This window comes from Phocoena sinus, chromosome 11, assembly GCF_008692025.1.
Source record: "Phocoena sinus isolate mPhoSin1 chromosome 11, mPhoSin1.pri, whole genome shotgun sequence".
In the NCBI taxonomy this organism is placed as follows: domain Eukaryota; kingdom Metazoa; phylum Chordata; class Mammalia; order Artiodactyla; family Phocoenidae; genus Phocoena; species Phocoena sinus.
The window spans coordinates 63,210,009-63,280,345 of NC_045773.1; the positions used below are offsets into that span (position 1 = coordinate 63,210,009).

The 70,337-nt window shown below is 44.2% G+C and overlaps 4 protein-coding genes across 9 annotated transcripts; 1 reads left to right on the forward strand and 3 right to left on the reverse strand.

The window, feature by feature from the left end:
* Positions 1-238: 238 nt before the first annotated feature.
* TAP2 (transporter 2, ATP binding cassette subfamily B member) lies at positions 239-12,968 on the reverse strand. Of its 5 annotated transcripts, none has more exons than XM_032650003.1 (12): positions 12,682-12,968; positions 11,754-12,254; positions 11,559-11,673; positions 9,191-9,321; positions 8,755-8,960; positions 7,998-8,195; positions 7,714-7,842; positions 5,606-5,794; positions 5,295-5,468; positions 4,954-5,113; positions 1,303-1,439; positions 239-1,002 (listed from the first exon to the last, which is right to left on the reverse strand). In XM_032650003.1, the coding sequence occupies exons 2-12, from the start codon at positions 12,244-12,246 to the stop codon at positions 772-774; spliced, it is 2,163 nt and encodes a 720-aa protein (XP_032505894.1). In that variant the 5' UTR covers positions 12,247-12,254; positions 12,682-12,968; the 3' UTR covers positions 239-771. The 5 variants fall into 5 exon arrangements, with proteins under 5 accessions (XP_032505894.1, XP_032505896.1, XP_032505897.1 ...); XM_032650005.1 differs by lacking the exon at positions 12,682-12,968 and adding an exon at positions 12,362-12,494 and having other exon boundaries at positions 4,954-5,095; XM_032650004.1 differs by lacking the exon at positions 12,682-12,968 and adding an exon at positions 12,362-12,501 and having other exon boundaries at positions 246-1,002.
* A 1,435-nt stretch (positions 12,969-14,403) lies between these two features.
* On the reverse strand, positions 14,404-19,335 carry PSMB8 (proteasome 20S subunit beta 8). 2 transcript variants are annotated; one of them, XM_032650466.1, is made up of 6 exons: positions 19,063-19,335; positions 17,161-17,308; positions 16,890-17,001; positions 15,633-15,761; positions 15,097-15,301; positions 14,404-14,708 (listed from the first exon to the last, which is right to left on the reverse strand). In XM_032650466.1, exons 1-6 carry the CDS (start codon positions 19,207-19,209, stop codon positions 14,697-14,699), a joined length of 753 nt encoding a protein of 250 aa, XP_032506357.1. In that variant the 5' UTR covers positions 19,210-19,335; the 3' UTR covers positions 14,404-14,696. The 2 variants fall into 2 exon arrangements, with proteins under 2 accessions (XP_032506357.1, XP_032506356.1); XM_032650465.1 differs by having other exon boundaries at positions 15,676-15,805; positions 19,063-19,306.
* Positions 19,336-20,417: 1,082 nt separating this feature from the next.
* TAP1 (transporter 1, ATP binding cassette subfamily B member) lies at positions 20,418-28,852 on the reverse strand. Its single transcript, XM_032648863.1, has 11 exons — positions 27,818-28,852; positions 27,224-27,338; positions 26,955-27,085; positions 25,992-26,197; positions 25,130-25,327; positions 24,154-24,282; positions 23,803-23,991; positions 23,057-23,230; positions 22,662-22,824; positions 22,248-22,384; positions 20,418-21,038 (listed from the first exon to the last, which is right to left on the reverse strand). Exons 1-11 carry the CDS (start codon positions 28,413-28,415, stop codon positions 20,826-20,828), a joined length of 2,253 nt encoding a protein of 750 aa, XP_032504754.1. The 5' UTR covers positions 28,416-28,852; the 3' UTR covers positions 20,418-20,825.
* On the forward strand, positions 28,785-35,385 carry PSMB9 (proteasome 20S subunit beta 9). The gene is made up of 6 exons (XM_032648864.1): positions 28,785-29,085; positions 30,911-30,978; positions 33,214-33,345; positions 34,012-34,141; positions 34,386-34,527; positions 35,205-35,385. The coding sequence occupies exons 1-6, from the start codon at positions 28,894-28,896 to the stop codon at positions 35,330-35,332; spliced, it is 792 nt and encodes a 263-aa protein (XP_032504755.1). The 5' UTR covers positions 28,785-28,893; the 3' UTR covers positions 35,333-35,385.
* The last annotated feature ends 34,952 nt before the right edge of the window (positions 35,386-70,337 follow it).

Consider the following 70,337-nt stretch of genomic DNA (forward strand, 5'->3'; position numbering starts at 1 on the left):
CATAATGTATTAGTTGAGAGTGTGGACTCTGGGGTCAGGCCTGGATTCCGAGTCCAATTCCACCACTGTGCAACCTTTGGGAAAGTCCTTTAATCTCTTTGAGACTCAGTATTCTCATCTATAAAATGGGGATAATAACTAACAATCTCAAAGGGCTGAGGATAAGGATTAAAAATGATAATACATGAAAAAGGCTTAGCATAGTTCCTACTCTGTACACAGTACACAGTACACAGTACACAGTAACTCATCAATATTTTATTCATACTGTTAATTAGGGAACAGTCCTCTGTCCCACCATACCCTAGCTCCCCAACAAAATATCAGGTCCTTGTGGGAACGGGGAAGGATACAGAAAGGCAAACTCATGAATATTTATGTCATACTGGTTAATATGTATCTCAAAGAACAATTCAAAGGCTAAGACAGCCAGCAAAATAGTCCCTGTGATTATCTCTGGGATGTGAAACAGTGTGTAGTTTTACTTTTCTCCTTCCTGCCTGTCTCTATTGTCTACGTTTCCTATACGAATGTGTGCTGTTTATATGAGGAAAAAATACTTTGAAATGTACTTATGATGCCACAGTACAGTACTCGGCACCAGGCAAAGCTCTGTTCATCAAGGAAATAAGGTCCCTGGATACAGAAAGCAACCCCCTGCCCTCCCATGGCCCCAACAAAAGTACACATGGTCTAAATCTCCATCATCGTGCCTCCAGCTCCAAAAACAACCACCCAGGGGAACACCCCCAGGGAAAGCCAAAGCAGGAGTTACTCTGGGTCACTGAGATGGCCCTGAGAAGGCTCCAGCATCTCTGGGGTCTCAGTCCTCCTGTTCTGCTGCACCAGGCAGCAGTAGGGGTCCTGCCCCTCCATGAGCTGCACGTGGTCCTGCAGCTCTCCCTGCCTCAGCACCAGGATCTGGTCGGCGCTCAGAACCGTGTGCAGCCTGTGGGCGATCACCAGCACCGTTCGGTCCCCGCGAGCTTTCCAGTCCTGCAGCTGAAGGGGGAGGATCGTAACACCTCAGAAAGATAAGAATGAGATGGACTCCACGGCCCCACTGGGCACCATCTCTAGTGACTTAGGGTAGAGAAGGCATGAAACACGAGAAGATAAGACAGAGCAGGAGGGAAAGGTCTGTGCTGCCCTCCTCTCTCAGAGGGGCTGTGGCAGCTGGAGGATGGGACGGGAGACATGGCGGCATCAGGGATGTCCCCACACCACCCCCACGTAGCCTCCATTCCATCCCAGCCCTAAGAAAGGTCCCACCGCCCCTGCCCCTCCGAGCCCAGTACTCACAGCCTGCTCACACTCCACGTCCAGGGCACTGGTGGCTTCATCCAGGATGAGGACCCGGGGGTCCCTCACAAGGGCCCGGGCGATGGCCAGACGCTGCTTCTGTCCCACAGCCAGCTGGCTCCCTTTCTCCCCCACCTCTGAGGAAATCGAGAAATCCCTCTCCTCACACACAGGTGACCACGACAACATCCTCCTCACAAGCACAGCTGGTATTTCCACAGCCAACAATTAGGCGGATGAGGGCCCGGAGAAGGGGAGGGACCTCTAGGGCTGCCCGTGTAGATAGAGCATCATCACCCTGCCCTGCTCTCCAGGAACAAAGGCTCCTGAGCTGGACAGGCAGCTACAGAACTCCTGATGCTGGGGAGGGAGGTGAGTGGGTTTGGCTGAAGGTACCTGTATCCCTAAAGCAATTAGAGAAAGAAGAACAAAAACCCCAAAGCTAGCAGAAGGAAAGAAATCGTAAAGTTCAGATCAGAAATACATGAAAAAGAAATGAAGAAAGCGATAGCAAAGATCAATAAAACTAAAAGCTGGTTCTTTGAGAAGATAAACAAAATTGATAAACCATCAGCAAGAATCATCAAGAAAAAAAGGAAGAGGACGCATATCAATAGAATTAGAAATGGAAAAGGAGAAGTAACAACTGACACTGCAGAAATACAAAGGATCATGAGAGATTACTACAAGCAACTTTATGCCAATAAAATGGACAAACTGGAAGAAATGGACAAATTCTCAGAAAAGCACAACCTTCCGAGACTGAACGAGGAAGAAATAGAAAATATAAACAGACCAATCACAAGCACTGAAATTGAAACTGTGATTAAAAATCTTCCAACAAACAAAAGCCCAGGTCCAGATGGCTTCACAGGCAAATTCTATCAAATATTTAGAGAAGAGCTAACACCTATCTTTCTCAAACTCTTCCAAAATATAGCAGAGGGAGGAACACTCCCAAACTCATTCTATGAGGCCACCATCACCCTGATACCAAAACCAAAGATGTCACATCTTTGTTGATATGACAGAAAAGAAAGAAAACTACAGGTCAATATCACTGATGAAACATAGATGCAAAAATCCTCAACAAAATACTAGCAAACAGAATCCAACAGCACATTAAAAGGATCATACACCATGATCAAGTGGGGTTTATCCCAGGAATGCAAGGATTCTTCAATATATACAAATCAATCAACGTGATATACCATATTAACAAATTGAAGGAGAAAAAGCATATGATCATCTCAATAGATGCAGAAAAAGCTTTCGACAAAATTCAGCACCCATTTATGATAAAAACCCTCTAGAGAGTAGGCATAGAGGGAACTTACCTCAACATAATAAAGGCCATATATGACAAACCCATAGCCAACATCGTTCTCAATGGTGAAAAACTGAAACCATTTCCCCTAAGATCAGGAACAAGACAAGGTTGCCCACTCTCACCACTATTATTCAACATACTTTTGGAAGTTTTAGTGACAGCAATCAGAGAAGAAAAAGAAATAAAGGGAATATAAATCGGAAAAGAAGAAGTAAAACTGTCACTGTTTGCAGATGACATGATACTACGCATAGAGAATCCTAATGATGCTACCAGAAAACTACTAGAGCTAATCAATGAATCTGGTAATGTAGCAGGATACAAAATTAATGCACAGAAATCTCTTGCACTCCTATACACTAATGATGAAAAATCTGAAAGAGAAATTAAGGAAACATTCCCATTTACCATTGCAACAAAAAGAATAAAAAGCTAGGAATAAACCTACCTAAAGAGACAAAAGACCTGTATGCAGAAAACTATAAGACACTGATGAAAGAAATTAAAGATGATAAAGACAGATGGAGAGATATACCACGTTCTTGGATTGGAAGAATCAACATTATGAAAATGACTATATCACCCAAAGAAATCTACAGATTCAATGCAATCCCTATCAAACTACCAATGACATTTTTCACAGAACAAAAAAAAAAATTGCACAATTTGTATGGAAACACAAAAGACCCCGAATAGCCAAAGCAATCTTGAGAAAGAAAAACGGAGCTGAAGGAATCAGGCTCCTTGACTTCAGACTATACTACAAAGCTACAGTAATCAGGACAGTACGGTACTGGCACAAAAACAGAAATATAGATCAGTGGAACAGGATAGAAAGCCCAGAGATAAACCCACGCACCTATGGTCACCTTAACTTTGATAAAGGAGTCAAGAATATACAATGGAGAAAAGACAGCCTCTTCACTAAGTGGTGCTGGGAAAACTGGACAGCTACATGTAAAAGAATGAAATTAGAACACTCCCTAACACCATACACAAAAATAAACTCAAAATGGATTAAAGACCTAAATGTAAGGCCAGACACTATAAAACTCTTAGAGGAAAACATAGGCAGAACACTCTATGACATAAATCACAACAAGATCCTTTTTGACCCACCTCCCAGAGAAAGGGAAATAAAAACAAAAATAAACAAATGGGACCTAATGAAACTTAAAAACTTCTGCACACCAAAGGAAACCATAAACAAGACCAAAAGACAACCCTCAGAATGGGAGAAAATATATGCAAATGAAGCAACTGACAAAGGATTAATCTCCAAAATTTATAAGCAGCTCAGGCAGCTCATTATCAAAAAAACAAACAACCCAATCCAAAAATGGGCAGAAGACCTAAATAGACATTTCTTCGAAGATATACAGATTGCCAACAAACACATGAAAGGATGCTCAACATCACTAATCATTAGAGAAATGCAAGTCAAAACTACAATGAGGTATCACCTCACACCAGTCAGAATGGCCATCATCAAAAAATCTAGAAACAATAAATGCTGGAGAGGGTGTGGAGAAAAGGGAACCCTCTTGCACTGTTGGTGGGAATGTAAATTGATACAGCCACTATGGAGAACAGGATGGAGGTTCCTTAAAAAACTAAAAATAGAACTACCATATGACCCAGCAATCCCACTACTGGGCATATACCCTGAGAAAACCGTAATTCAAGAACAGTCATGTACCACAATGTTCACTGCAGCTCTATTTACAATAGCCAGGACATGGAAGCAACCTAGGTGTCCTTCGACAGACGAATGGGTAAAGATGGTGTGGCACATCTATACAATGGAATATCACTCAGCCATAAAAAGAAATGAAATTGATTTATTTGTAGTGAGGTGGATGGACCTCGAGTCTGTCATACAGAGTGAAGTAAGTCAGAAAGAGAAAAACAAATACCGTATGCTAACACATATATACGGAATCTAAAACAAAGGTTCTGAAGAACCTAGGGGCAGGACAGGAATAAAGACACAGATGTAGAGAACGGACTTGAGGACACGGGGAGGGGTAAGGGTAAACTGGGACAAAGTGAGAGAGTGGCATGGACATATATACACTACCAAATGTAAACAGATAGCTAGTGGGAAGCAGCAGCATAGCACAGGGAGATCAGCTCGGTGCTTTGTGTCCACGTAGTAGCGGGGTGGGATAGGGAGGGTGGGAGGGAGACGCAAGAGGGCGGGGATATGGGGATATATGTATACGTATAGCTGATTCACTTTGTTATAAAGCAGAAACCAACACACCATTGTAAAGCAATTATACTCCAATAAAGATGTTAAAAAAAAAAAAAAAAGGTACCTGTATCAAGTCCGTGCTTCATTTCCTTTATGAACTCCTCCACTCTGGCCGCCCGTGCAGCAGCCAGCACCTTCTCATCGCTGCAGCCCTTCAGCCCATAAGTGATGTTGTCCCTCACCGAACCCGAGAACAGCACAGGCTCCTGCCCAACCAAAACCACCTGGGCAGAGGCGACAGGAGCAGAGGACCATGTGGAAACCCCCATGGCAGGGACCCTCCTTTCCTCATCGCCTACCTACCTCACAATGGACCCCTTGTGTTTCTTCCCCCGTCTCCACCCCCTGCTCTCTGCACATAATTCTCCATCCAATCTGCAATCCCTCTCCTTCCTCCCCACCCACCTGTTGGTATAGGTAGCGGCGCTCATACTGGGAGATGGGCTCCCCATCCAGCAGCACCTGCCCCTCAGTGGGCTGGTACAGATTCTGTAGCAGGGCAGCTACTGTGCTCTTTCCAGATCCACTGGGCCCCACCAGTGCGGTCATCTTCCCAGGAGGCAGGGTGAATGTCAGACCCTAGAAAAGCCAGGAAAGAGTTAGGGGACTGCCTGTTTGCCCTCCCTCTCCTCTTCTTTCTATCAGAGAAGGATAAGCTTCTCATCACTCAGGGCGTGAAGGGCCCAGATTCCCTCCCTGGGGTCTCCGTTGGGCACCTTGAGCACAGGCTGGTCAGGGCGATTGGGATACACAAAGGAGACGTTCTGGAATTCCATCAGGCCCTGCAGAGTGGGCGGGGCCAGTGTCCCAGTTGGAGGCAGATTTGGCTTTCGGTCCAGGTAGCAGAACACCTTCTCTGCAGCCCCCACATTGCTCAGCATGTCCCCAAACATGTACACCAGGGTCTGCAAAACAGGAAGGCAGGGGTCAGCCAAGCAAAGGAAGCTCTACCAGGAACCAACTTCCCAACTCCTCACACCCTCCATGCCACACTCCACCCCAGCCATGCTTCTCCCCTCATCCAAAAAAGATTCCCTACCTTTTATATATAGATAGATAGATATAGATATAGATATATACACATATATATAGATATGTATATTTATTTATTTATTTTTGGCTGCATTGGGTCTTCGTTGCTGCGCACAGGCTTTCTCTAGTTGCAGCAAGTGAAGACTACTCTTGGTTGCGGTGCACAGGCTTCTCATTGCAGTGGCTGCTCTTGTTGCAGAGCACGGGCTCTAGGCACGCGGGCTTCAGTAGTTGTGGCACGTGGGCTCAGTAGTTGTGGCTCGTGGGCTCTAGAGCACAGGCTTAGTAGTTGTGGAGCACGGGCTTAGTTGCTCTGCGGCATGTGCAATCTTCCCGGACCAGAGATCAAACCCGTGTCCCCTGCATTGGCAGGAGGATTCTTAACCACTGCGCCACCAGGGAAGTCCCAATTCCCTACTGTTAATGTGCGATTTTTTTTTGGCCGTGCCACAGGGCATGTGGGATTCTGTTTCCCTGACCAGCGATCAAACCGTGCCCCCTGCAGTGGAAGCATGGAGTACTAACCACTGGACCGCCAGGGAAGTCCCCTTAATGGGCAATTTGCTTGAATTTCAAAGGGGCACCAATACCCCATTATTCCAATTTGCCAGGTAAAGGATGGAGACCAGAGTCCTTCCATCCCCAGACCTTTCCAGGTACTCGTACACAGTTCTGTCTGGCCGAGTTACACAGGGAACTCCTTAAAAGCGGGTGCTGTGCCCACCTCCTCTTTGCAGATGCCAGACTGCTTTGCACAGCTCTCCCCCCATAAAAGATGTTTAATCCATGTCTACGAAACTTATAAAGCCCAAGATCCAGTAACTAATTATTTTTGAAAACTGGTAAATATAGGAAGGAACTAAACACTTACTGTGCCTTTCCTAATCAAACTATACCACTTGGCAACCAAACAGTAGATGAGGAGACATCTCCCTTGAGACATGCACCTAATAAATGAAGGAATGGGGGAGTGTCACCATTTTGCCACCGCAAATGATTTAATGGATCTAAGCTTTACTGGTTGCTGTCACCACAGATGTACATGAGAGAGAGAAAGAGATCAGTGTAATATATACCTCTATGAAAAATGTGAAAATCTGATCATTGACTTGCATTTGGTGAAGTTGTTGTTAATTCTCTTGCTGTGGTCATGGCTTTGTGGTTACATGTATTTTAATGTTTACATTTAGTGATACATATTTACAGACGAAACCGTATCTTGGATTTGCTTCAAAATAATATGGGGGGAGGGAAGTGGGTGGGGTTACAGATTAAATAAGATTGGCCATGAATTGGTAATTGTTAAAACAGATGCTGGGGGATAAACAACAAGGTCCTACCGTATAGCAGAGAGGACTATATTCAATATCCTATGATATATACATACTACTATATATAAAATAGATAACTAATAAGGACCTACTGTGTAGCACAGGGAACTCTACTCAATACTCTGTAAAGACCTACATGGGAAAAGAATCTAAAAAAGAGTGGATATGTGTATAACTGATTCACTTTGCTGTACACCTGAAACTAACACAACACTGTAAATCAACTATACCCCAATATAAAACAAAAATTTTAAATAAAATAAAGGAAAAAAAAGTTAAAAAAAAAAAAACAGATGTTGGGTACATGGGGGTTCATATTATAGTTTTTTTCTCTTTTATTGCCTATGTTTGAAATTCTCCATCACAATGAGTTGGGGTTATTTCAGTTTGTTTGTTTTTTTTTAAGGGGAACAAATAGAAGACAAAGCGGGAAAAGAGAGCGTGCACAGCTCCTGACTCACTTCCACGTGGGAGCCCACTTCCTCCTGGTAGAGCAGAAAGGTGACCAGCCCGCCCCGGGTGAGGTCCCCAGCCAGGATCTGCTGCAGCCCACGTCTCAGCAATATAATCTTCATTGCCAAGTGCAGCATCTGGAGGGAGAAGGAAAGGGAGCCTGAGAATCTCCCATTCTTTGGCCTCCCTGCCCCTATGACACTGAGCGACCCCCAGACCAGCTGTAGGAAGAGGACCATCACTTTCCCTGCCCCCTCCCTGGGCCCTTCCTCCAGCCACTCAGTCTCCTCACCCTCCTTAAGAGGCAGTAGAGGGCCCTTTCCAGATCTCGTCGCCACCACAGCTGCCGGCATCGGTCAAGAGCCTCCTTATAGCGACGGACCTCTTGCTCCTCCGCCCCAAAACTGCGCACAGTCTGCAGCCCTCCAACTGCCTCACGTACCACCTGTCCTGCTTTCGCCATAGCATCCTGGATCTCCTGAAGGACTGCCTGGAAAAGTGGGGCAGGAGATAGGAGGGGCTGATTCGGCAGAAGACAGCCGACCCCCACGTCTCATTCCAGCCCTTGGAACGCTCTCTGCACGCTAAGTGAAGTAAGTCAGACAGAGAAAGACAAATATTATATGATATCATTTACATGTGGAATCTAAAAAAATAATACAAATGAATCTGCATACAAACAGGAACAGACTCACAGACGTAGAAAACAAACTTATGGTTACCAAAATTGGGGGAAGGGGGGAGTGGATAAATTAAGAGTTTGAGATGAACAGATACAAACTACTAACACAAAATAGATAAGCAACAAGGATTTACTGTATAGCACAGGGAACTACATTCAACATCTTTTAATAACCTATAATGGAAAATAACCTGAAAATCTCTCTCTCTCTCTCTTCCCCGCCACCTCTCTTCCCACCCCCCCTCTCTGTCACACACACACACAAAGTCCCAGAGGGTCATGGACCTTCTGAAGCCTCTAAGGGCCTGCAGAAGGCCTCTAGGAGAACTTTCTTCTTCCCTGGGGATTCCCTAGCATCCACACGTACCTGATGGCGAGCACTGTACATCTTTTCAGCCGCTGTCATTAGAGGCACATCAAGCAGAGAAAGGAGGGTGAGTCGAGGTGACAGGTTGAGCATGAAGCCGTAAAGTCCCAGCACTTTCACCAGGCTTCGAGACAGCACGTTGGCATTAAGAGGAAGCCAGTTACTCATCAGTTTGGTATCTGAGCTCAGCCGGGAATTCAGCTCCCCTGGGCAGGACAAAGCAGGTGAGGAAACCACGTGTTGTAATGCAGAACCCCCAGAAACTCCCTCCTGAGCTCCCAATCTCACACAGCCCTCCCTCCCTGGAGACTGCCTCTCTACATGGTCCCCAAAGAGAGAAAAACAGCTCCAGGCCTTGGCACCAGGGATGCAGGGGGAGGGCAGCGGAGGGGAAAGGAAGTCCTGGGGGACCCCAGACCTGGACTCCAGGCCCTACCTGTCTTAGTCTCCTGGAAGAAAGCAAGGTCCTGGCACAGGAGGGAGGAGAAAAGCAGCTCCCGGACCCGCAGGTTGATTCTGGACATGATGAAGGTGAAGGTGCTTCCTCGGCAGCCTGCAGACAGTGAACTGCGGGGAAGGAGGACGGCGGAGGATGAAGAGGAGAGATGCAGAGAAGGACGGAGGGAGAGAGAGAAGCAGAGGAGAAAGCATGCAAAGAAAAGAAATACAAAGTTGGGGGCAGTATATCATGAGAGCAGAAGAGAAATAAATAAGAGCGAGGGAGACACGAGGGGCAGGAATCAACAGACGAAGAGAAAAGAGGACACAGTGAGCCAGCTGTGGGAACCACATCATAACACTGACAGATTCACCAGCATCACTAGTTCATTCTGTTCTAGACAGGAGGGAACAGTACAATAGAAATGGAAAGACGCTGTGAAGGGAAAGAGCCTATGGCTTGCTTCTGACCTGGTCTCTCTCAGGGCCATCCCTCCAGCTTTCCCCTTGGTCTTGGTCTCCTTCCTCCACCCCCAACGTCCTTCCTCCTACTTCCAGATATTGATACTTTCTTGTGGGAACTGTAGCAATGCCCTCCCATCTCCAAAGCCCTGGGATCCTGCTGTTCTCCCTCTCCACTGTCCTTGGGATTGGAAAATTCCTCTTAGACCAAGTGAATTTTTACGGTCAAACTCAAAGGAAAACTGTAAAAGCGCAAAGGCAGGAACTGTACAAAATATGGGTTTCTAATACAAATCTAATGACCATGTTGAGAGGGCTGTTGGCATACTCAGACATCAAATGGTGAGGGTTTGGACTTTGGTGATCACAGTGAGAACGGAGAGAAAGGAGCCATAGGAGCACGTTTTGAGTGTGGCAAATGCAAGAACATGAGAAAGGCAGCGACGATGCTGGTGCTTGGAGCTGAGGATACTGATGGTTTCATGAATGGGAATAAGAAGAGGGAGGCATTTTCAAGGAGACCACGAGGGAGTGGGATGCACTTGGAGTTCTGGGTGCATGGAGTCTGAGGTGACAGGGCGTCATCCAATGGGAACGTCAAGGAGGCCTCTGGATTACAAGACTGGGGCTGGATGTGGGAATGTGGATGTGGGAATGTCCTGCAGACGTGAGCTGCATTAGCTCAACAGGAAAAATGTTCTTAAAGATCAGAGAACTGAGTCCTGAGAAAAGTCCATAATTAAGGATCCAGAGGACGGTTCTCCAGAAGAGGGAGAGTGGACTGGAAAGTAGAAAGGGAGTTCATAAAAGCTACCTGAAGAACAAGATCAATCATAAGAGACTGTTCTGGGACTTCCCTGGTGGTCCAGTGGTTAAGACTCCGAGCTCCCAATGCAGGGGGCCCAGGTTCGATCCCTGGTCAGGGAACTAGATCCCGCACGCTGCAGCTGAGAGACCCATATGCTGCAACTAAGACCCAGCACAGACAAATAAATAAGATACATAAGTAAATAATTTTTTTAAAAAAGAGAGATTGTTCTGATGCCAGATGCTACAGACACATAGAGAACTGAGGGCTGATTTTTTTTTTTTAAAGCAGCAGCTTGATCATTAAGAAGTTCACTTTTAAGTAGTTTCAGCAAAGAGTAGTAAGTATGAAATAATGAAGAACTGGTTTTTGAGGGATTCTAAATGAAGCATGACCATATCAAAGGAGCAGGATCAAGCAGCCGGCTGGTATTTGGGGAAGGCTAGTGAGGTATTCGCACGACCCTGAGAATAAGCACCTCCTTAAATTTTGCAGCCTAGGTGCCTGACTCCCCTCATCCTAGACCCAGCCCTATCAAGCAGTTAATTAGTTACTTAGTCGGTAGACAGCGGACTCCTGGCTACGTCTTAAAGCAGAAGGAAAAGTAAATGAAGTGGAAAAGAGTAAAGATGCTGGAAAGAAAGGTGACAAGCCTCAGAGTAAGATCTTCCAGGATAGACAAGATGACTTAAGGACGAAGAGTCAGGAGGAAGAAACATGCCCACCCTGACAACTGGATAACTGTGGAAACAAACACAGGGTGGGAGGCTGGAGACAGAAAAGAGAAATGGAACTTCATGGAGATAAAAATGTTGAGAGGTAACTGAGAGACATTCCATTCGACACATAAACACCTTTTGTACTACATTCACTCCTATCTGTAACTATATAATAAGTAATATAAACTTTGAAGACGTTGGAGCCACGTGGTGAACGGAGGAATAAATGAGTGGATGCATGACACAGAATGGTGAATGAACAAATACAGATTCTTTAGTTTAAGTATTTTGTGCTTTGGGCACAAGAGGGTCTGAAAACAGTTAGGAAAGTGAGGGCCCCTGTAAAAATTGGGGGCTAGCAAATCACCATCACCTACCTCGCAACAGAGAAGAGACACATGAAAAAGATGGCGCTGACAAAGGCATCAGGATCAAAATCACCTCCCAGGATGTCAATCACAAGACCAAAATAGTAAGCGATTAAGGTCTCACCTGCGTGAGGACAACAGTGAGTGTGCCGGTGCCCAGGGCCTTTTCCCACCTCCAAGTCACAGCGCCCTCTCCCGACTCACCCAACACGGTAACAGCGAGGAAGAAGAAGGCCACACCCAGGAAAGGCAGGTCTGGCCTGGAGAGCTTCAGCAACCTCCACATCAAGGCTCTGTTGTTCTCCTGGCCCCGCTCCCTCTCCCGGGCTCCTGGAGGGCTCAGCACAGCCCACACGCCCCAGCTCAGCCCTGCCGCTCCGTAACCCAGCAGCAGCCAGCTCCAAGGGGCTGAAGCCGCCCTGGCTGGGGGAGCACTCAAGGTCCCCGGGACCAGGGCCCTCAGGGAGAGAAACAGAGGGGTACCCAGGCAGAGGGGGGGCAGCAGTGCTCCCACAAACCTCAGCAGCCCTCCCAGCCTCAAAAGCCACCAAAGCCCTCCCAGTCGCAAGGTGCCCTCTAGCCACAGGCCTGGAAGCCCGCGGGGAAGCAGAGCCCCCAGGGTCCCCTGCAGCAGCCAGAGTAACGCCCAGTCGGCCAGCAGCAGGAAGGCCGAGGGTCTCAGGTCAGGGAGCCGCATGGCGAGATCTAGGGGTAGAAGGTGAGAAACGACAGAGGTGAGTCCCAATCCTTGTCCCCACTCCTCCCCACTCGCACTCCGCCGAACGCGTCCACGGGCTTCCCATTTTATTTACCCAGTGCTACCCTGAAAGATGCCTGAAAAGTGCTTGGTCCTCATCAGTATCTCCCTCCTAGGATCCCAGGCATTCGGCCTGACAGAGGGAGCTGGGAAGCCTGACCACCTGCAGCCTCATCCTCTAAAAAAAAGACCCGTGACCCCCTCCCCCCACCCCGCCCCCGCCAGCCGCCCCCGCCGAGTTCCAAGGGGCCAGGCGGTCCCGCCCCGCTCCCTTGCTCCCGGGGTCCAAAAGGGCTGGAAGCCTGGGATGCGGAGTGGCTGGTGGATGGGCTGCGTCCCAGTTAGAACTCCAGGTTCCCACGCGCACCAACTCACCGGAGGGGACTTCTGGGCTGCAGCTCGGAGGTCTTTCCTTTACGTGCCGGGGGCCGAGCTCTGAAGTGCCCTCGCGCCGCCTCCGCTTCGTTTCCCCTCTGTCGGCGGGCGAGGATCCCCGAGCCAAGGCGGCCGGGCTCCCTCGGCTTTCGCTTTCGCTTCCGCAGCCGGTGCCCGGTGCTGGGCCCGGCGGCCAGCAGGCGGCGCGCGACACCTGCAGCCCGCGGAACAGACCCCTGAGTCCTGTTCCACGTGCCAGGCCCCGGTTAGTCTCCACCCTCAGCAACAGTTACTCTGTCATAGGAAACGGCTGCAGTTTTTTAAATTGCCACTAAGTAAAATAGAGCTGTTTCGAGGATTGGGATGCTTTGTAATTGGAGAACCGCTGGATTTTCATACCTCAGCTCTGAACCTATTTTGAGAACTGCCCTCTTTCCCAATCCAAGTTCCAGATGTAGGATCTTGGGGTTTAAAACAACAACAAACAAACAAACAAAACACACACACACACACACACACACACACACACGAAACAGAGCCAGAGTCCAAGCGAGAAACACACAGGACTTCTATACAGAAGGCCCAGCTACTCTCACCAGGACCTAAGTGAGTTTCCACTTACAGATTCTGAGCCGAGAAGGCCCCCCACCACTGCACATCTTCTCTGTCTTTCTCAACACAGCTCCTGAGCAGAGAAAGTGTTCAGACGCCTCAGATCATGGTGGAACCACCTTCCTCATATGAGGGAAGTAGACTCTGTTTCTTCGTTTAACACTGATTAGCACAGTAGTCAGGTTTCTATAGGTCCTGCCAGACCCAGAGCCCATCTATGGGGCAGGTAGATTGGTTTATTCCAGAAATAACTCTTCCGGTTGAAACCACCTCCCAGACTCAACATATTCCCCGAGGGAGGGCCACGTGGATTCCAATGCACCCTTTTGAAATGTTACTGGCACGACTCCCATGAGTCACTTCAGATTTAGATTTGAAGTTAGAGGATTACTAAAACTTCTCCAACCCCGTCCATTCTGGGATTTTAAGGATCTCTCTCTAATGAAAAAGCTCCGTGTTCAGCTGCTTCCTACTTCCTTTGACGAACTCTCCTTGGAGAGGTGACCGTGTCCTGCTCCTTCCTGAAATCCCAGCGTGATTCAGAAAATCTCATTCTGTCTCATCTTTCTAACCTGGTTACCTTTTCCTCATATTTCCAACTTCAGCGAGTCCTCCTTATCTCCTCTTCCACTTCGATCACAGTCTTGTCATCTTGCAATGGAGTGTGACCCATCATGAAATGGAACCCCTAACGTCCATCTTTCCGTGTAATATCCAATCTCTCCACGGGGTTATTTGAGATAAATGGGACCGTGTTTACAATTACCACACACACGTGAGGAGGAAGCTTGTTCATCCTACTTTACCAAGTCAAAAACAGTTGTTCTAAGCGCACTACACCCAGATACCCAAACCATTAACAACTGACTACACAGGAGCCTCCAGGTTGTGTGCCTAACCTGGATTAATTGCACCTAAGTGTCCACAGACAACGTTGAACCTTCCCGAGGTCCTGGAGAGATGAAAGTGGAAGGAAAGCCCAGAGAAATATTTGATGAGACCCCATTTCTTAGGTAGGGGTTTGAGTCTCTTTTCTCAGGAAAAGTCTGTCTTTATTTCCTGATTCCTCCTCCCAACAAGCCCAGCCCAGAGCCCTCACAAGGCCACGACACAGAGGCTTTTATAACCGTTTTCCTTTATTGTGCTTGGCGGGACACCCAGAAGGTTGGGCTGGGGGTGATACTCATGGAGACAGAGAACACACAAAAGGATAAACTACACGCTGCCTCCCAGTGGCCCCTGGTTCTCTATCTCTGGGTCAGGTCAGGCCCCCCTTTCTCCTGGGGTGTAACCTGGCCCAGGTCCCCAAGTCCACCACTGCCACCATTACTGACTGGCCTCATGGTACTGGTACATCAGGTCACTGACGTCGGTACTTTCCACTTTCAACCAACCGTCCTCCTTCACGTGGTACACTGCAGGCAAAGGAGAAAGAACAGAGTCGGGCTTCCCTGGTGGCGCAGTGGTTGAGAGTCCGCCTGCCGATGCAGGGGACACGGGTTCGTGCCCCGGTCCGGGAAGATCCCACATGCCACAGAGCGGCTGGGCCCGTGAGGTACCACAAAAAAAAAAAGAACAGGGTCACCTTCCCTTCAGCAAGATCCTGCTAATGATGTTATGTTGAAGGCGACAACAGCAACACACACTCTCAAAGCCCTTTTTACGGGGATTGCAATGCCCCCTTCAGGCTCTGAAAACCCGCTCCCTGCCACTCAGCCTCCCCCATGTCTCCCAATCTCAACCCCCCTCCTTCTTCCTCACTCCCCAGGGGCGTGGCAGGGGAGGAGGGCATTGGTCTCTTACTATTGACAACGCCTCCAGAATAGCTGTCTCGGTGGGTGGCATGAACAATTGCCCTTCGGCCCAGGTCACAGGCCTCTTCAATGCTAAGGTCAGGTCTATAGCCGGTATCCATGACCCCATAGGCATGGGAGCACCCACTACCGGTGGAGAACATATTTCCCGAGAGCCGAGTCCCAACTGCATCCACGTAGTAGAGTCCAGGCCCCTATAGGATGCAAGAAGGGTCTAGGTTGGAAGTGGAAAGGAAGTTGTTGGTAACATCCAGATTCAAGTGTGAGCCATGAGAAGTGGACCAAAGACTTAGGCTGACCCCAGGAACATCTGAACTAGGAGAACACTGTGGGAACAATCATAGAACTCAAGGGAGGAAAAACAAACTTGGAATCAGCTATTTGATCAAAAGGGACAAGCTTATGAAACAATGGTCCACATCCAGACCCAGAAACTGCCAGTGGGTAACAGTTCTATAACCGAGTGTTCTCTGTGCCACGTATCCTGTAGGGGAGGGAGTGGGAGTGTAAGGTGGGGAAACTGACCTCTCATCCACATGTGGGAATATGGAGAAGGGAGGGGACTCACTTTCTTGTCCCAGCCACAGATCATGCTGCCCATGGAGAGGCCCATGCCCCGGTACTGGCACATCATGTTGGAGAGCAGTTTGGAGGCTGCAGACACAGAGATACGCTCACCATTCCGCAAATAGTACAGCCTGGGTGAGAACAGGAAGGTTCCAGGAGAGGACTTAGAGGTGACAGGAGAAGGCTAGCCCTCCTAGCAGCCCACTTGATGGGCAGAAAATGATTGAAGAGATAAGCATTTGAAAGGAGTGGTTTTGTAGGATCTAAGGATGGGGAAAGATTTGGAATGTATATAGAATTAACTTTTCTTTATTTTTTGGCTATGTGGCATGTGAAGCATAGTTCCCTACCAGGGATGGAACCTGGGCCCTCTGCATTGGAAGGCGGAGTCTTAACCACTGGACCACCAGGGAAGTCGTCAAAACCACCTAAAGAGGGCTTCCCTGGTGGCGCAGTGGTTGCGAGTCTGCCTGCCGATGCAGGGGACACGGGTTCGTGCCCCGGTCCGGGAAGATCCCATATGCTGCGGCAGCTGGGCCCGTGAGCCATGGCCACTGAGCCTACGCGTCCGGACCCCAGCAACGGGAGAGGCCACAACAGTGAGAGGCCCGCGTACGGGAAAAAAGAAAACAAGAAACAACAAAAAAACACATAAAGAAATCCCAGTAGGGACTTCCCTGGTGGCACAGTGGTTAAGAATCTGCCTGCCAATGCAGGGGACACGGGTTCAAGCCCTGGTCCAGTAAGATCCCACATGCAGCGGAGCAACTAAGCCCGTGTGCCACAACTACTGAGCCTGCGCTCTAGAGCCCGTGAGCCACAACTACTGAGCCTGCGTGCCACAACTACAGAAGTCCGCTCACCTAGAGCCCGTGCTCTGCAACAAGAGAAGCCACCGCAATGAGAGAAGCCCACGCACTGCAACGAAGACCCAATGCAGCCAAAATAAATAAATAAATAAAATTTAAAAAAGAAATCCCAGTAAATGATAGGACCCCACCAGGGTCGATGCTATTGGTGCTAAATATTGATAATTGACAAATGATCTGGCTTCTTGGCAGGAGCACAGGCTGAGATTTGGGAGAAGGTTTTTAACCACCAAAAGGCTGTTTTGTGAAATATGACATTAGCACTAAGATGCTGGGGGCAGTTAGGAGCAGTGATCTGGAAGATGAAGAATCCAGGCTTAGAAGGGAGGTAAGGGGCTAGGCCTACCTGCACTCCTTCGCCAGCAGACGCTCCCAGTACTGACAGTCAGCTGCACAGCCAGACATGGTGCCAAGCAGGTAAGGGTTCATCTCAATCACCTTGTTCACCGTTAATGTGCCTGGAAGAAGATGGCGTTTGGGGAGAGGAGGAATGACCCCACAGCTCTCCCTGTGTGTCCTAAAACAATATCTGGTCCCACTTTGGTGTAGATGCTGGGCTCCTGCTGAGAGGAGGGCCCAGCTCCCCAGATTCTGCCAGCTGAAGAACACACACTCACCAATGTAATTCCCGGCCGAGGCCCGAGAATCCACAGCCACAATCAGCCCATGCTGGAACTTGAAGGCCAGCGTAGTCGTGCCATGAGCCATCTCGATCTGAATGTTCCTTTCTCCATTCCCACCCAGGGACCGGAAGAATTCAGTGGGCTAAGGAGATAGAAAAGGCAGAGAAAGGGCCACTGAAAACTTCTGAAGCTGGACACTCCAGGAAAAGAATTTAGAGGAAGGAGATACCCAGAAATTCTCCAACCACCAATAAATGAAACAGTTAATAACCTAGCTCTACAAGGAAATGGTTTGGGAGAAGAGAAAGAAGAGGCCATGACACCAACCTTTTCCATATGCCAGCACAATAGACTAAGTGCTACTCTAGATTAACTTAGAACAATGGCTTTCAACTCTCATTTTGTATTAGAATTATTTGGGCAATTTTAAAACATCCTGAGATTCTGATTCAGTTGGTCTTGGGTGGGACCTGGACACTGGTATTTTTTTTAATTGCCCTATAATTGATGTTAATGTGTAGCCGAGATATAGATGCATTTATTTAGGGCAGACTGTGTCTTGTAAGACAGCAGCATTCAGTGGAAATACTTCAAGTTTGTTTCAAGTTTAATTTTTAATATATTTGAACTATTAATTAATTAAAATAAAATATACAATCAGTTGTATTAACTACAAACGTTAAATCTCAGGATGAGCCAAGCTCATTTTAGCCTCAGGGTCTTTGCTGTTGGCCTGCAATACTTTGAAGCTTTGCCTGGATGGTTTCTTCTCTTTATTAAGGTTTCCATTCTGTTGCTCCTTTAGAGAGACCGTCTATGAGTGTCTCCCAAAATACCTCCCCCGATTTTTTATCTCATTGTTTTTAAAGGTTTTCATTAAAACACTTTAATTTCCTGAAATTGTCTTATCTTCATTTGTTTTTTGTTGGCTTCCTTGCAAAATGTAAACAGAGATCTTGTCTGTCTTGTTTTAACATGTGTCTACCCCTAGCACAAGGAGTGGAGTTTGGCATATAGTAAGTACTCAATAAATATCTGTTGAATGAATGAATGAACAGCGAAAATTTAGCATAGATTTTTGGTTAGTCCATCTGTTTATAAGCTAAACTGACTCTCCCAACTTTGAACACAAATTCTGTGTACCTTACTTCCTAGAAAACTGGAAAAAGAACACACTTGGTACACAGGTAGAGGTATTCTGAATTCAGTTTAAAATAAAGGTGATTTAATAAAGCCTTCATTTGCAGCTGGGATTGTGACTCTTACTTGATGATAAAACCATGTTTCTGGAAAGTATTAATTGTGTTTTACAATAAATTGACATCTCTGATACATAAAAAAAAAAAGTGCTACCATAACTAAACATTTTAAGGGTGACTGTAATGGTTTTCCATTCATAGGTCATTTAACCCTCAGGAAAAACGTTTTATGAATATTATCCCCATTTTACAGAAGAGAGACCCAAGACCTAGACTAAGGGACTTGATCCAAGGCACACAACTGTGAGTGGCTGAGCCCAGGCTAAACGCTCAAGTTCATAGGTTTTGCAAGACACTACACAGCCCCTGTATCATAGGATAGGCCCATGAGAAAAGCTTGGTGATTTGTTTGTGATGGAGAACGGGCAGGAAAGCTCTCTGGTCTCCCGATGGGAGCCCCGTTCCCGCTCACCTCTCTTTCTTTGTCCTAATCTGCACCTCCTAACCCTCAGGCGGCCAGCCCCCAAGTCCCACGTGGCCTCTTCCCTGGCTCCGGCCCTAGACCCTGGACGTGGCTCTGCTAGACTAAAGGATGGCCCCCTCCGCATTTCCCCAACTCCGGACAGTCTCAAGGCAGACCCTCCATTACTCTGCTCCCTCCTGCCCGCCTCCCACGGGATTTCCTTACAGCCCTGACCTGCATTCCCAGGGGGAGGGCGAGCTCCGGAGATCGCAGAGAGAAACTGTAGTGACCGGGGTCCGAGCGCTGCCGGCTTCCCGCGTGAGGGAAAGCCCAGTCCTCCCGCTGCCCGCGCGGGGCTCCGCACACGTCCAGCAGCGCCATGACCGCCCAGCACCCGGAGATCTGGCGGCTCTCGGAGGAGGAAGTGAAAGCGAAAGCCCGAAGCCTTAAGGGGAGGGAACCAGAATTTTTTCCACATCCCCCTGCCCTTCTCGAGAAGTGTCCAGTGGGCGTATGGGGACCAGGAGTATTATGCTGGGGACAGGCTTCTCTGATCCGCCTCATGGAAATTAGGGAAACGGGGGTGACAGACTGCCAGAAGGAAGGAAGAAAGAGAGCGAGCAGCTCGAAAGCTCCCTGGGCGATGAGGTTACTGTAAGAGACACCGACAGGCTGGGGCATCCTCCGGGGACAGTTATGGGGTGGGCAGGGGTCATAGCATCAAAAGCGTAGCCTTAACCAGAAATCTGGAAGTCAGTGAGAACCTGGGAGCAGTTTCAAACCGGGAATGGGGGAGGGGTGTGCCTAGGAGCATCGCTTTATAAAAGTAGGGGAGGGATTGGAGTACGTGGGGGCACTGAGTCTTGAGGACAGACAGGTCTTGGGGAGACAGGCAATAGAATACACCTGCAGCGTTTGGGGGAAGGGAGCACCAAGGAGAGGGTGCAGCCTCTGAATCCTTCCACCTAGTCCCTCCTAGGGCCTCTCCCAGTTCAACGGTCTCCCTGACCTGTAGCCACCCACAAGAACTGCCCTTTCTGACCGCACCTACTTGTGCAATTCTTGCTTGACTGAGCACTGTCGTGTTCAACGTCTCTAAAACCCGCCTCTCCTTGCAACCTGAGTTGGCCTAATCTGCCCGGCAACTGTTGACGTCACCTGACCACGGCCCTCCCTGAATGGAAGAGATCTACTAGACCACCCCGCCCACTACGCTGAGTTACCAGGGCAGGTGCCACTGCAGAACCCGGCGAGCCCTGCTGTAACGGACCGGGGTGGGCAAGCGAACGAGGTGGTGAACTTCCTCTAGATGTGCTCATCCTCCATCTTCCATCTCCGGGCTCTGAGGCACTGCAGCTGCTGGTGCCTGCTGGAGGACGTCGTATCCCCGTTTGGCTCATCCTTGGGGGTGGGCACAGGGGGATGGAGAAGTGAAGGGGGCAACCATAGGAAATAGAAAACTTAAGGGAAAAGATGGCACACTTAGGGCTGGGAAACACTGAGGATGTTGAAGGAGGGAGGGACCCAGCTCCTGAAAATGGCACTGCAATGGTCGGTGGGCCATTTGGTCCACTGAAAACACGAGAAACCACAGTACAAGACACCAATTTTATTATAAATATCAAGAAACCACAGGGTATTTATGGGCCAGCATATGCCTCGGGTCAGGTTGAAAAGGAGGTGACCTTCCATTTCTGTGTATTCTAAGTATATCTCAGGCTAGCCACACCAACCCTGGCTCCAAACCCAGTTACACTAAGGAGTTCTGAAGCCTGTTTTCTTCCAGGAAATCTGTATAACCAAGAGGAGCCTGGAGAGCAGCTAACACTCATGGCAAAATTTCAGGCATCACCTCAGGGGTTACATTTTAGAATGTCACCCCTCCCGGTAGCTGCTGCCCACTCTGCAACTCTGGTAAGACCTTTGTTCTCAAACTCTCCACTATAGAGAGGAGGGAAAAATGGAAGGAGACGGAGTGTGCAGATCTGAGGAGTCTTTCATTCTGGAGCACCTGACCCACCAGGAGCCTGAACCATGGTGCAATAGCGTCCCTTATTCGCCATGAGCTGCTGGTGGGTTCCCGCCTCAGTGATGGTGCCTCCTTCCAGAAAGAGGATGTGGTGAGCCTGCTTCACCAAGCTGAGGCGCTGGGTGATGAGAAGCACAGACCGAGAGCACCGCTCAGGGCTTTTATACAGGAGCTGCTCCACCTGAGAAAAAACATACACTCTGTCAGACCAGGGGACCACTTCCAGCTCAGGGAGACATCTGTGTTTCCAGAGCTGGGACAGACCTCGCCAGGATCATTGCCACCTCTGCCAATAACCCAAAGGAAACTGAAGATTCTCCTTCTGGGTGCTTCTCTGTCAAACCTTTGATTTGTGAAGGGCTGTTTACATGAGGGCAACGGTGGAATAAAAGAAAGAGGCCTAAACTGGGAGATTGGGATTCACATACACACACTACTGTATATAAAATAGATAACTGATAAGAACCTACTATATAGCACAGCGAACTCTACTCAGTACCCTGTAATGGTCTATATGGGAAAAAAAATCTAAAAAAAAAATCACTTTGTTGTACACCTGAAACGAATACAACATTGTAAATCACCTATACTCCAACAAAAAAAATGTTTTTTAAGTAATGAAAGAAAGAGCCCTAGGGTGAAACCCATAAGGAGAGAGTGAAAGGTATTGAATAGTCTCTCCTCTCTAATTTTTAAATTCTCTTTTAAGGAAATATAACTTACTAGTAAAGAGCACTCAAGTCAGGCAGACTTGAATTGGGGTCCAGGCTCTGCTATTCAATAGCTGAATGACAGTGAGCATGTTATTCAACCTCTCTTAGCCTCTGTTTTATCATCTGTTGGATGAGGGTAACAACACCCAGCTCCCAAGCATTCATGATGAAGGAGTGAGCAAGAGACGACATCCAGCACGTCCAGCACATAGTAAAAGTTCAATTCATATTAGCGTTATGAGGGCGGTCTTTTGCTTATGTTTGGCTTCACAGATTCAGGGTCTATAGATCATCTCTTTTAACTGGTTTTAGGCATCTGGGGGAGAAGCTAACGGGAACTGAGAATTGCAAGGACCAGTTTGGAGAATTATGATGTTAATATAATAACAAAGGATGAGTGAAGGAAGGAGGACTGGATGGGAAATAGGCATTAAGAAGATGACTCTCGGGCTTCACTGGTGGCGCAGTGGTTGCGAGTCCGCCTGCCGATGCAGGGGACACGGGTTTGTGCCCTGGTCTGGGAGGATCCCACATGCTGCGGAGCGGCTGGGCCTGTGAGCCATGACCGCTGGGCCTGCACGTCCGGAGCCTGTGCTCCGCAACGGGAGAGGCCACACAGTGAGAGGCCCACATACCGCCAAAAAAAAAAAAAAAAAAAAAGAAGACAACTCTCTTACACAGGACTGGCTGTTTATGTCCAGGGCACTGGTAGCATCATCCAGGATGAGTACACACGGTTTCCGGATCAAGGCTCGAGCCAAGGCCACTCTCTGTCGCTCACCCCCTGACAGCTGGCCCCCAGTCTCACCTACTTCTGCAGAGACAAGGGCCAAGGTGAGAGCTGAATAAGCACACGCACGCACACACACACGTACACGCACGCCAAGGACTGATGGATGCAGCACGATAGAGAAGGTTCTGGGAAGGTAAAGGAGTTCTGAGGACATGAGGATAAAAGAGCCATAGGAACAAGATGTTACAACTTCAAATTGATATCAGTGGGGTGGGGGGAGCTAAGGAATCAAGGCAAGACTACTGGGGTTACAAGGAAGGTAAAGATGTCTGGGTGGTGATGTGAGTGGAGACAGCACCTGTGTCGTAGCCTTGAGGGAGTACAGAGATGAACCCGTGGGCTCCGGACTCCACTGCAGCAGCTGTGATGTCCTCCATGGTTGGCTTCTGGACCAGGCCATAGGCAATATTTTCTTTAAAGCTTCTTCCAAATAGCTGTGGCTCTTGTCCCACGGCAGCCACCTGGGACAAAATACGATGCAGAGTCATAGGACAAGGAACACAGGAGTGTGGTTCTCTAGAGACTGAAGACTGAGAATCTCTACTGGAAGCATATCACAAAATTACACAGCCCCTCTCCTGACCACGCGCTCACCTCCACCTAAGGTCTCCTAATGCTCTGTTCGAGTGCTCGGTAAGAATGCTCTTCTGACTTGAGGCTCCCTGCCCTCCCCCATGCCATCTTCTAGCTCACCTGTCTGTGCAGGTAGCAGTGCTCATATTTGGAAAGGGGCTCCCCGTCCAGGAGCACCTGCCCCTCGGTGGGCTGGTACAGATTCTGCAGCAGGGCAGCCACTGTGCTCTTCCCAGACCCATTGGGCCCCACCAGCGCCGTCACCTCACCAGGACGAAGGGTGAACGTCAGCCCCTGGAAGCCAGAGAATCACACACACTAAGAGGCAGCCGGAGGCCCCTAAGCTTGAGACGTGTCAGTCATTGTCTTGTTACGTTGTCTTGTCAATGTCTTCCCCCAGAGAAGAGAGGAGGAAAATGGTGAAGTACAGCAACTACTCCCCTTCCACATGCACAGACACCTCCCCATGGAGTAGAGACGGAAGATGAAACAAAGACAAAGGCAAACACTAAGACCACTGTGCCACACACGCAATCTCAGAGAGCATGAGAAAAAAGAAAACAATCACATTCCAAACCACAGATGGAAAGAAAAAGGAAGACTGGAGACACAGCTTTTGCTTCCATGACGCCTTAGGATAGGAGAGCCTTCTCCCTGAGAGCCTCCTCTTCCATTCTTCTTGGAAATCCAGCCTGGTCCTTGAGCTCGGGGGCAGTTTTATGGAATGCGTGATCTTTTCTTTGCCTCTGAAGGGTGAGGGAGGCTCTATCTAAACCTGGTGCTAAGCAGGTTGAAGGCAGGGAGAAAATTTAAGGTGGTCGAGTTGAGGGTGAGGCTGGTAGAATACAGGGATTGGTAGGTTGTACCTGCAGCACTGGGACATCTAGACGGTTTGGGTAGGCGAAGGAGACCCCCTGGAACTGGACGAGGCCCTGCAACTTTAAGGGAGTGAACACACCACTGGCTGGGCAGCGAGGGATCCGGTCCAGGTATTCAAATATTTTCTCTGAAGAGCCCACAGCCTTCCGTAGCCTGGGATAGGTGGACAGCAGTACCTGGAGAGGAGGTATGAATAGTGAGGCGGGGGATGGGAGGGACCCAATCTGTTACCAGGGTTATGTGATGTGAGAAGGGCAAAGGAGGGAAGGAAAGTGATTCAGATGGTGACAGCACAGGGGAAGGAAAAGCACTGGGGAGTGAGAACGGAAGGACCTCACCTCAACAGCTGTGGTGAACTGGCTCTGGTAAAGAACAAAGGTGACCAGGTCCCCACTGCTTACAGACCCACTTGTCACCAGCTGCCCACCAAAATACAGGATTCCCACCTTCAGCAGCAATCCTGAGATCTGTGGAGACCACAGAGAAAAGGGACTGTGGGAGGAAAACCTAAAATTCTGGTGCAAAGAACCAGAATCATTAACAGTAAGGAGAGATAGCGTCCCATTTCCCCAAGTAACTCGGGGGATTCAATAGGTATTAAAGAATGAAACATAGCATGCCATGGAGTCTCACTCGGTTACCCATGATAGAAGTCAATTATCACCATCACCATCACCAGTAGTGCCTTGTCTGGGGAGCACCTTGCTCTTCACAAAAGGCTTTTATGAAAGTAATGTCATCTAATATTCATATCAAGAGCCCTATAAACTAGGTTATATTACTCCCATTTTTTAAAATGAGAAAAAAGTCTCAGAGAAAGTAAGTTACTAGCCCGTGGTCCCAGAGCTAGTAAATGGCGGCATCAAGGCAGGAACTTCTGATCGCTGATCTAGTTCTCTGTCAATTATATCACAAGATGCCCCGCATCCTTGGCTTCCGCTGTTCCCATGGCTCTCAGGAGTACATCCGCATAGTTCAGGCATGAAGCAGGCCCAGGTGCAGGAATGTATAGCTCCCTGAGCACCCCCCACGAGGCAAAGGAAGGCCCTGGGACTGGAAGACTTGGCACTTTCCTACCAAGGGGGTCGGGGAGATTTTGTGCACCCTACGGAAAGGAAGCCATCTAGCATGCCTAAAAAGAGGGAGGGGGTTAGGAACACTGAGTGGGGTCATGGAGCCTCTGGTTGCTGGGATACAGACACTGAACCCACCACTGCCCAGCGGAGGAAGAGTGTGGAGCAGGGTCATGGGACAGGGAATGGCACTGAAGCATCTCGGGGACCAGGGAATAGGCATTCATCCCCAGGTGCTCACAGAGTTGGTCCAGAGGTTGATCGCATAGGTCAGGGCCTCCTTCTGGTTGAGTGTCTTCATTTCATGAAGCTTTTGCCTGAATTTCTGGGCCTCACCCTCTTCGTTGGCAAAGCTCCGGACTGTAGGCATGGCTGACAGCACCTCAATGGCCACCTGGCTGGATTTTGCCAGAGATTCCTGCACCTGTGCTGCCAACACCTGTGGAGACATGGACAAGAGATGTCACACGTGGTTGGCAAACCATAAGGGACGCTAGGACCTGAGTTATCCAATTGTAGATTCAAGGTGAGAAAGGGCAGAGAGACAGAAGAGAAAGGGACACAGCTATATCCCCCACGGATACTAAAGAGATACAGAGAAGAGGAAAGTGACTCAGAAGGGTCATAGAGGATCATATTCTTGAGACTGGTGATCATATCCCTTTTTTTAGTTTTCATTTTATATTGGAGTACAGTTGATTTACAATATTATATTAGTTTCAGGTATACCACGAAGTGATTTAGTTATACATACATACGTATCTATTCTCTTCCAGAGTTCTTTCATGTATATGCTATTACAGAGTATTAGGTAGAGTTCCTTGTGCTATACAGTAGGTCCTTGTTACTTATCCATCTTATATATAGTAGTGTGTATATGTTAATCCCAACCTCGGTGATCATATGCTTAAAGACAGATGGTAGGCAGACATTAGAAGACACAGAGAAGGTGAAGATCGACACAGAGCAATCCAGGAACATGGACAAGGAGTTTCAAAAAGACGAAGAATCAGCGAAGGTGCCAGGAAAGAAATCTGTGAGGAGAGCCCACCAAGTCTGGGCGATGAGGGTCAGTATAGGTTGAGGCAACTCCCTGGACATACCTCGTGCCATTTTCCCAGCTTCTCAGGCAGAAGGAAAAGTAGTGGCAGAGTGAGCAGGGTGACCATGGTGAGGGACGGGGACCCCCGGAGCATGAGCCCCAAGAGACACAGTCCACGCACGAGGTACCACAGCAAGAGGCTCAGCCCCGAACTCAGAGACTCACTCATGGTGGACGTGTCCTCTGTGACCCGAGATGTGATGGCACCTGCCAAGGGTTGAGGAGAAGAAAGTGAGTGAGAAACTCAGAGTGATGGGAGGGACTGGCAATGAGCCAGGGTGCCAGGGGGAGGGGTTCTAAGCAGGTCTGGAAAACAAGGTCAGTGGTTTAGGGAGGCTTGGAATCTCAACTCAAGGAGAATGGGTTCCAGAGGAAAAGCCTGGTCAAAGACCTTCCTTTTAACTCTAAAGAAATTGATGCCCTTGTGAATTTCTAATTCTCTGACAGATTTCTGTTCTCTAAAGAACTTGTATATCCCCTGCACATAGGCAGGAAAAACTTAAACTGATCATATAACAGAGCTGGAGAAAAACGAAGGTGCTGCTAGAAAGCAGTCCAGGAAACTGTAGCAAGTCCTGGATTGGGAATCAAGAGATGGCTTCTATTCCCAAGTTCATCTCTATCCATACGTGTCTATGCAAGTGTTGGCATTTAGGGTCTGGGCCTCAGTTCCCGTCTCTGTAAAACGAGGTGGTTGGACTCTGTGATCTCAAAATTTCCAGGTTTGAAATTCCTGTCACTTCTATCTAAATACACACAGAGGGATATATTTGTGGGAAAATCTTGGATGGAAACACTAGGTCTTTCTGCAGATAAGGAGTATATGTATTTTGCTCTTGAGGTACGTCAAGAATAAGACATGATGACGTTTACGTGTGAGAGGAGGATCAAGGTTATAAGTAAAAATACGTATGGGGATATAAACAGTAAGTGGATGGATAGTGAAAAGAGTTTCATGAGAAACCTGTTTGGTTCTTTTGAAAAAATTCTGTTTTCTGGCACAGGACAGCCCGAAACACCTCTCCCTGCAGGTGGCAGTGCACGCGGCCCATGGTGCTGTTGTAGATTCCATCAGCCGTGAACTCCAGCACTGCGCTAGAAGGAGACAGAGAAGGAGGGCCAGGCACGGTCAGGGGGCCCACCAGAAATGCACTCTGGACGGTAGCCCCAACTTTCAACTCCCTCTTTTTCAGGGTTCCCCCATCCCCAGCCTTCCAACTTCAGCCCCCAGACCTGGCTATGGTGAGGACAGACATGAGAGTTATGTTTCGCGTGAAGGCAGCGCCGGTCCTGTCTTGTAGAATCCAGTCCGTGAAACGGCCTGTGAAGAATGGAACAGCCATCTCCCCTGGGGAGGGAGAGAAATATCAAGTCTAAGCAGGTCAGCTCTAACCAGACGACCCCCGGCCCACCCTCCTTTCACCTTTGCCCATAATCCTGGAGGGCAGTGGCAGAAAGACACAATCTACACCTAAATGGGCCACCTGGGAACTCAAAATCCTGTGGCCCCACAAGACCTTTAGAGGTTGAATGAGGAAGGCTAGGGATCACAGGATGGTCTGCCCCAAAGGAAAGGCCTTGTCCAAGGTGGCCAGTGAAGCAACGCCCGGGGCAGCCCTGGAGTCCAGGACTCCTGACTCCTACCCAGTACAGGGCTCTTCCCTCTCCACTGGGGTGGGGAGTGGGGGCTCTTCTCAAGACCTGAGCTGGGTCCCCTTCCCCTCATCCACATTTCCGAGAACTCATACCAATCTATCTCACTGACCATTACTCTCGATTCCTTCCCAGTCCTCTAGCCTCGTCCCTCTCCCCCTGCATCCCCCTTACCAAGACAGGAGAGTACCACCAGGGCCAGAATGAGCGGCAGGCGTTGTATCTCTGGGCCCAGGAAACCTAGAAGCCGGCTCACCGCCACTGCAGAAGCGCCGTGAGCTCCTTGCACCCAAAGGCTCCTGATCTTATGCCACAGGGCGGCCGCGGGCAGTGCCGCCGTGTAGCTGAGCGCAAAGGCGTCCAGGCGACTCCCCCAGTGCAGTGGCCGGGTGCTGTGAGCGTCCCCGGGGGCTCCCCACGAGCCCAGCTCTCGGAACGAGGCAAGTCCCGGCAGGGCCAAGCCCAGCGCCGCCGCCAGCGGCTCCAAAGCAGCCAGCCATCCCCGGACTCCGGCGCGTTCTCTCCCGAAGCCCAGCGCTGCCCCGAGGACGCCTTGGGCTCCCAGCCACAGTACCGCCCAGCGGCTCAGGCCCGCCACCCAGACACTGAGCAGCGGCAGCGCAGGGGGTACCAGCAGGGAGGCTATTCGAGGCAGCGCCAGCCGGAGCAGCATCCAGTCGGCGAGGAGCAGCATCGCTGTCCCCAGGCACGCGAGGGAGGCTCGGGAGAGGCGGAGACACCCGCAGGGAGCGGGGGACTCCGAGCAGGCCATGGGCGCGCGCGGTTCGAGGTCGGCCCAGGTCCTGAGACTCTCGCCGTCCTCGCCGGGACGGAGTCTCTGGACGCTGTCGGAGTCGTAGCAGGGCGGGCCCCCGGTCCGCGCCGGGGAGGGAGCAGGGCGAGCCGGGTCGGGGCTTCGGAAAGTCCCGGGAACCCGCCGAGCCCGCTGGCGCTGGCCTGAAGTGAGCAGTTTACAGTAAAGGGAAAACGAAAGCGTCTCCGGCTCCCCAGACCCACCCACTCCGAAGGCGGCCCGCCCGGACTATGTGGGGGGAGGGCGTCGACATCAGATCCGAGATTTAGGGGAGCAGCCCTGGTGCGCCACCTTCTCCATTCCCAACACCCGACCCTGCTGTCCTCGCCTCCACTTGCGGGACCCACTTGCCGCGACTTTCTCACTCCAGCCTCTGGGTGGGGTGCCTACGTCATCTGTCTCCGGGCAGTTCTGCCCCGCGCAAGTTAGCGCCCGGATGGGAAGCCTCCCGGCATGGACCCGGCGCCCCCTGGCGGGCATGGAGAAGGGGCGGAGCTGTAGGCAGCGAGTGGCGCGCTGTCCCAGGTCGCAAACCCGTGCACCAGGCGGCGAGGAGCGCGGCGCAGGGATGCTGCGAGCCGGAGCACCCACCGGAGACTTACCCGGGGCCAGAGAAGTCCACACCGGGGTAATGAGTCTGGGCTTGAGGGTTAGCGGAGGGGTGGAGGAAGTGGAGCGATAGGGGGACCCTGGAAGCGCCAAAGAGTGAATTTGGAGACTAACGAGAGTGGGGAGATAGCTTGTAGCAGCCAGTGCTCACATCCCGAAATGAACACGGGCGTCAGTATTCTGAAGGGGTCGTCTAGGGGTCCGCGAAGGGACTGGGCACGGGAGGCAGGCAGAGAAGGTGTACTTTGGCTCTGAGCTGGAAGCGTTAAGGAGAAGCTGCCCTAAAGCGCTTTCGCTTTCACTCTGAGCTAGAGAGAGCGGCTGGTTAAATCAAGGGAGGGGGTTGGAGAAGGTGCACAGAGAAAAGGAAACGGTGCCCTGGGTTAAGTAGGACGGCACTTGAGAGAGGGGAGTATGGGCACTGATTGAGAAGGGACGCATCACACAGACCTTTGATAAACTAGCCCGTGGGTAACATAGCCCCAGCACTGATAATGGGGGTTCCATGTGAGCTGGAGGTGCCCTTCCCCAGCCTGGCCCAGGAAGGCTCCTACTTGGCCCAGATGCCACCGTCCTCCCTTCCCTATGTCTTCCCCACCCACCTCCACAACCTGCTGGACGACTTTTGCCCAGGCTGGACCCGTGGGGCAGATGGCAGCCCAAGGCAGGCTGGCTTCTGCTCTCAAACTTCTACCACCAAGCTTAGCTTTGGGGCAGCTTTGTTATATAGGAATAACCTCTTGGATGGGGTTGCCTCTGTTCTCTGCTGTGCTATTCATGATGAATCAGTATGTCAAAATGAACACTCGGCCAACATCCTGGAGGCCAGAGTAATTTATGGAGTGGTGAGAAGTATAGCCGTAAAACCATTTATAAATTAGAAAATCTCTCCTCACTGCCAGATGAGCAGTGAAAAATAAGAAGTAGAAGTTAAAACAAAGCATGGGAGCTAGACATGGGTTTTAGTCCTGTGTGACCTTCGACAAGTCATTTGCGTTCTCTATGACTCAGTTTCTTCATTTGTAGGATCTTTAAGGCTTTTTCCAGTTCAACAGGAGTTTTAAAATGTAGCTTTATCCTCCTTCACTCTTCCTTAATTCTTTTGTTTAATTTCTTTTCTTGACCTGAAAAAGTCAGCTCAAACTCCCCAATCAAATCCTCTTTTGGTGCAGATCTCTTTTCCCCTGGCTGTTTACCTCTTAATAAGAAATCCTGAAGTGAGACCTCTATTTTAAACTGTCCCATGTGTTTCTTGCTGCTTTCCTCCTTCCTTGACACGTGGTCATGCTAACCACTGATCCCTGAGATGTTTTCTGTTGTTCAGTAAACTGAAAGAGCTCACTTCTGATTAAGGGGGGGCGGTGGATGATTGTGGGCCCAAAAAAAGGGCTTGAGCTTGTTTCCCAAGGTCACGGTCACTCGCTGCATGGGGAGGTCTGTAGCACATCTGTACACACAACAAACGCATGCGGAGGTAATTCATCTGTGGAACTGCGTCACCGGGACTTGGAAGTGCCCGCCCTGAGCCCTTCACTCAAAGGGAGCACTTATGCCCCTAGGAGCCTCATCCCACCTCTCTCTCTTTACAGTGGAAGGATTCTAGGGATGCCATTCTTTCTGTGTGATACCACTGCCAGGCTCTGACATTCCCTTGCTGCTGGGAGAGACAAGAGAGAAAATGGAAAGATGAAGAAAAAAATCCCATTCTGGGAGTCAGCTCTGGCCTAAATTACTGTATAACCTTGAGCCAGTCGCCTCCCCATTCTGAGAATGTTTCCTCATCTGTAACATGAAGGGATCAAGGCTCTTGCTGCTCTGACGTTCCATCCTCTGTGTCTCTGCAGACAACCATCATGGCGGTAGAGTTTGATGGGGGCGTCGTGGTGGGATCTGATTCCCGGGTGTCTGCAGGGTGAGTAGCAGTGCCGGTGTGTTCTTTTGGAAGGAAGCTAATGGCCCCGAGTGCACATTTTTCTTAACCATTCATAAAGAGACTGGCAAACTGAAGCATTGGAGAAACTGAGTGAACCTTTCAGAAAGGCCACTATGATAAGATATTGGGTGGGTATTTGGGTCTCTGAATTCATGGAGAAGAATCTGGGGCCTGGATGCCAATGTGGCCCGTCCCAGGGAGTCACAGAATTGGGTCTGAAAAGGGTTTAGGAGATAGAGATTTCAGGGGCCCACCTTCCATCTATGTTTAGAGATAGAAAAGATGGTCCTGCCAAGCAGATATTCTGGTTTCTGATCCATCACATGTTGAACTAAGTTTGTCTTTCTCCCTTCTGGCCAGTTTCCTCACATACAAGATAAGCATACAGGATTAGATCAATATTACTTACTTTATGTTCCATAGAACACATAACTTCCTCAATATGGTTAATAACAAAGAAAAATTAATAAGGCGAAGATTATTCTTACCTTAATTTAGTATTTTTTGTTTTACTATAAAAATCTAAGCCTGAGGGGCTTCCCTGGTGGCGCAGTGGTCCCTGCCGATGCAGGGGACGCGGGTGCGTGCCCAGGTCCAGGAGGATCCCACGTGCCGCGGAGCGGCTGAGACTGTGAGCCATGGCCGCTGAGCCTGCGCGTCTGGAGCCTGTTGCTCCGCGGCGGGAGAGACCGCAGCAGTGAGAGGCCCGCGTACCGCAAAAAAAAAAAAAAAAAATCTAAGCCTGAAAATAAATCTAATTTTGATCATTACTTGCAGTGTTTCATTTGTTTGAGACAATTCTTTGCTTCCTGCTTTAATCCAAGCATTAAATTTCATGTACTCTGAAGCCATTCTCTTGTGAAATAAATTTGAGAAACACCGAAAGATGAACATCAGAAATTTTGGCAACTCTCTATATGATCCAGCCATCCCACTCCTGGGCATATATCCAGACAAAACTATAATTCGAAAAGATACATGCACCCCTATGTTCATAGCAGCACTATTTACAGTAGCCAAGACATGGAAGCAACCTAAATGTCCATAGACAGAGGAACGGGTAAGGAGGACGCGGTACACCATGAAAATTGGGGTGCATCTGTCTTTTTGAATTATGTTTTCCTCCAGGTATATGCCCAGGAGTGGGACTGCTGGGTCATATGGTAGTTCTATCTTTAGTTTTTTAAGGAACCTACATACTGTTCTCCATAGTGGCTGTACCAATTTAGATTCCCACCAACAATGTAAGAGGGTTCCCTTTTCTCCACACCCTCTCCAGCATTTATTGTTTGTAGATTTTTTGTTGATGGCCATTCTGACCAGTGTGAGGTGATACCTCATTGTAGTTTTTATTTGCATTTCTCTAATAATTAGTGATGTTGAGCATCTTTTCATGTGCTTTTTGGCCATCTGTATGTCTTATTTGGAGAAATGTCTGTTTAGATCTTCTGCCCATTTTTTGATTGGGTTATTTGGTTTTCTGATATTGAGCTGCATAAGCCGTTATATTTTGGAGATTAATCCCTTGTCAGTTGCTTCGTTTGCAAATATGTTCTCCCATCCTGAGGGTTGTCTTTATACAAAAAAAAAAAAAAAAAAGAGTGAATATATGTATATATGTAACTGATTCACTTTGCTGTACACCTGAAACTAACACAACATTGTAAATCAACTATACACCAATAAAATTTTTTAAAAAAAAGAAAATGTGGTGTATATATATAATGGACTGTTACTCAGCCATAAAAAAGAATGAAATAATGCCATTTGCAGCAACGTGGATGGACCTAGAGATTAAGCATAGTCAGAAAGAGAAAGATAAATACCAAAAGATATCACTTATACGTGGAATCTAAAGTATGACACAAATGAACATATCTACCAAACAGACTCACAGACATAGAGAACAGACTTATGTTTGCCAAGGGGGAGAGGGGTGGGGAAGGGATGGATTGAGAGTTTGGGGTTAGCAGATGCAAACTAGTATATATAGGATGGATAAACAACAAGGTCCTACTGTATAGCACAGGGAACTATATTCAGTATCCTGGGATAAACCATAATGGAAAAGAATATGAAAAAGAATATGTATAACTGAATCACTTTGCTGTACAGCAGAAGTTAACACGACATTGTAAATCAACTATACTTCAATAAAATTTCGTGAAAAATTGGCATCTCTAACGTTGATGACTTTTGACTCCTTCCTGACAGAGAGGCGGTGGTGAACCGAGTGTTTGACAAGCTGTCCCCCCTGCACCAGCGCATCTACTGTGCTCTCTCTGGCTCAGCCGCTGATGCTCAGGCCATAGCGGACATGGCTGCCTACCAGCTGGAGCTCCATGGGTATGAAGTTCTGGGGTCCCCAGTCCACACCACCTAGAGTTCCCCCAACCAGTGAACCCCTATACAGAGTCCTGTTCCAGGAGCAGTGCTGTGGAAAATGAAAAATTCTTGCTTTGCCTCCGCCTTTCATTAGTGTTGAACTGGCATTTGAATCTCTCGAAGCTGGTTTCTGCACCTGTAGAGTAGAGATAACTAATAGTACCCACCCTACCTCACCAGATGGTTATTTCCAGAATCAAAACATATGAGTGAAAGTAGTTCAAAAACGGCAAATCACTCCCCTAATATAAATCGTGGGGATGAAGATTAGGACGTGGGCCACCATAATATCAGGTGGTGACCGTAGGGGAAACCCAGGTCATTAGGGCAGAAGTAAAGTTTACCTGCTTTGACCCACATGGGCAGGGCTCTGGCAGTCAGGTTATGTCATTGGGGGCTGGGGGTGGGACAGAGTAAAGGAGGGAGAACAATTAGCAATTGAAGCCTTCTTCCCAGTGGGTGATGTGAAACTCTTGTTCCCCTGCACTTGTGAGAGGGGAGCTAGAGTTTGAATCCTTGCAGCTATAGGTTTCGGGTGTTCCCCCCGGCAGCGATGATGGTAATGGCCCAGGAGCGTGGAACTTCAGGAAAATCATTATTGCTGCCTATTCCTAACCCTTCCTTTAGAATGGAAATGGATGAACTCCCACTCGTTCTGGCTGCTGCAAATGTGGTGAGGAATATCACCTATAAGTATCGGGAGGACCTGTCTGCACATCTCATGGTAGCAGGCTGGGACCGACGCGAAGGAGGCCAGGTGAGTCTCTCCCAATGTCCTCCCTCCCTCGGGGTTCTCCTCTCCCGCAGAGAGGGAGACAGAGGTCATACGGCATTCTCACTAAGAGTTCCAAAGACATTGCCTCGAAAAGGTAGGATAGTCTCAAAGGAGAAGGGCATGAGATGCTGGGGCTTCACTGCAGAGTGTGGACATCACCTGCTTGTCTCAGTGGTGAGCAGAGGAGGGAGGCTTCTAGAGTCTGACCTGAGGATGCCTCCCCCAGGTATATGGGACCATGGGAGGGATGCTGATTCGACAGCCCTTTGCCATCGGTGGCTCTGGCAGCACTTATATCTACGGTTACGTGGACGCGGCGTATAAACCAGGCATGTCCCCGGAGGAGTGCAGGCGCTTCACCACGAATGGTAACTAAGCAAGTGGAAGGGTACCTGGGGCAGGTGTTGTTAAATGTGGGAAGGAGGTAGAGTATGAGGAAAGGAACACGTGGGTGACCATTTAATTAAATGTCCAATGGGAATTCCCTGGCGGTCCAGTGGTTGGGACTCCTCGCTTTCACTTCCCGGGGCCCGGGTTGGATCCCTGGTGGGGGAACTAAGATCCCGCAAGCCATGCAGCATAGCCAAAAAAAAAAAAAAAAAACAGAAAACGTCCAAACTGGGACACTTTTGAGAGTGAGAGATGGCAGGACAAAGGCTAAACTAGATGGGCTTTCAGGATAAAAGGCATAAACCAGGATTGTTACGAGTACACCAAATTAAGATCTAGGGTGACCACAAAAACCAGTGGTGAGCTAGCTTGGGCCCGCTCCTAAGAGTTTATTGTTAAATATTCAAGGTTGGGGAGCTGCTTATTTATCTATTTATAATTGGAAATCAATCATGGCGGGAGTATTGAGATCATGGACATTATGTGAAGACTTTTTTTTTTTTTAAAGTCGGTTGACCACCACTAAATACGCATCTCTAGGAGATGGGTTCTGAAGTCTGAAAGTGGTCATAGGCATATGGACAGGAGGGAAGGGAAACAATATCTGAAGCTAAGCCATTCTCTCTTCCTCTCTGCAACTTGAAACCCTCTGTAGCTATTGCTCTGGCCATGAACCGGGATGGTTCCAGTGGGGGCGTCATCTACCTGGTCACGATCACAGCCGCTGGTGTGGACCATCGAGTCATCTTGGGCAATGAGCTGCCGAAATTCTATGACGAGTGAATCTTTCTCAGACTTCCCTTCTTTATTTTACAATAAACTTTCTGGGACTGGAAGCTGGTATGGTCATGGTCACTCAGGGAGATGAAGCTTGGGAAGGGGGCTTCTTCCCACCCAGATGTTAGCATATCTTTTTTATTCCTTTGTCCCCAGGTCTAAAACATCTTTCCCACAGGAGAGAGAGGTGGGCAGGGAGGCAGGGTATATACTAGAACCAGGAAGAGCTCTACACAGGACAGGTCATAGGTAGCTAAGACAGCTACACACGGGAGAATCAGCTAAGAGCGCCAGCAAACGCACATGGAAGAGAATTCCTTTCATAATGCATTCATTCACGTTAGAGACGAAAAACTGATAAGTACTTAAATATTTGGTGGGGGGGTACTTGTGAATTTCAAAGAATAATAACAAGAACCAAAAAAGCTACATGTATCGAACCAAGCATTAGCTACATGCTTATAAACTTCATTTCTTAGAACCCAAACAAAAAAATCTTATGTAGGTAGGACAACTACTTCTGTGTACGGATAGATGGGAACTTAGGAAGAGTAAGCCATGGCAAGTTCAAAAGCTGAGATGTGGAATTTAGTTTACCGTTTGCCTTTCCTCTACCACAACATGAAACATTCTATTCCCGCAAGCTTCATATAGCATCTCCTCCTTGAAATCTGCAGTAATTAGCCCAGCCCATGATTTGACACTTTCGAAGTCGTCACTAGATATTTGAGTAACTGTACGAAACAGGCTGAGTTCTGGTCCTGTCGTTGCCAGGCACTTTCTGAGTGAGAGGACAAATTACTCCCCTTCTTTGAGCCCTCATTTTCTCTTCTGTCAAATGAAGGTGTTGAGTGACTTCTAAGATGGTTTATAGTTTTGACATTCAATGCCATTTTGCTCATAAGTGAGCAGTTAAGAGGTGTATTTAACAGAAATCCTAGTAGGCTACCCAGGAAGCTTCTGTCTGCTTTTCTTTCTGGATCTCAGGCTCAACATACAAATTCAAAGTACCCTAAGACATTCCTGTGTCCTTGGTAGTGTGTATTTGGTTTGGAGAAAAATAATCTAAAATTACTAGAGCCTAGGGGAGGGGGAAGGGTAAGCTGAGACAAAGAGAGTAGCATTGACATATACACACTACCAAATGTAAAATAGCTAGTGGGAAGCAGCCTCAGCTCGGTGCTTTGTGACCATCTAGCCCTCTAGATAGGGAGGATGGGAGGGAGACTCAAGAGGGAGGGGATATAGGGATATATCTATGCATATAGCTGATTCACTTTCTTATACAGCAGAAACTAATACAACATTGTAAAGCAATTATACTCCAATAAAGATGTTAAATAAATAAATTGTACATTGCAAATAAAAATTAGATCAACCGTTTAAACTGAAAAATAAAAAATTAAATTACTAGAGCCTTGAGTTCTTTCTAGCCACGAGATTTAACTTATTTTGCAATTTAACATAATAGTTTAAAAGCCTATCTCTCCTGCTGATCACAACTCCCCACCTCGAACTCTGGAGAGTAGACAAAAGCAAGTACTAAACCATTCTGAAAAATAAACAAAAGCAGGGGAATTGCGGAGTCAAAACTTGGGGAGGCAACGCTCTGCGGGGAAAAAGAGGGTTCAATGTTTTTTCTCTTTCCTCTCATGGCTCTGCCCTGAAGTCAGGCAGCAGCTACAGAGCTACACTTCTGAACTGAATCTCCACTGCCGTTCTGGCTGGAGAAAAGAGGCCCCTGTGGGCAGGAGAGTGTAGGGGAATCTCCCAGATGAGAGAGCCGGGGACGGGGCTCCCTAATTCTAGGTATGAATCCTCATGGCAGCCGGGTTACTCCTGAGCTGCACATATGACACAACCAGCACAAAACAGCAAAGACGCTGAGGACTGAATTAAGATGTAAACCTTTTAAAATTAGATGGTGGTCTTTTTCTTTATTGGCCAAAATACTGCATCCTTATGCCCCTCATTCCAAAATAATGGCTTACAATTTTAAAAGAAGAAGGAGGAGGAGAAAGAGGGGGAGAAGAGGGAGGGGCAGGGGAAGAGGAGGGCGAGGGGGAGAAGGGGGAGTAGAGGAAGAAAATAATTAGAGCAAAGACAAAGTTAAGAAATAAATGAAGCCAAGAGGTAAAAACAATATACAACATGAATATCTCCTTTTAAAAAAGAAAAGTGAGGGCTTCCCTGGTGGCGCAGTGGTTGAGAGTCCGCCTGCCGATGCAGGGGACGCGGGTTCGTGCCGCGGTCCGGGAGGATCCCACATGCTGCGGAGCGTCTGGGCCCGTGAGCCTGCGCGTCTGGAGCCTGTGCTCCGCAACGAGAGAGGCCACAACAGTGAGAGGCCCGTGTACCGCAAAAAAAAAAAAAAAAGAAAGAAAAGAGATGTGCTGGAGCTGTCTTGAACAGCCTAACAAGAGCAGATTGTAAAACATTAAGGAATTTTGAAAGGTAACTGTTAACCATTGGTAGCTTGACATTGACCGTGGTGAAAGCATTTATACTACAGAAACCAGCAATGCTACGCATCAGAACTTTTTTGGGTTTTTTCCCCAGAAATCCAGTTTAACAGGCCACATGTTGATCAGCCAGCTATCCATGGGTGAAAAACAACCGGCTCTGAGCTACAGGGTAGTGAAAGCAAAAAAGGAAATGAAATCAGGTACAAGATTTGAAAGATTCATTTAAAAAGCGAATCATCCAAAAACAACAACAAAATATATATATATATAAAATAGATATATATATATAGTTTTTCAAATCACATAAAACATTAACTGAAATAGAATATGCATCATGCCATAAAGAAAACGCCAATAAATTCCAAAGTATCAGTATCTTTGAAACTACATTCAGCATCCATATTGTATTAAATTAGAACTTGATAACAAAAGGATACCTAAAATTCTGATGGTTTTCAAACTAAAAAAATATTGATAAATAACAGATTTAAAAGGTACTCATAAAAGAAATTTACTCATTTAGAACCAGGTGGTAAAAACGTTACCTATCAGATTCTGTGGGACACAAAGGAATACTTAGAATTTTATAGCTTCAAATACATTTCTTAGAACAAAAAAAGTTTAAAATAAATGACTTAAAAATTCTCCTAAAATGTTGGAAAAAGAACAATTGAGCAAACCTAAAGAAATAAGGAAGGAAATTAATTTTCTATTGTTGTCTCATACTCACTGCATTAGCTACCTATTGCTGTGTAACAAATGACACCAAAATTTAGCAGCTTAAAATAACAACCACTTACAATTGGGCATTACTGGGGCAACAGGGGAAGTTTAAATACGGACTGTGTATTTGATAATATTATATCCATGGTAAGTATCTTAGAGGTGATGATGTTATTCCGGTTTTGTAGGAGAAACATCCTTATTCTTAAAATACACATTCCAAACTATTTTAGGGTAAAATGTCATATATCCACAAATTTTCTCAAATGGCTTAACAACATAGATCCTCAATAGTAAATGGATAAATAAAATGTAGCTTATTAATACAATAGAATACTGCATAAGCAATGCATATTAATAACTACTGATAATGCAACAAGATGGATAAATCTCATAGAAATAATATTGAGTAAAGAAGCCAGATGCACACAAAACTACACAATATATGTTTTGAAACAACCAGGTCCTACTGTATAGCACAGGGAACTATATTCAATATCCTGAGATAAACCATAATGGAAAAGAATATGAAAAAAATATGTGTATAACTGAGTCATTTTGCTGTACAGCAGAAATTAACACAACATTGCAAATCAGCTATACTTCAATAAAATTAGAGAAAGAAAAAAAAAACAATATAGGTTTCGGTTATCTATTGCTGTGGAGCAAACTGCCCTTAAACTTTGTGGCTTAAAACAAAAACAATCATTTTATGGTTTCTTGTTATTCTGGGGGTTAACTGAACTTGAAGAACCACTGATGTAGCCCGTGAACCAAAGCACTCATCACGGCAGCCAATCCATACAATCCCTGACATTTCATGTAAGGACATTGGTTACCTGTCCCATCAGATTTGAACACCTTTAGAATACTGTAAAAATTTCCCCGACTTTATGGGTCCTGCCTCCCCATAGAACAATTCAGAAAACCCACTTCTCCCAGTCCTCTTGGAAGCCAGGGCACCAATATAAGACCTAAGTCCCACCTTTAAAAAAATCAAATTCATGTACCTCAGACTTCAATTCACAACTGAGTGACAGGAGGAAATGGGCATCTACCCTGCATTCAGTTCGAGGCAAAGGTGACAGGAAAAGCAACTGGCTTTGAGGGAAGCAGTGGTTGAAAAAAAAAAAAGGCTACCAAAAGCCACCATAGCGGCTTCGAAGCAGTAAAGTGGTTTATGAGACCTGTTCTGGCTTGGTGGCGGGGGGATGGTTATCTGTTTATGATGAGCCTACCATATGTTGGAGAAATGTATTTGTTAGATTTTTTAAAGTGTTACCAAACATTAACGAGGGAACCAGGAAGAACACAAGAGACTAGATTCAAAGAGTATTTGCAAAACAAAGTTGCACATAGTCAGGGGAAATCACTGTGTTAGAGATTCAAAATGGTTAATGTACTACAAAGCAATAAAATCATAACCTTGGAGTTATCTCCTTTACCAGATAAAAAGCAAAGGCATCACACCTTGTCAGCTTTCTACAGATTAACGTCTCATAGTACAGGGCCAGCTGGGCTCTTTTTAGTCAGTCAACTTACAATCCCTGAAACAGGATGATAATCAGGCAGGATTATAAGAAAATGTTCACATATATTAATCGAGAAAGCAGATTTTTGCCTTATTTCCAAATTTTGGAACATTTTCCCTACACGATTCCTACCCCTAAAGTAATGAATTGACCAAATAAGATTTTCCAGAAACATTCTAATTCAATATCCTTAATTTGACAGGCTCTTTTATTTGGCCTGTTTTAGGATTAAGATGTGAAGACTTTCTTGTCATGTAGTCAACAAAACAAAGGTCTTAATGATATTAACAGTTCACATCTTTCTGGAAGGCTTTAGCCCATAAGGTCATAGTTTTAATTACTCCTATGATAACCAGAAATCATTTTATTGCCATGCAAGAGCTTACTTATCCCAAGAACCCTCCCCGACTCACCATCTCAGAGCTTCATTTGTAGGGCCTTTCACTGAGGATGAAATCCCATTTTCTCTGAGATGCTCAAAGTTCATCAGTGATTCTGGCTCATCAGAAATTAACATCCTTTTCCACCTGTCGGGTGGGGACAATAAACTAGGAACCAGTGTGCTCAGAGGATTTTGTAGGCCTTGTTTCCACAAACAAACTGCAGTTCTTTCTCTTATTAGAGAAATTAATGAGATTAATGAAATGAGATTTTCCTTTTTATGTGACATTTCTGGCATGCTCAGCATTCCAAATTTGGAGATGTGAACCACTGCATATCACTACATTGCCATAAAAACATAAAGCAACCCACAAAAGCACTTTGAAAACTATTTGCAGAGAAGAACTATATACCAAATTTTCTATAGAATTATCATATATTCCACCAGTGATGCTGTCTACAAAAATATTTGATTGTCTATAGAGCTATGGTAGCTATAAAAAGCAAAATTTGACTCATTGTCCTTTAACAAAGGATAGCTGGGATTTTTCTAAGCTTGAAAATTGTAAAAGCACTTGTCAGAATTCCAATTAGGAATAGGGTCATCAATATCTTTCATTTTTCCTGAGTAGTTATACTTTGCAGTCTATATTAAGATTTACTATAGGATATTTTTTCCTGAATTCTGTGGTTCCAATGGAACAAGACATCATTCAAAGAACACTGGGTTTTATTTTCCATAAACATAGGTTAAACCTGAGGATTACAGATAGATAAGAAGAAAATAAAATGGTCTGCTTACATGTTCATCAGAAAATAGAACATTTAAAACAATGTTCTGAAATAAATAAACATTATAACCATAATTAAATATTGGTTAACAGTTTCATTCAGTCTTATTTCCTGTCCCACTGATCTAGGGCTAGCAGACTATGTTAATGACTTCTCTGCTTCTGTACTAAAATAGTCCTATAAGTTCCAATTTTTAAGGCCCCTGATACAGTTTGACAGGTGTCAATAGGTGACCATATCAGCTTAAACTGGTAAATTTGTTCTCATAATTCTATTCTCTGCAATAGCAAGAATCAAGAAATCCTGGTCATCATTCCCTCTGAGCCCCTGAGATTGTCCTTTTCTGTTGTTTCTCTCAGAAGACCCAATTTTTGGTGATAGCTTCTAGCAGAGGGCTTCTTCAAGTTTGAGAGAAAAACAGAAAACGTCTGTTTGGCCAGATGGCGTAGTTTAATTTATCACAGTAGCCAACAATATCAGAATAGAGGAGTAGAATCTAGAAATCTCACAATTTCACAAAGACTTATGAGCCATTACTCTGAAGGTAAGTACACATTCTAGGCAGTGAGGGGCTTTGGCAACTTTCTGTGTTCTTCTAATGCAGCCTGTAAAGTGCGGACTAGGATTCCTACTGATTGACAAGGGTATTTTAAACCCAGAAACAAAACCTTCTTTAAAATAAATGTATTGGGGCTTCCCTGGTGGCGCAGTGGTTGAGAGTCCGTCTGCCGATGCAGGGGACACGGGTTCGTGCCCCGGTCCGGGAGGATCCCACATGCCGCGGAGCTGCTGGGCCCGTGAGCCATGGCCGCTGGGCCTGCGCGTCTGGAGCCTGTGCTCCGCAACGGGAGAGGCCACAACAGTGAGAGGCCCGCGTACAGCAAAAAAAAAAAAAAGTATTAAAATCACCAATCCAGACTTGGAATACGAACAAGAGTATGCTTTTACCGTTCCTGAAACATCTACAGTCATTACGACACATATTCGCAATATTTTTACCTGGACAAGATTAATAAAGGAAAGGTTGAGCTCCTGTGTTTTGTCAGCTTTTTCAGCATTGTGGGGTTGATACACAGGGTAGCTCTTTTGAGTGTATAGAATTAATTTAAAGTATATAAAGCATGCAAAATGCACCTAATTAACTTCTGGCCTCCTGCGTTTCATATTGTGACAGATTAAGGCTTTGGGGCCACCTAGTGGTCAAATGGGTAGTGGCTATCTAGTGGGAAAAAGGGTATTTTTAGAGTACGGTAAAAGATAGCTTGACAGTTTTAATATTTTCAATTAAGAGTTTAGTCTTCAGGAAGGCAACAACGACAAAAAAGAATTGTCAGAGGAAACTGGTCACTTAATTCATATAAGTGGACAGGTACCTAAGAGTGGTCAATTGTTAAAGTTTTTGCTATCCCAATAACCAGAGTGATAATAAAACATTTTAAAATAAAGAAGGTAACATAATAATTATAGAAGCCTGTAGGTCTCTCACGATTCAAAGGGTTTTTGTTATTTGTTTTTAAGATATTTAAGGCCATGAAAATATCAGCAAAAGCACTCAAATTTATCAGGATACTGAGTGAGAGTATTCTGAGAGAAAATGGCTGAGCTGATTACACTCAAGGAAATAAAAACTTTTTCTATTTCTTTTAAAGAGTACAGTGAATATATTCCAAGACCAAATTTGAACAAGTCCTCTTTTTTTTTTTGCGGTGCGCGGGCCTCTCTGTGTTGTAGTCTCTCCCGCTACGGAACACAGGCTCCGGACGCGCAGGCTCAGCGGCCATGGCTCACGGGCCCAGCCGCTCCGCGGCATGTGGGATCTTCCCAGACCGGGGCACGAACCCGCGTCCCCTGCATCGGCAGGCGGACTCTCAACCACTGCGCCACCAGGGAAGCCCCTCTCTTTTTTTGCTTATTAATTTTAAGTCATCATTATGTGTGTGTTTCAAATATGTGTATAGTTAGATGACAATATTATTTAAAGCTTTCAACTTCAGCTTTAAAATATAATTAATCTTATTAATACAATACACTAATGTGTATACCACATTGAGTTTACCATCTTTTCTTATTAAAGTATAGTTGATTTACAATGTTGTGTTAGTTTCAGGCATAGAGCAAAGTGATTCAGCTTTACATATATATGTAAATATATATATATATTCCTTTCCAGCTTCTTTTCCCATATAGGTTATTACAAAATATTGAGTATAGTTCCTTGTGCTACACAGTAGGTAGGTCCTTGTTGGTTATCCATTTTAAATATAGTACTGTATGTATATGTTACACCCAAATTCCTAATTTATCCTTCCCCCCAACCTTTCCCCTTTGGTAACCATAAAAGTTTGTTTTCTATATCTGTGAGTCTGTTTTGTATCATTTTTTTTAGATTCCACATATAAGTGATATCATATGATATTTGTCTTTCTCTGTCTGACTTACTTCACTTAGTATGATAATCTCTAGGTTCATCCATGTTGCTGCAAATGGCATTATTTCATTCTTTTTTATGGCTGAGTAATATTCCATTGCGTGAATATATATATATATATATATATATATATATATATATATATATATATACCACATCTTCTTTATCCATTCATCTGTCAATGGACTTGAGTTTACCATCTTAATTTCAGTTTTGCAAAAAGTAAATATGGACAAGAGTATATACATAAAAGTGATTCAGTATTTTTTGGTGATTCAGTATTTTTTTCTTTGTTTCTATGAATTATTATTTCTTTTAAGAATGTTGCAGGTGGGGCTTCCCTGGTGGCTCAGTGGTTAAGAATCCGCCTGCCAATTCAGGGGACACCAGTTTGAGCCCTGGTCCAGGAAGATCCCACATGCCGCGGAGCAACTAAGCCCGTGCTCCACAACTACTGAGCCTGCGCTCTAGAGCCCGAGCTCACTGCAACTAGAGAAAGCCTGTGTGCAGCAACAAAGACCCAACGCAGCCAAAAGTAAATAAATAAATTAAAACAAAAAAAAATTTTTTTAAAGAATGTTGCAGGTAATCAAAAGTCATTTCTTACTTAACTCAATTTAAATTAGTCCAAACTTATAAAATCATTTAGGTGAGACTACAAAGCTGAACATAATAACCACTATTGACCTTAGAAGTTTTTCAGAGGTGAAATTTTTAATTTTTACTGAGAAAGTAAGTGGAGTAACTAAGTCAATGATTTGCAGCGTTGTCTAAAGACCACAAGAGCTAATAGTTTACAGAATAAAAGCATGTCCTGTGTTAATTAGATTAAATACATATGTTTACATTTAGGTTTTCTTCCCAGAAATTAAGACAGCAAAATGAGGGGCTTCCCTGATGGTCCAGTGGTTAAGACTCTGTGCTTCCACTGCAAGGGGCACGAGTTTGATCCCTGGTCAGGGAACTAAGATCCTGCATGCCTCATGGCAGTGACCAAAAAAAAAAAAAAATCTGAGGATGGGGAACAAATCCTTTTCTTTTTTTTCCCCAAAATCAATTTAAAGTGATAGAAATCAAATTAGTAGGTGTCTAGAGTGGGGAGTTACTGCAAAAGGGCAAGAAGGAACTTTTTGAGACACGAAAAATGTTCTATGTATCAATTGGGGTGGTGGTTACACAGTGTATACATTTGTCAAAACTCATCAAACTGAATACTTTAAATCAGCGGTCCCCAACCTTTTTGGCACTAGGTACCAGATTCATGGAAGACAATTTTTTCCACAGACGGGAGCGGGGGGGGGGGGGGGTGGTTTTGGGATGATCCAAGTGCCTTACATTTATTGCGCAGTTTATTTCTATTATTATTACACTGTAATGTATAATGAAATAATTATACAACTCACCGTAATGCAGAATCAATGGGAGCCCTGAGCTTCTTTTCACTTGCCACTCACTGGTAGGGTTTTGATATGAGTCTGAAAGCAATTGATTTATTATGGTCTCTGCTAATGATAGTCTGTATTTGCAGCCGCTCCCCAGCGCTAGCATCACCGCCTCAGCTCCTCCTCAGATCATCAGGCATTAGATTCTCATAAGGAGCGCGCAACCTAGATCCCTCGCATGCGCAGTTCACAGTAGGTTTCACGCTCCTATGAGAATCTAACGCTGCCGCTGATCTGACAGGAGGCGGAGCTCAGGTGGATGAAGCTTGCCTCGCTTGCCTGCCACTCACCTCCTGCTGTGTGGCCCGGTTCCTAACAGGCCACGGACCGCTACAGGTCCGTGGCCCAGAGGTTGGGGAACACTGCTATAAATGTTTCCATTGGTTTTATGTAAATTACACCTCCAAAAAGTTTATTAAAAACCACAAAATGAGATCAGAAATTTCAGTTGTGGAGTTTGTGGGCTTTGGCAATAGAAAACCAAATAGGTCATAGGTCAAGCATAGCACAATCAAATATCCTGTTTCCTTTTTTGCCTCCTAATTTAGTAGATCAGGTTTTTTTAAATTTAAATTATGTAAACTAAAGCAAAACAAAATCATCTGTGACACAGTTTAGAAGGATTACAGGGTGCAAAGCCTGGATTCTGTATCAACTCCAAGCAAGAAAACTGGCCCTAACTTCATCAGGAGTCCTTCCCAAATCTACCACTTGTGGCATAAGCATTGACCAGATATTTACTAATCTAGGCCTTTCATTCATCTTGCTTCTACCATAGTTTTCAAAGGTAAATTTGAAGCTCAAGAGCTTAACCTTTCGATCATCATTGTTTTGCTGTGGCCACCCAAGGCATGAAGGGTAAAACGCCTTATCTGTCTCTATAGTAGAAAGACAAAACAACCCTTAGTTGATGTCTTAGAATTTTTCCTGCTGTATACCTGAATATGTAAAAGCACAGGGAATGTCCTAGCAGGATACAGGCTACAATGCACAGTTACCTTTGGGAAGCAGAGTGAAATGGAGAGAGGGGAGTGATAAAAGGAGACCTTTTACCCTTTTTACACTCTTCTATATGAATGGAACTTTTTATAACAAGATATTTTATAACAAGATCAGGTATTTACTGCGGAATTTTAAGAAATAAAAAATGGGGCCTTTTTTTCATTTTTTTTTTAATGGATGGATTTTCCACTAGGTGGTAGTAGAGAATTACAATCAATATTAGTCTGAACCTGAAGGGCAAAAAGAAATACTTATTAAGCCGAAAATCAAAGACTGTAGCCCATTTGCAGCTACAAATATTTATTAAGTAGATCAGTCTGAGGTTTAATTGCTCCATGAACACCAGATGATAGGTATCTGCTCTTTTGAGCAATGCTTTCCTGGTTATGTTCTCCTGTAATCTGATTTTCTGAAAATGGGCCTGAGATGTACTCCTACTGAAAGTGAACAATTGCAGTGCGTTATGGTAGGAATGATGGAAACTTGAGAAGCATTATGGTAGGAATGATGGAAACTTGAGAAGAGATACACACACTGATAATCAAGATATACACTCTTTTTTCTTAGCTGAAGTGAAATTGCAGAAATATACGCTGGATCTGTACACATTCCTCTCCTTAAGTCTCCCTGGATAAAAGGAGGATATGTGGGCATCCCTGGTGGCCCAGTGGTTGAGAGCCCGCCTGCCGATGCTGGGGACACGGGTTCGTGCCCCGGTCTGGGAAGATCCCACATGCTGCAGAGCGGCTAGGCCCGTGAGCCATGGCCGCTGAGCCTGCGCATCCGGAGCCTGTGCTTTGCAATGGGAGAGGCCACAACAGTGACAGGCCCGCGTACCGCAAAAAAAAAAAAAAGGAGGATATGTATCTGAAGGATGAACATCCACAAGTGGGCTGTGGATGCATCGTTACCTAATCTCCAACATGCTTGACTCATCGCATCACTGACCCTTATGTCTCTGCCTAGTTGCTTTGCCCATTCCATCCAAAATCAGCAGGACACACATTCTATTCAATTGCAGGTGGAAAATTCTCCAGACTGGCATATTAGGCCACAAAACAAGTCTCAATAGATTTAAGATGGTTGAAATCATATCAAGCATCTTTTGGGACAACAGTATAAAACTAGAAATCAACTACAGGAACTTCCCTGGTGGTACATGGCTAAGACTCTGAGCTCCCAATGCAGTGGGCCCAGGTTCGATCCCTGGTCAGGGAACTAGATCCCACATACATGCCGCAACTAAAGATACCTCACACCGCAGCAAAGATCCTGCATGCCGCAACTAAGACCTGTCACAGCCATAATAAACAAATAAATAAATATTTTAAAATACTGTGGAAAAAACTGCAAAAAACACAAACACATGGAGACTAAACTACATGCTACTAAACAACCAATGGGTCAATGAAGAAATCAAGAAGGAAGTCAAAAAATACCTTGAGACAAGTGAAAATAGAAACACAACTGTCCAAAATCTATGGGACACAGAAAAAGCAGTCCTAAGGGGGAAGTTCATAGCGATAAAGGCCTAACCCCAAGAAACAAGAAAAATCTCAAATAAACAACCTACTCTTACACCTAAAGGAATTAGAAAAAGAAGGACAAATAAAACCCAAAGTTAGTGGAGGAGAGGAGATAAAGATTAGAGCAGAAATAAATGAAATAGAGACTTTAAAAAAAGAGAAGATTAATGAGACTAAGAACTGGTTCTTTGAAAAGATAAACAAAATTGACAAACAGTTCTTTATATATTTTGGATATATCTCCTCAGACCTTTTTTTTTTTTTTTAGATTCCATATATATGTGTTAGCATACGGTATTTATTTGTCTCTTTCTGACTTATTTCACTCTGTATGACAGACTCTAGGTCCATCCACCTCACTACAAATAACTCAATTTCGTTTCTTCTTATGGCTGAGTAATATTCCATTGTATACATGTTGGCAGGCAGATTCTTAAGCACTGGGCCACCAGAGAACTCCCTTTCAATGTTTTTAGTTTTCCCCATTTAAATCTTGCATGTTTTTTCTTTTTTTTTTTTTTTTTCTTGGTGAAGGATTGTCCAAGCTACAGTCAATCTTGTAAGAGGCTCCCAGGGTCATTATAACATAACTACCGTATAACAGTATAGCATTAGAGTCTATTATAATCACTTATCAACATATTTGCCTCCTCTATTAGACTTTCGTTTCCTTAAGAGCAGGGATTACATATTATTCACATTTACATCCCAAGAGACTTATTACATTGCACACAAAGTATATGCTTAATAATGATGGTTTAGTAAATATTTGAGAGCACATTCAAATTCAGAGCTACTTAAATCAGATTCAAAGTCTTATGAAAAGATTTCACTCAAGGAAAAGAAAAGCACATACACGCGTCCGTGTTTGTACGGGAACAAAGGTCATCAAATATCATTCCTAATCATGATCATTTATATTTTAAATGTGCATGCAATAAGTATTTGTTCACTTAAAACGCTGTGAAAATCTCATTCAGAAGAGGCAGAGAATCTGGCCACTTTCCTTCTTCTAAGTCCTGCTTAGCAAATGAACAACCAAAACATGAATGTACAAAAAGGAAATTAGCAGATGTTGGGCAGCAAAAGGAAATTAACAATGAATTGTGTATTAAATCATCTTAAAGATAATAATTTAACAATAACATTAGAAACCTTGTGTTCTTGTGGGGTTTTTTTGTTTGTTTTTTTTGTGGTACATGGGCCTCTCACTGTTGTGGCCTCTCCCGTTGCGAAGCACAGGCTCCGGACGCGCAGGCTCAGCGGCCATGGCTCAAGGGGCCCAGCTGCTCCGTGGCATGTGGGATCTTCCTGGACCGGGGCACAAACCCGTGTCTCCTGCATCGGCAGGCGGACTCTCAACCACTGCGCCACCAAGGAAGCCCTGTTCTTGTGTTTTGAAACGAGACAATTTGCTTGTCTTTTCTTTCTGAGAATTTATTTCTGATTACTGTAAGTTTGCTATTAAAAGAGACCATTTTACCACATATCCCATTTTTTGTTGTTGTTTTGATAGAAAAGTGCAATTGATTATTTTGTGTATTTATCCAACCACCTTGCTAAAATATTATTAATTCTTATATCTCAGATTTTTTTGGTTTTTTTTTTCTGTAGACAATCATATCACCTATACATAACGAAAGCTTGTTTTTTTCCTTTCCTATGCTTCTATGTTCTTCCTTCCTGTCATTCTTTCTCTCTTTCTTTCTTTCTTTCTTTCCTCCTTCCTTCCTTTCTTTTACTTTCTTTCTTTCCTTTTGGCTGTTGTTAAAAAGTCCCAAATTCTCTGCCTAAGTAACCCCACTAAGCCATTTTCCATTTCACAGTATAATATTTGACTCTCTAGAAGGGTCTACCTCTTTTTAACTCAATGCCAAAGATGGAATTTCAGTTCTTAGCCTTAAGACGCAGGTGACAAAATTCTCTGTAAGGTAATAAGGAAAAGATGTTATTTTCTGCTCACAAATCTGGGGAGAATGATGAATGCATTTTTTTAACATAACGCTGTCTCTGTAAATGATACATCTAACAAAGACAAGTTGTCAAACCCCTATACATCAAAGACTTTGGACAAGACTGGATAAAATACCCCTTAACCTATAAAACATCTGTAATCCTGACCACTCACCTTTCTTGATAATGTAAGCTTTAATGATAATATTGTTAACATCTCCATCTGCAGGAAGCTAAAATTACTTGCGAATTTCTTCTGTCAAATGAGAAAAAGCATCATTGGCATTTCCCTCTTCTCACACACACAGAATAAATGACTCTACTGGACTTTTTATTAAACAAAGAGTGAAAGACTGTTCAATGAGTGAACCAAGCAGAGAGTAGAACCATAAGGAGGGTGATTCCATGCTGAGCCTAAAAATAAGCCCACAATTTTAAAAAAAAATGTTTTTAGTTCTAAAAATATCAAGTAAGACAAATCTCTATTTTGGCCTCAATAGGAGCCTGTCTGCCTCTGTGACCTTTCCCTAGCTAGCTCAAAACTTTGTTGTTAAAGAATTATTTGTACTGAAAATCCAGAGCTATTAGAAAGTAAGAACATTATGGGATTTTCTTTTGTTGTTGATTTTTGTCTAAAGGTTTTTGCCAGATGTCACTGGTATGGGTCCAGGTGCACTCTTATCTGTGAGAGTACTAGCAGTTGAATCCAAGCAGGCATTCCCAAACTTGAGTGCATCGGAATCCCCTGGAAGGCGTGTTAAAATGCAGATGTCTGGGTCCCGCATCCAGAGTGTCAGATTCAGAAGTTTTGGGTTCAGACCTAAGAATTTACCTTTTAAATACATTTCAAAAGCTGCTGATCCAAAGACCACATTTTGAGAACCACTGGAGTAGAAGAACAGCTGTAATTCCTGCACATGTTCTATCATTCATTTTTCTAAGTTGGTTGTGTTAAAAATTCATCTGATTCTAAGTGAGTGATTCTTTGTGAGAAATGAGGCTGAGATGGAGAGTGTCTCCATAGAGAGAGTCGAGAATAACCCAGCCTGGGTTTAAGTACACGATGCAGAACACAGAGGTTCCAATAGGTTGCTTTTCCTCAGTAAGAGATCCACAACCCCCCACCCCAAAATATTTCTTTAAAGGAAACATAGGAAAGTTGTGTGATTTTTTTTCTCTTCCTAGATGGATGTATTTTTTTCTTTCTTTTCCTTGGAAGGAAAGTACAGTAGAACAATCTCTAGTTTTTCCAAGAAGTTAATGATTTCTCCTTTTATTTGAGTGTGAGATTTATTCTACCTGTGTGAAAGGCCATGTGAACTGTGTGTTTAGGGTTTTTGTATCTATATCCACGAGTGAGATTGACTTATAAATTTCCTTTTTTGTACTGTCTTTGTCAAATTTTTAGTATAAAGGTTATTACAAGCCTCCTAAAATAAGTAGAGGATATATCCTCTTTTTATATTCTGTAAGAACTTCTGTAGGATTAGAATTGTTTCTTTAAGTGTTTGCTACAACTTACTGATGTAGCAATTAGGGCTTGAGTTTCTTTTGTGTGAAGATATTCAATGATCAATTCAATTTTTTCTGCAGATGATTATTAAAATGAAGGATTCGATGTAACTGAAAAATGATGAGCTGATCATCATGTGGAACCCCAGACAGCAGCTATTTTCAGAAAGAAAGAGCACAGCCCCTTTCCATAACCTGCTATGTCCTGAAGGAAGGTCACTCTGGCTGAGGGCTCCTTTCCTTAAGGATGAGTCTAAGGGTGGTGGGGGTAGGGCTCAGAGGGAGAGGGCCTCTTGGTTACTTTGGGAGCAAGGGCACCAGGAGTTCAATTCAGGGAGAGGGCTCCGTGCTTTTCAAACTTTTTTTAAAAAATGTTTTATATATATATATATATATATATATATATATATGTATGTATGCATGTATATATATATCTGCTAATACACACACACAAATATATTTAACTGAAACATTTCATGAAACTATAGTTACACTCACTATCTGTGGAGCAGGCTGGTATTTTCTATTCTATTGTATTCTATTCCATTCCACTATATTTATATACACATATGTAAACATATTTTTTCATATTCATTTTTATAATTACTACACATTACTACATGTTTTACATGTTACTACATATATTACTATATATTTTATATATTACTATATATTATATATAAATGTATTTTATATAAATATTATATATGTTTATATTATATATTTATATCTTATTTATTCCAGTCCACTAATATATATATATATATATATATATACACACACATACACACACACACACACAAAGATACATACAGGCTTTCAGGGTCGTGGATGTGGCTTGGGAGTGGACTTAGGAGCGTGATCAGTGCTGAGGATTCCCAGGACCCCACATTTCCACATCCATGGTACCTGCGATTTCAGTTTTTCTGTACAGGGGCAGCTGACGTCCCTCTTTTCCACCTGCCTATGGGGAAGACTCCAGGGCTAGTCAAGATTCACATTTACCAAGTCAGCTGGAGTGGACTTAGGGTCTAGGTTGCTGTTTCATGCAGTGGCATCTGGAACCCGCTAACGCTACTAGAAATCCCCCTCCTGCTCCTTTCACGGGCCCTGCCGCAGCGGTGAGCAGGTGCGTGGGGAACTGAGGTGTGGCCGGACATCTCAGGTCACCACGGGACCGCACTAAGGGACTCCAGGGAAACGGCTTCTCCGGGAGAGCACAGACAGCCCCCCAGGCCCTGTTCAAGCAGGAGGGCAGGGCTGCGTTCCCCCCGCCCCACTCAGAGCGCCGAGCTCTGATTGGCGTTCCAGAGAGCCAATCATAGCTTCCGGCCCACAGGTGGGTGGGGCCTGAGCGCTCCTAGCGCTCTTGCGGAGACGGATACCGGGATACAGTCTTTCTGGTGCAAGGGAGCACCGGCAGAGTCCCGCTTCTCCGCGCCTCTGGCAGCCCTCGTTAAAAGCCTGCAAGAAGATGTGGCACATATATACAATGGAATATTACTCAGCCATAAAAAGAAAGGAAATTGAGTTATTTGTAGTGAGGTGGATGAACCTAGTGTCTGTCATACAGAGTGAATAAGTCAGACAGAGAAAAACAAATACCGTATGCTAACACATATATGGAATCTAAAAAAATTTTTTTAAATGGTTCTAATGAACCTAGGGGCAGGACAGGAATAAAGACGCAGACGTAGAGAATGGACTTGAGGACCTGGGAAGGGGGAAGGGTAAGCTGGGATGAAGTGAGAGAGTGGCATGGACATATATACACTACCAAATGTAAAATAGATAGCTAGTGGGAAGCAGCCGCATAGCACAGGGAGATCAACTCGGTGCTTTGTGACCACCTGGAGGGGTGGGATAGGGAGGGTGGGAGGGAGACGCAAGAGGGAGGGGATATGGGGATATATGTATACGTACAGCTGATTGTGTTTCTTATACAGCAGAAACTAACACACCATTGTAAAGCAATTATACTCCAATAAAGATGTTCCAAAAAAAAAAAAAAAAAAAGCCTGCACCCGGGCTTGGAGACTCGACAGAAGCGGGTGCTGCTGCTCAAAGCCCCCCAAATAGATGCCTATTTTGCAAAGTCCCAAAGCGCCTGCCTGGACGAAGAGGGCATGCATCTGGTGGCTTGCAAATACCTGAAGAACTCGCAGGAGACGCTGTTGTGGGGTGAGATTTGGAACCGTGATTGTGTCCCCCAGGTACCATCCAGCTGGGGTAGTGAGGAAGGGATCCGGACCCCTAGATTCCTCTCTCATTCTCTTCACGGAGCCCTGGAGTGAGGTGAGGGAGAGCAATGAGAATAGGTCTCGTCCCTGACGAGGGAGGGACGGGGTCTGCCCAGACCTTTAGACCCTTTAGTTATGGGAGGAGTACGCTGAGTCCTCCTGTCCTGGCGGGATCATTAAAGCAATCCAAGTCCTTGGGGAGGGTCCCAGGAGAATACTTCGGGTAGTACGTTTATCCCTTCGGTTCTCACCGCGTTTGTTTGGATGTGTAACTCGTTCCGTTTAACCTGAGGTGGCCTTAGTTTGTGCAACAGCCGTCTTCTCTCTTAGACACCAACCTCTGGGCTTCACATCCGCACCCCTCAGCCTGAAGTGGGGTATGGAGGGTTGTGTGGGGAAGGGAATCTCTTCTCAGACCGAGGCAATCAGGAGCCATCCAAGGTGCAGGCAGGACCAGGGTTCCAGCCAAGAGAGAATCATAAGCCATCTCCGTTCCCCTTTTCAAAAGCCATCGCCCTACCTCCTTATAATCATGGACACAGTTGCTCCATAATTCAAAATAATAAAAAAATTAGGAAAAAAAATCCTAAGTTGAACTTCTTCTGAATATCATATTTCTAACTGAAATACCAATGATCAGTGATCAGAAATATCTCTCTATTTCTCTATGAGAGAAATAGTATAGTAGATATTTATTCTATACAGAGTCCTGGAAGTAAATATATTAACTAACAAGTATTTTTTTTTCCAATTTGGAATGGTATAACCATGGAAGTCTAAAACAAAAATAAAATTATAAATATAAAATCAAAATTTTAGTTGTAGAAAGCAAACAATTTTTCTGGACTCTTCAATATCTAAAAAGCAGTTTTAATTTGGTTTCATAATTTAAGTAAACTAAAAGCCAAGAGTTTGGTGAATCCCAGAAATGGATAACCTTCTTATAAAAGTAAGATACCTTATGTATTCTATATTCAATCTGAACTACTGAGCTCTCCCTTTTATAGGTCTTTCAATGGAAATAGAAAAGGACTAAAGAAGTAACAATTTACCAATAAGAAAAAGTTGAATAAACTTCCATTTTTCTGTAACCCTAAAAAAAAATCATCATGGACATAATTGCTGACCTACTCTTCCTTGGTGCTCTGGTTATCAGAGTGGAGGCTGGATAATATAGATGAAAAACTTGAGTGAGGATACCAGGTCTCTTCACCTTGACTTTGGTTTTCCACTCTTAAGTAGATGAGTTACACAATATCCGACCACTCTTACGCTAGGGCCAGAGGTGTTGACTCACAAGTGTTCTGTAGAGGATAGAAGGGAGTCAGACCTTAGGCAAGCGAGTCTCAGCCTGGTTAGAAAGATGTGGCCATGTAGCCACTGCAGAGGGGGTCAGCACGTGCAAGTGAGTTCCCATGTCTGCTTGTGGGAAACGAGGGGAGGCAAGAGGCTGGTGAAAACTCAGCCTCGTGGTCAGTCCGAGAAGCAGCCAAGATGGAGAACTGCAAACCCAGCAGTACAGGTTTTCCAGGAGTCCCAGTGCCCAATGGCAGCCTTCCACCAGGGATGGCCAGTCTCTGCGGGCTGAGCTCCACTTGGCTGGTCTGCATTCAGAGCTCCCCTGCTTATTCAAAAAGGCTGGGGAAGCCAAGCCAGGAGCCTGGAGAGTGACTGAAGGGTACCAGGGACCTGAGCAATCGTTCTTTTATCTTCAAGATATCCACTCCAAGAATTCTCTTCTCAAGCTTGTCAATAGTGATTCAAAAAAAAAAAAAAATAGTGATTCCATGGGAGGAAACCAGGTCCCAGCCTTGATTAAAAACAAAAAATGAACCCAAAAACCTCTAGGTGGCCTGTATGGGTACGTAAATGGTGCTACAAAGGGTGTGTTGAATAGTCAAAGGGGACTTCTACCCCAAGCATAGGTGAGACGAAAATTTGGAATCGAAGCACCTTGGTATGGTCCCCAGATCTAGGGTTCACTGGAGGAAAGCCACTACTTCAGGACAGACTTCTAGGAGAGCCATTGTCCTATGCCTGGCACATACGTGTCTTCCCCTCCATTGTTTCCAGATGCTACCTTGCATCTGGCATCTACATTTTTATACTGCTTCAAATATAAGACTAATGGGTCTGCTCTAGGACTTCACAACCTCCACTTTCACCCTGACCCCACACAGTCATTTTCTCTTCATGGGGAATGAAAAAGGGCGGCATCCTCATCATCTAGTAAACAAGGGGGAGGGATTCAAATCACAAGGGAAAGGAAAAACTAGTTCTTTGCTGTGGGGAAGAGTTACTGAGAGTTTCAGAATAGTCTACTCAGCGGAAGGAAGTTTTGGGGGTTTGTCATTTGGGGTGTGGGAAGGGATTCCAGAATACCAGGGGCTTCAAGACTAGTGTGTCTTATTGTTTCCAGCCTCAGTTTGAGTGGACTTCCTGGCATAGAACTGAAAAAATGTCCACTCCTTCCTGTGTCTGCTGACACCTAGTTTCTCTTCCCCAGTAATATGTCTGTGTTCCTATCAGGGTAACAAAGGAAGGGGGAAGAATTAGTGCTCTTCTCTTCACATCTCTCCTAAAAGAATTGTGAAACATCATATGCCTCTTCCCACAGGCTGAAGTTGACCTGAAATTCTCAGCATGGATTCAAATAGTTACAAAGAATAGAAATTTCAATATATATATCAACACATTTACATAAAACTATTAATCACTCTATCACATGTCCAGTGGAATCCAAGTACCATAATGCTTGACACCCATCATTAATTTTTAAAAGGCACAAGCAACCCCTTCCTTAACAGTTGGAATTTTTACTTTGCTCCTTTTTCCTTTGAATTCCTATTTTCATTTTACTGCCCCCTATGGAATTGTTTTTGAATTCTCCACCCTGGCTGCATCCTAATGTAATATATTTTTGTTCTTGGAAATCTTTTCTTGATCCAGCTATTATGTTTCTTTGCAGAAAAGTACGTTCTAAAAATGAATATTTAATTTTCTCTTCTAAGTGCTTAAAAAGTCATGTGGATTAAAATAATTACAATTATTAAAGATACACAGATGATCAAAACAATATAAATAATACAGATTATGGTAAATAAAATATGAAATTATAAATTTTTTTGAAGTAAAATTTAACTGAAATGCATCTCTTACTGAGATGGATAGGAGCTTTATTTTCCCAATTTCATGTCGATGAAAATTATTTATTGTGAGGCCAGGTTCTATATGATTTCTATTCCTTAAAAAGAAAAAAAGTTTAATGTAAAATAACTAAAGAATTTTGTTCACATATGTAAGTGTGGGAACAGAAAAAGTATGGAAGTGGAAAGAATTTCCTTGTAGCAGTTTCACCAAATTTTACAAATTTCCTCTTAGTTATATGCCAAAAACTCACACAGTAAGCTCTTATTAAATATTATTTTTAATAGTCTCACAACTCAAATGTAGAGGTTTTTGGGTTTTCTTTTTAAATTTATTTTATATTCATTTTTGGCTGCGTTGTGTCTTCTTTGCTGCGCGTAGGCTTTCTCTAGTTGCCGTGAGCGGGGACTACTCTTCGTTGCGGAGCGCAGGCTTCTCATTGTGGTGGCTTCTCTTGTTGCGGAGCACAGGCTCTAGGCACGTGGGTTTCAGTAGTTGTGGCATGCAGGCTCAGTAGTTGTGACTCGCAGGCTCTAGAGCGCAGGCTCAGTAGTTGTGGCGCACTGGCTTAGTTTCTCTGCGGCATGTGGGATCTTCCCGAACCTGGGTTCGAACCCGTGTACCCTGCATTGGCAGGCGGATTCTTAACCCCTCACCACCAGGGAAGTCTCAAATGTAGAGTTTTTCTTCAGTTTTGTTGAAGCAAAGAATTAGAAACTACTTGATTTGCAAAACTGTTTTTACACATACGTTAGGTTCTATCACTTTCTCAATACCAAAAAGGCTTTACAGATTCTTATGAAATAACTAATAATGTTAACCATTCACTTAGAGGCTTCTTGTTTGTGAAACTCAAGTTAGATGAAACTGGGGATAGAAAGAAACAGACAGACCCTCAGAATTGAAAATGAAAATTCAGTAGGTTCTGAATAAAGACCTTTTTTCCATTTTTTTTAATGTCATCTGGAAGTGCGTTTAAGAAGTATGGCAAAGGGGGACTTCCCTGGTGGCGCAGTGGTTAAGCATCCGCCTGCCAATGCAGGGGACACGGGTTCTATCCCTGGTCCAGGAAGACCCCACATGCCGCAGAGCAACTAAGTCTGTGCGCCACTACTACTGAGCCTGTGCTCTAAAGCCCGCGTGCCACAACTACTGAAGCCCGTGCACCTAGAGCCCATGTGCCTAGAGCCCGTGCTCCGCAACAAAGAGAAGCCACCGCAATGAGAAGCCTGCGCACCGCAACGAAGAGTAGTCCCCGCTCACCGAAACTAGAGAAAAGCCCGCACACAGCAACGAAGACACAATGCAGCCAAAAATAAAAAATAAATAAATTTTTTAAAAAAATAGAAGTATGGCAAAGAGATGGACACTTTAATGTGTGTATATCATTTCACTTCATTGTCAAAAATGATTAGTTTTATAATTATACATTTGACAGATGAAAAACAATGTGTCAACATCCAACAGGGAGAAATTAATCCAAAATAAATGGACCTGAATTTTTTTAAGTTTAAGACATTGCATCCAAGATTGCATTTGGGAACATTTCGTTTTGTATTTATTCATAAGTGGCTTTCTGCTTTTAAGAACACCATTTAATCTACTTAGTGAAAATCAACAGCTAAATGAAGAGAAGGTATTAGATCATCAATAAGTGTAAATTTACAGAAATTCTATCACTGATTGCTATGTGCATTATGTACAGCAGAATCCACAAGATCTTTTTATCAGATTAATCTGAATCTAGTCAGTATATGATAAAAAATAAATGAGTAGAGAAATAACAGTATATCATAGACCAGAACCCAAGTAGAAAATGTATTTATACAATCCAGTAATATTTGGTAAAAGTTAATGAAAACATTTCTCCTACGAGTCTGAATAAGTTCAAGAAAACATATATTATAGTACCCCTCGTATGTGTTTCTTTTACTCCAAAACGTGATGTTGATCTGTCAGAAATAAATGTTGAGACTTTTGCCTTCACTGCCTTGAAATCATGCAAAATAAGCACGTGAAGTACAGATGAGACATGAGGGGGTCTTTGTTGGTACTCAGAGTGCTTTGTAGCAAGTTAGTATTTCTTTCCATGATTTTTACTGATTACATATTCTAATCCTAAAACAGATAAGGATTGGAAACTTGGCATGAGTTTGTCACTTGAATGAAATCACCGCCACCATCAGTATTTCTTGCCGATGCTAAGGAGCTATTCATTCTTTATAATGATCAGAAAGGAAGCATCAAAGTCATCAGATGAAAATTTTTAAGCGTCCCAGCTTGTCCACTGAGGGACTGTCTTAATCTGGAATATTGTAACATAGACCAAAACTCCCTCGTTTCTTAGGCCACATGTCACCCTTAACACAAGGTTACTCAACCTGAAGCATTTTTTTTTCATTAAATATTGTTGATTTACAATGTTTCAGGTGTAGAGCAAAGTGATTCTGTTACACACACGCACACACATACACACATATATTCTTGTTCATATTCTTTTCCATTATAGGTTATTATGAGATATTGAATATCGTTCCCTGTTTTATACAGTAGGTTTTTATTGTTTATCTATTTTATATATAGTAGTATGTGTAGTATGTACCCATTAATTCCAAATTCCCAGTTTATCTCTCCCCCCACTTTCCCCTTTGGTAACCATAAGTTTGTTTTCTACATCTGTGAGTCTAGTTCTGTTTTGCAAATAAGTTCATTTGTATCATTTTTTTAATTTATATTTTATTTTTCACTTTGGCTGCATTGTGTGGCATGCGGGATCTTAGTTGCCCAACCAGAGATTGAACCCGTGCCCCCAGCACTGGGAGCTCAGAGTCTTACCCGCTGGACCACGAGGGAAGTCCCTGTATCATTTTTTTTTTTTTAGATTCCACATATAAGAGATGTCTTTCTCTGTCGGACTTACTTCACTTAGTATGATCATCTTGAGGTCCATTCATACTGCTGTAGATAGCTTCCTCCCTTGTTACCAAGTGGAATGTGAAAGCATCCTCAGCCTTTAGAAACTTAAGGTGTTTTGTGAATAGTTATGACAGTCCAATGAATATTATTAGTGTATCTTTGAATTCCCTCAGAAAAACATCAGTTGTGTTATTAACCAGATTTAAATATTTTGCAATATCTCACAAGGACAATTCTCAAAACATAATGAAGAATAATATGCACTAACTTTAATAATTACATCTGAGGAGGGAAAAGAAAGGTGGAACTGAAGTCAGGTGTGCAAGTATGATTCTTTGTGTTTTCTGTGTGTTAGAAATGTTTAATACTAATTATAACAATGTAAAACGTACTCAGGTCCCTCATGCTGCCAATTATAGAATACCGCTCTTCTGATCAAACTTCTTATTCTCATAATCCATATACAGATAATAGAATAAGTTTTAATTAATTCTCTCTAGTTCTAACAGAATCAGGTGCTATTAATTATGTCTGGTTCTTTGAGCAAGTAACAACTGATTTTGTTCCTATGATTAGCATTTCTTAAAATCAATTAGTTTGCCAATCTTTTTATGATCTTTTATTTTATTTTAATTGTTAAATATTTAAACACTAAAGAACATTCATTGCCCAAACACCAGCTTTATTAAATCTTAATATTTTGCCTTACTTGTTTCAAATCATTTTTAAGAAATCAATGACTGTTTGTATATTTTGGAAACTAATCCCTTGTCGGTTGCATCATTTGCAGATATTTTCTCCCATTTGTAAATGACGCAACCAACAAGGGATTAATTTCCAAAATATACAAATAGCTCATACAGCTCAATATCAAAAAAACTAACAACCCAATCAAAAAATGGGCAGAAGATCTAAATAGACATTTCTCCAAAGAAGACATACAGATGGCCAACAGGCACATGAAAAAATGCTCAACATCGCTAATTATTAGAGAAATGCAAATCAAAACTACAACGAGGTGGGACTTCCCTTGCAGTCCAGTGGTTAAGACTCCACGCTTCCACTGCAGGAGGCGCGGGTTCGATCCCTGGTCAGGGAACTAAGATCCCACACGCCGTGTTGAGCTGCCAAAAAAAAAACCTACAATGAGGTATCGCCTCACACTGGTCAGAATGGCCATAACAAAAAGTCTACAAATAATAAATGCTGAAGAGGGTGTAGAGAAAAGGAAACCCTACTACACTGTTGGTGGAAATGTAATTTGACACAACCTTTATAGAGAACAGTATGGAGGTTCCTTAAAAAACTAAAAGTACAGTTACCATATGATCCTGCAATCCACTCCTGGGCATATATCCAGAGAAAACTCTAATTCGAAAAAATATCATACATGGACCCCAATGTTCACCGCAACACTGTTTACAATAGCCAAGACATGGAAGCAACCTAAATGTCCATCAACAGATAAATGGATAAAGAAGATGTGATATAGATAGATAAATAGATATATGTATACATATCTATATATATCTATATACACACACAATGGAATATTTTATACACACACACAAACACACAATGGAATATTACTCAGCCATAAAAAAGAATGAAATAATGCCATTTGCAGCAACTTGGATGACCTAGAGACTATCATACTAAGTAAAGTAAGCTGATAGAGAAAGATAAATATCATGATATCACTTATATGTGGAATCTTAAAAAAAAAAAAGATACAAATGAACTTATTTCCAAAACAGAAAGAGATTCACAGACATAGAAAGGAAATTTATGGTTACCAAAGGGGAAAGGGGTGTGAGAGGAGGGATTAATTAGGAGGTTGGGATTAACATATACACACTACTATATGTAAAATAGATAACCAGCAAAGACCTACTATATAGCACAGGGAACTATACTCAATATTTTGTAATAACCTATAAGGGAAGAGAATCTGAAGAAGAATATAGCTAGCTAGCTAGATAGATTATATATATATATGAAACTGAATTGCTATGCTGCATACCTGAAACTAACACAATATTGTAAATCAACTATACTTCAATAAAAAAATGTTTTTAACTTAAAAAAATTTTTTAAGTGTATATATGCACCTACCTTAGGAATAGGATTCAGCAGAACTACACCTGATTTCTTAGTGATGACCTGTTTTGTTGAATAGTGATTGTCTATAAGTTGAGGGATATTTGAAAACCCAGTGCCTTCAAATTGATACATATTCTGGAGAAAGAACAATAAAGTAGAAAAAACATGAAGATGTTGCTTCGGCAACACTACATTCAACAATAAATTAAGTTCCATTTAAGGAAAACTGTGGTTGCACCACAATGTGAAGAAACTTAACACTACTGAACTATACACTTAAAAATGGTTAAGATGGTAAAAATAAAAATAAATAAATAGAATTCCAATATGCTAAAAATAGTTACCTTTGTATTAAGAAGTTAATTTTCATAATGACTAAATATAATTCAAATTGTTAAAAAAGAAAATAATAAGAAAAAGAAAACCTTACAAACAGACCTGGAATGCATTTTGCTAAAATGATAACCAAAGGGGGCTTCCCTGGTGGCGCAGTGGTTGAGAGTCCGCCTGCCGATGCAGGGGACACGGGTTCGTGCCCCGGTCCGGGAAGATCCCACATGTCGCGGAACGGCTGGGCCCATGAGCCATGGCCGCTGAGCCTGCGCGTCCGGAGCCTGTGCTCCGCAACGGGAGAGGCCACAACAGTGAGAGGCCCGCGTACCCTCAAAAAAAAAAAAAAAAAAAAAAAATGATAACCAAAGGAAATAAAGCACTGGATACATTTAAGTTAAGGAACAAGAAATATGTATACATTTGTTTGCATATATGTTCCATTTGATAAATTTTTCAAGATCGAAAATAATTTTGAGGAAGTATGTCCAATATAGTAATAAATATTTTAAGAATAAAAAAAGAAAATAATAAAGATAGGTAAATGTAAGTGTAGGTCTTAAATTAAAGGCAACCATCAAAGAACAGAATCAGTATGTATATTTTTCAGTCCAGCAGAAAACAAAATCAGTTTATCAAATGGAAGGCAGAAAAAGGGAAGAAACTATGTACAGAAATACAAAATGTGAAATGAGTTGCAAAATAAGTCTTACTATGTCAACAGTCACCAGTCAAAAAGACAGAGACTCTCATAATGGAGGAAATAAAAAGAACAAACCATGTGTTATTCACAACAAATACTCCTAAAGCAAGAAGACACATAAAGGTTGAAATTAAAAGGAGGAAAAAGATTAACCAGGTGGCAAATATGACCCAAAAGAAAATTGGGCAATAATCTCAATGCACAACAAATAGAATTTAAGTTTTAATAAAAGGGCATAAAGGACAAAAGAAAATGTGTTTATATTAAAAAGAAACAGTAGAGGGACTTCCATGGTGGCGCAGTGGTTAAGAATCTGCCTGCCAATGCAGGGGACGTGGGTTCGAGCCCTAGTCCGGGAAGATCCCACGTGCCATGGAGCAACTAAGCCTGTGCGCCACAACTACTGAGCCTGCGCTCTAGAGCACGCAAGCCACAACTACTGAGCCCATGTGCCACAACTACTGAAGCCCTCATGCCTAGAACCCATGGTCCGCAACAAGAGACGCCACCGCAATGAGAAGTCCGCACACCGCAAGGAAGAATAGCCCCCGCTCTACGCAACTAGAGATAGCCCACGAGCAGCAACGAAGACCCAAAGCAGCCAAATAATAATTTAATTTTTAAAAAAAGAAACAATGGAGCAAGAAGATGAGTATCAGAAATATATATAAAATTGAAACTTCAGCCTCACAACTTATAAAGCAACAACTAAAGAAAACTACAGTTAGAAGTTGTGTTTTTTGGGTCCCCTGGTGGCGTAGTGGTTGAGAGTCCGCCTGCCGATGCAGGGGACACGGGTTCGTGCCCCGGTCCAGGAGGATCCCACATGCCGCGGAGAGGCTGGGCCCGTGAGCCATGGGCACTGAGCCTGCGCGTCCGGAACCTGTGCTCTGCAACGGGAGAGGCCACAACAGCGAGAGGCCCGCGTACCGCAAAAAAAAAAAAAAAAGTTGTGTTTTTTGCAGGGTACCTCCCTGGCGGTCCAGTGGTTAAGACTGCATTGGAGGCACGGGTTCAATCCCTGGTCAGGGAACTAAGATCCCACAAGCCAAGGCTCACGGCCAAAAAAAAAAAAAGAAGTTGTGTGTTTTTAAAAATTACAGTTGGAGATTTGAACAAAACCCTCTCAAAATGTGGAAGAGAGAAAAATAAAAAGAGGTCTTGAATAGCAGAACAATCAAGTTATTCAGGCCCCAACAAATAAGAAACTGAAGAACTCTTCCAGATTAAAAATGACTAAAGATATAAGACAACTTGGGAATTCCCTGACTCTGCTTTCACTGCTGGGGACATAGGTTCAATCCCTGGTTGGGGAACTAAGGTCTCCACAAGCTGTGTGGCCAAATAAATAAATAATTTTTTTTAAAAAAGGATATAAGACAACTTACCGAAATGCATGATTCCAGAATGCAGGGCAGAAGGTTGGGGATTGGAGACTACAAGAATCTTTATTGGGAAAATTAGTGAAATTTGAATATGTACTGTGGATTAAATAATAGTATTACAACAAAGTTAAATTTCGTGAATATTATAATTCTCCTGTGTTTATATAAAAGAATATCCTTGCTCTTAGGAAATACACTGAAATATTTAGCAGTAAAGGGGCATATGTGTTTCAACTTACTCTAAGATGATTAGGAAAAAAACATTAGAGAGAGGGGCAGAAATAGAGAAAAAGAAAGCAAATATGGAAAAATGTTAAAAACTGTTGAATCTGGACAAAGTGTACACAGGAATTCTTTATACTATTCTTATAACTTTTCTGTAAGTTTGAAATTATTTCAAAATAAAAAGCTTATATTTTTCATAAATAACATTCAAGTTAAAATAGAAGTATAAAGAATAAGTTGAACTGAATAGAAATTAAATCAGTACATGTCAAAATGTGTTAGATATAACTAAAGCAGAACTTAGAGGAAATTTTTTACCTTTAACTATACTTATCAGGAAACTAAAAAAAATAAATAAAAGATGTGACTGTGAGCCATGAAATGTGAGCTAAGCATTCAACTCAAAAGTTAAGTAAAGATGAACAGAACAAACCCAAAGAAAGAAGGAAGGAAATGATAACGATAAGGATAGAGATCAATGAAATAGAGAACTGAAAGCAATAAAAGCACTAATGAAAACAAAAACTGGTCTTTGAAAATATACATATGGACGTTGTTCCAGAAAAAAAGAATGAAGAACAAAATCTGCCCAGCTCATTGTATAGAGGACTTTTTATTGTAAAAATAAATAAGGAAATATAAGAAAAGCAAATTTTATGTTCATACTTTATAAAAGTAAATATAACACCCTAAGTAAAATATTAACTAAATAAAACCAACTGTTAATATATAATTATAGGATGATCAAATAGGATTTATCCAAAGAATGCAAAGACATTTCACATCAAAAAATCTCTCAATATAATTCACTATATTAGAAGATTAAGAGGGAAAATATATGTGATGAAATAAATCAATGCTGGAAACTATTTTTTTAATTTTAAGTACAACTAAAACCCCCAGGCATTATATACATAAGACAAACATAAGAAGTCTCTGAAAGGTAGAGATAAGAAGGCAGACCATCTAGGATGCCAAGACCTGAGGAATGGCCGTCCCATGCAAGGGAAGATACAACCAGAAGGCAGACATCTGCAAGCCAGGAAAAGAGTTTTTACCGGAAACCAATCATGCTGGCACCCTGATCTCAGACTGCCAGCCTCCTGAACTGTGAGAAAATTAATTTCTGTTGTTTAAGTCACCCAATCTATGGTATTTTGTTATGGCATCTCAGGTAGACAATTACACATACCAATAATTACATTAAATGTAAATAGTCTAAATACATCAATTAAAAGAGATTGGAAGTGTTGATTTTTAAAAGGTGAACCAAAGATATGCTAACTACAAGAAACTCAATTCAAATACAGTCATACCTTGTTTTATTGCACTTCAATTTATTGCACTTTGCAGATTTTTTTTTACTAATTCAGGTTTGTGGCAACCTTGCATCGAGTAAGTCTATCAGCACCATTTTTCCAACAGCATTTTTTTTTTTTTTTTTTTTTTTACGGTACGCAGGTCTCTCACTGTTGTGGCCTCTCCCCTTGCGGAGCACAGGCTCCAGACGTGCAGGCTCAGCGGCCATGCATGTGGGATCTTCCTGGACCGGGGCACGAACCCGTGTCCCCTGCATCGGCAGGCAGACTCTCAACCACTGCACCACTAGGGAAGCCCAGCATTATTTTTAAACTAAGGTATGTACATTGTTCTGTTAGACATAATGTTATTGCACACTTAATAGACTACAGCACTGTATAAATATAAATTTACATGTGCTGGGAACCAAAAAACTTATGGACTCACTTTATTGCAGTGGTCTAGAACCAAACCCACAATATCTCTGATGTATGCCAGTATAACAATACAGGTAGGTTGAAAGTAACATAGGCAAAGACTTCCCTGGTGGTCCAGTGGTTAAGACTCCATGCTTCAAATGCAGGGGACGTAGGTTCGATCCCAGGTTGGGGATCTAGGATCCCACATGCCACACTGTGTGGCCAAAAATTTTTTAAATAAATAAAATTAACAAAATTCGAATTGATATATTTTTTAAAGTAATATTTGCAAATCATATATCTGATAAGGGGTTAATATCCAGAATCTTTTTTTTTTAACTTATGTGACACATGTGGGGTGTCTGGTTTATTCAAACAGTCAGAGGTCCCACCAAGGAACAGAAACTGACTAGCTAGGAGCTGTGGGGCCGAACAGGGCAGGGATGTCCAGGTATCAGAAAATAAAAGGAGCTCAACTGAGCAGCCAGAGCCACGTTAGGGCCAGGCCGAGACTCATGGAGCTCAGCCCCATTCATGGCCTCAGCAATATCCAGAATCTATTTTTTAAATTACTACAACTCAACAACAACAAGTAAAACCACACAAAAAACAATTGAAAAATGGGCAAAGGACTTGAACAGACACGTCTCTAAAGATGAAATACAAATGGCCCACAAGCCTACAAAAAGATGTTCAACCTTACTACTCATCAGAGAAGTGCAAATCAAAACCACAATGAAATATCACCATTAGGATGGCTACAATTAAAAGAACAACAAAAAAAGCAGGGACTTGAACAGATATTTGCACACCCGTGTTCATAGCAGCACTATACAATAGTCAAGAGGTGGAAGCAACACAAATGTCCATCAGTGGATGAAAGGATAAACAGTATGTTGTATACACATACAATGGGAAATTATTCAGCTTTCAAAAAGGAAGGAAATCCTATCATGTGACAACATGGATGAACTTTAAGAACTTTATGCTAAGTGAAATAAGCCAGTCACAAAAACACAAATACTGTATGATTATACTTATATGAGGTATCTAGAGCAGTCAAATTCAGTAAAACACAAAGAAGCACAGTGGTTACCAGGGGCTGGGGAGAGAGGGACATGGGGAATTGTTGTTTAATATGTGCAAAGTTTCAGTTTTGCAAGATGAAGAAATTTTAGCAATTTGTTGAACAAATATGCAACAAGTGAACATGCTTAACACTAAAATGTATACTTAAAAATGGTTAAGGGCTTCCCTGGTGGCACAGGGGTTGAGAGTCTGCCTGCCGATGCAGGGGACACGGGTTCGTGCCCCAGTCTGGGAAGATCCCACGTGCCGCGGAGCGGCTGGGCCCATGAGCCATGGCTGCTGAGCCTGTGCTCCGCGACGGGAGAGGCCACAACAGTGAGAGGCCCATGTAACGCAAAAAAAAAAAAAAAAAAAAAAAAAAAAAAAATGGTTAAAATGGTCAATTTTATGTTAAATGTTTTTTACCACAATTTTAAAAAATTGGTTACATTTCTCTGTACCAGAAATAACTGAATTGAAAATAAAATTACAATAAGATACCAATCACAATCGCAACAAAAGCTCTAAAGTGTCCAAGAGTTAACCGATCATACCCAGATTACTGTGAAAAAGTGAATTTTAAAAAGCATAAGTTCCCTGGTGGCCTAATGGTTAGTAATCCAGGCTTTCACTGCCATGGCCCAGGTTCAATGCCTGGTCAGGGAACTAAGATCCTGCAAGCTTCGCGGTGTGGTGGGAGTGGGGACATAATGAAGAGCAAATAAGTCATTTGAATAAATAAGGACATACCCTCTGCTTTTGCATGGGATGACTTGCTCGTAAAAAGAAATCAATTATCCCCACGTTGCTCTATATATTCAGTATAACCTCAATCAAAATTCGACTTTCATTTTGAGAACTCTATAAACTTACTGTAAACCTTGTAGGGGGAAAAAAGAAAGATTCAGAAAGAGTTACAGAAACTTGGGGCAGGGAGGGGTGGAGAGGGAGAGTGTTCTCCCAGGTCCCCCAGCAGGAAAGTACAAACTTGGTCTTCTCTTGCAACTGAGGTCTTGTCCAAGGCCCAAAAAAACCCCAAGTTTTGCATCTTTCTCCCCCCCAACCCACCCCCCAACCTTGGCTTCTTTCCTTCATGTTGTAAATGGGCTGACTGTCCTCCCTCTGCCTTTCGGTTCCACTCTCTGCACTTTTCCACTGCCCCGGGGCGCTAACCTATATGACATCACAGGCTCCCTGCTCCCTGGCTTTCTCTTGCTTTTAGCCTTGCCCAGAGAGCAGAGGGAAGAGGAGAGTGAGGTCAGGGTTTTTATTCCCTTGGCTCCCTCCCTGCAAGGTCAGCTTAGGCTGGCTGTGTCCCTTGGACTGAAGGGTAGGGCATTGCTACTGGCAAGGCAGGGACTCTACAGGATTTGCCCTGCTCTGGGTTCTGATAACCCCTCCCATCCCCGGGGGGTAGTGACAGCTCAGCTGCTGCTAGCTCCAGGTCACTGTACTGTCCTCCACCCACTTCCTTGTAAATAGAGTCTCCTTGAACTATCCTGGTGTAAGTGCCATTCGTTTTCCATTGAGGCCTTGATACAATGAAAGTCACTTATTTCTTCATTCCCTACCCCAGTCCAGTCTGACCAGGGGGCTCATGGGAGCCCCATATGCAATGGAAAAGAGAGGCAGTGTTGGGAGAGCCAGTGAGCCCCTGTCTGGGAGCAGCCTCTTTGAGTTTGGGGCCTTTCCACTCTCTGCAGTCCCTGCAGACTGGTCTGGCCAAGGGGTGGCAGGAAGCACCAAGGAGGAATCCCCCAAGTCCTGCTCCAGGGCAGTTTGAGGACTCTTGGGAATGACGGGTACTCCATCCACGACCAAGGTGGGGGTGGGGTTTGACTTCACACTCATCTGTCATCTGATTCACCCGATTTTACTTTGGAAACAGAATTACTTGAGAAGATGATCTAAAAATAATTTCCCTAAATAAACAGTGAGGTTAAATACCAATCCCTGTCTGTTCCTTTCACATGAATGTGTGCTGAGTAAGGAAGCAAAGAACCTGGAACACAGGAACACGCGTTCCTTCAGGAAAACACCAAGGAGACACCCTCCCAGGATGCATTTAGTATGTTTGGGTTTTTTTTTCTTAAACAACAGAGGGAATTCCCTGGCGGTCCAGTGGTTAGGACTCCTCGCTTCCACTGCAAGGGACACAGGTTCAATCCCTGATTGGGAAACTAAGATGCCACATGCTGTGTGGCATGGCCAAAAATTAAAAATAAATAAATAAAAATAAAATAGAACAACAGAAATGTATTCTCTCACAGTTAAGGAGGCCAGAAGTCTGAAATCAAGGTGTTGAGAGGATTGGTTCCTTCTGGAGGCTCTAAAAGAGAATCTGCTTCATGCCTCTCTCCTAGTTTCCAATGGTTGCTGGAAATCCTTGGTGTTCCTTTTTTATTTTTTCCTTTTATTTTATTTTATTTTAAATTTTTATTGGCATATACTTGATTTACAATGTCGTGTTAGTTTCTGGTGGGGTGCATTTGGTTTTATTACCATCGTCTTCAATGGTCCAAAGAAGAACCTCAAACTTGGGGTCAACACATTTGGCTAAAGTATTGGTATCTGGCCCAAGTGTTGAAGTGCCTGCCCTCATGGTCACAAACGTGTGTCCTTTACGGGTGGAGAGTTGGCCTAGATGACATATTAAGTCAATTCCAGCTTCAAGTTCAGTTTTTAAAACAAGACTTTGAAGAGAAGGGCTTCCCTGGTGGCGCAGTGGTTGGGAGTCTGCCTGCCGATGCAGGGGACACGGGTTCGTGCCCCGGTCCGGGAGGATCCCACATGCCGCGGAGCGGCTGGGCCAGTAAGCCATGGCCACTGAGCCTGCGCGTCCGGAGCCCGTGCTCCGCAACGGGAGAGGCCACAAGAGTGAGAGGCCCGCGTACCGCAAAAAAAAAAAACGAAAAAAAGACATTGAAGGGAGAGAACCAATCGTTGTGCCACTTTGATTAGATATAACACAGAAGCCCAACTCTCTCCCTCTCTCCTCTGCCTCTCTTTCACGCACGCGCACGCGCACACACCTTTACTCTCCTCAAACAGTCAGGAGGTGGCGCATCGTTATCCCTCTTCTGCCTTCCTTCCAGGCACCACTCACTCGCCTGTGGAGATCTATGTGACACTTTTTTCCCACTCCCCATCTGGAAGGGGACAGCTTTCCCTATAAACCAAACACCTACGCGATTAGGACAGAGAAAAGTTTGCACGGGGTCTCCAGAGAGGGACTGGAAGCTCTCTAATTAGCTGACTCTCTCCCTCCTTCCCCTGGCGTCCTGCTACTTTGATTTTCACTGCTGAGACCACACCCAGAGCCTTGGGAAGTACAGCGTCTCCTTCACAAATGGCCAGGCATAGACAAGACCCAAAGCCCCACCCAGACTAGACTAGACTATCAGAAGGAATTAGCTTTGT

Excerpts from the sequence above, each read along its gene's own strand:
- PSMB9 (XM_032648864.1), top strand. The coding sequence starts at position 28,894 with ATGGGAAGCCTCCCGGCATGGACCCGGCGCCCCCTGGCGGGCATGGAG. Across the intron at positions 33,346-34,011 it reads TACCAGCTGGAGCTCCATGG|AATGGAAATGGATGAACTCC; the intron begins GTATGAAGTTCT and ends CCCTTCCTTTAG. Across the intron at positions 34,142-34,385 it reads ACCGACGCGAAGGAGGCCAG|GTATATGGGACCATGGGAGG; the intron begins GTGAGTCTCTCC and ends TGCCTCCCCCAG.
- TAP2 (XM_032650003.1), bottom strand. The coding sequence starts at position 12,246 with ATGCGGCTCCCTGACCTGAGACCCTCGGCCTTCCTGCTGCTGGCCGAC. Across the intron at positions 8,196-8,754 it reads TGTACAGTGCTCGCCATCAG|GCAGTCCTTCAGGAGATCCA; the intron begins GTACGTGTGGAT and ends CCACTTTTCCAG. Across the intron at positions 1,003-1,302 it reads ACGTGGAGTGTGAGCAGGCT|CTGCAGGACTGGAAAGCTCG; the intron begins GTGAGTACTGGG and ends CTCCCCCTTCAG.
- PSMB8 (XM_032650465.1), bottom strand. The coding sequence starts at position 19,209 with ATGGCGCTGCTGGACGTGTGCGGAGCCCCGCGCGGGCAGCGGGAGGAC. Across the intron at positions 17,002-17,160 it reads CTCGGCCGGGAATTACATTG|GCACATTAACGGTGAACAAG; the intron begins GTGAGTGTGTGT and ends ATCTTCTTCCAG. Across the intron at positions 14,709-15,096 it reads TTCTGGAGGCGTTGTCAATA|TGTACCACGTGAAGGAGGAC; the intron begins GTAAGAGACCAA and ends CTTTGCCTGCAG.
- TAP1 (XM_032648863.1), bottom strand. The coding sequence starts at position 28,415 with ATGGCCTGCTCGGAGTCCCCCGCTCCCTGCGGGTGTCTCCGCCTCTCC. Across the intron at positions 27,339-27,817 it reads GGTGGTACTCTCCTGTCTTG|GGGAGATGGCTGTTCCATTC; the intron begins GTAAGGGGGATG and ends CTCCCTCCCCAG. Across the intron at positions 27,086-27,223 it reads TCTGTCCTCACCATAGCCAG|CGCAGTGCTGGAGTTCACGG; the intron begins GTCTGGGGGCTG and ends GTCTCCTTCTAG.